The sequence below is a fragment of the Nansenia antarctica genome (genome assembly GCF_963989245.1).
Source record: "Nansenia antarctica genome assembly, chromosome: 9".
NCBI lineage: Eukaryota > Metazoa > Chordata > Actinopteri > Argentiniformes > Microstomatidae > Nansenia > Nansenia antarctica.
In genome coordinates, this window is record NC_137679.1 from 11,617,478 (window position 1) to 11,676,832 (window position 59,355).

The 59,355-nt window shown below is 45.4% G+C and overlaps 2 protein-coding genes across 2 annotated transcripts; one reads left to right on the plus strand and one right to left on the minus strand.

Moving 5' to 3' along the window:
• Positions 1–587: 587 nt before the first annotated feature.
• Positions 588–28,971, plus strand: deaf1 (DEAF1 transcription factor; the record flags this gene model as incomplete). The annotated part of the gene is made up of 13 exons (XM_080539872.1): positions 588–834; positions 1,733–1,830; positions 2,080–2,203; positions 4,705–4,851; positions 5,197–5,336; positions 7,358–7,423; positions 8,318–8,359; positions 12,498–12,621; positions 13,524–13,652; positions 24,705–25,057; positions 25,784–25,882; positions 27,797–27,886; positions 28,412–28,971. 13 exons carry the CDS (start codon positions 588–590, stop codon positions 28,514–28,516), a joined length of 1,764 nt encoding a protein of 587 aa, XP_080395998.1. The 3' UTR covers positions 28,517–28,971.
• An 11,814-nt stretch (positions 28,972–40,785) lies between these two features.
• Positions 40,786–54,643, minus strand: LOC308165317 (D(4) dopamine receptor-like; the record flags this gene model as incomplete). Its single annotated transcript, XM_080539476.1, has 4 exons — positions 40,786–41,000; positions 47,032–47,642; positions 50,283–50,395; positions 54,398–54,643. The coding sequence occupies 4 exons, from the start codon at positions 54,641–54,643 to the stop codon at positions 40,786–40,788; spliced, it is 1,185 nt and encodes a 394-aa protein (XP_080395602.1).
• Between the last annotated feature and the right edge of the window lie 4,712 nt (positions 54,644–59,355).

Genomic DNA, 59,355 nt, shown 5'->3' on the forward strand with positions numbered 1-59,355 from the left:
GTATTTATTTGGATTGAATGACTGATTCAAGGATAACATCAATCTGGAATGTTTAGGAAATCTGTTCCATCATATTAGAATCAAGGACCCCAATTGAAATAAGCCAGTGGCTTTCTTGGGTTTTTAATCCTTTTAGTTGACCTTGTATGTAATATGTACTTTCATGTACCTACTTCTGCAAATCTTCTAATAAAGTTTTCAATCAATCAATCAATTAGATAATCGATCTACTAATAACAATCAGGGCAGAGAATCACAGATCACACACCTCGCGCGCGCGCGCGCGTGTGTGTGTGTGTGTGTGTGTGTGTGTGTCCGTGGCGTCATGTCGTGTTACGTCGTTTTCTTTCGGCAATTTCCGCCGATTCTCCTTCCTGTGACTAGATCGAAAGCATAAAGAGAACTGGGGACGCCATTTCTAAACACTTTGAATACATTTCGGTTGAAATGAGAATCCGATAGTTCGATTCGATGTGTTTTCGATTTTAGTGCAAGATCAGTTTGAGCTCTACACCCACCAGAAGGGTGCAATATTTCCGACGATTCCTCGGTCAAGTTCGGCCTAAATCGTTCGATCGTGGGAAAAAATGGACGAGACGGACTCGGCAACGAAGGCGCTGGGGTTGGATGATGAGACGTCCATAAGCGCTCATGTCTGCCCGGTGGAGGAGGAGGTGGAGGAGGAGGAGGAGGAGGAGGGGGTGTATTCGGTGGGTTCGGATACAGAATCGGAGGCCGAAGTCACCACGATGACAGTAATGGGAGAAGCGGGGAACATCGACATGGGAGCCGAGCCCTCGCCGAATCCTGACGATGCCGAGACAGCATTCGCAGGCAGGTTTTGGGCTCTGCAGACCGGCAGCAGTGTGGTTAGCAACAGCAACAGCAATAGTTATGGAAGCATAGCTGACTTAATTCAAATGCTAATGCAATATGAGATTGCAATTGCATGTTCCACTTTTGCATGCATTCTTTCAGACAATATTCAAATTCAAATGCAATTCTAATGATTTGCATTTTCATTTTCATGTACCCGATGTGCACATTCGGTAAATAGTAGATCCTCTTCTTCTTTTTAATCTCGAGTAAATGTCATGTTTGCATGATAGCTGCTAGCTAAGCAGTGCTGAGACAAACTAGGTTACTTCTACCATCCCTGGCCATTCACGTTCACAACCATACACTGCTCATCATCGAGCTGGAAATAAACAGACTTAATCATACCAATACAAGGTGCAACTATGTGACATTCAAAACAGGAGATATTATTATATATACGGAGAAATCTGTGGTTAGCTAAAATGGGCTATAGGCGAAATTAGTCTAATTTCTAGTCGATGCAATATCGTGACGTTAGAATTATAAGGTTCTATCTCCATTTTTGTCAAAATTGATTTTTATTTTTTATTTTTTTTACATAATCTGATCCATTAGGTGTTTATTAATGCCTGTGTGGTGTTATTTTTTAAAATGTTGAAATTTTTGAGTTAGTAATTCATAAAATACAAAGGTTCCATCTCACAAAACATAATGGAATGTAAACACTTTTACGCTCAATATCTCTGAACTACCCTAAACGGAGATAGAACCTTATCATTCTGAGCTCACGATATATTCGTTTAGCAAGATCGGGGTGTTTGATCACCTTCGCCAAACTGAACAATACATAAGAGAGGTCACTAGATAGTTGAAGTTATATTGGAGTTACAACGACTTGTAAAATGTCTCCCAGAAGTCACGACAGTCACTGTGGCTGAGGTCCAGGCAGTAGAGGACCATGTCTTCACCACCACCGTGGCCACCTCAGCCTCCATCCCAGAACACGTCCTTGTAAGTTTGGGATGCTCTCTCACCTGGCCATTTCTCTGTTTTGTTGACAGTAGTTGTACTGTAGTGCCTATTCCAGTCTATTTGTCGCCTTGTTACCATTTACCCATTCAATAGTCATAATGATCTTCTATCATTAACATGGAATGAAAATACAGACATATAGTAGGCTATTAGTTACCCATTAAGATGATTCTCACCCAATAATACTGCACTGTCTCTATATTTCTCCTCTCATCCATCACATTGCAGACGGGCAGGACCACCTTGCAGATCGGTGACAGTCTCAATACCCAGAAAGCCACTCTGATAGTGGTTCACACTGACGGGAGCATAGTGGACGCTACAGGGCTGAAGAATGCTGCCATGTCGTCAGGTATGTCAAAGGCAGTGACAGGTTGTGTATTTTACACCTATGCCTTCAGTGATTGCTCTCACAATTAAACCGCTTTCGAATAACCTCACCATGACACTCAGGGCTACAGGCTATTGTCATTGGACATAACCACCCCATATTTGACAGTATGAAAGTTAACGCTGGGGTCATCAAACCGAACAGAAATGTCACCCATGGTTTCGGTACTTAATTCCCCAAAAGACTTACAACATAAACAGAAATGATTTCTAACAATTTAACAACACTGTACAAACATGCATAACACTTGCTAGGACATTTAACAGTTAATAACTTAACTCTCTCATAACTCTGACACAATGCAGGGCTCGACATTAAGGCTTGTCCGCTTGTCCGGGACAAGTACATTTTATGTTCGGACAAGTGGACTTCCTCCTGCACTTGTCCGACGGACAAGTCAAAACAAAGAGAAAAATGAATAAATCAATATGTATTAATATCTGCAAAAAAATAATTCCTCCCTCAGTTGTCCGATCGGAAAAGTAATAAATGTTTAACAAGCTATGCCGCACCTCATTCTCGCTGCCTATGAGGCGGCGTAGCTTGTATCAGAAACTAATGCTATTGCGTGCGCGTGACCGTGACCGTTATTAACTTCACTGCCCACAAAAGTGCCAACCTTCTTGACAGCGAAGTTGGCTTGTGGAAATGTTAACTCCGTAGTGAAAGAAACTGACACGTTACTCAAGCCAGCAGCACGATGTTCCTTCAAGCACCTAAAACTGTCCAGGTCCCAGGAAAAGCGGGGAAACACTCAGTCATCGGACGAAACACCAGCACTATTGCCGGTGTTCTGCCAATGTATGCTGCCTTGCCAATGTAGCTGCCTTGTCAATGTATGCTGCCTTGTCAATGTATGCTGCCTTGTCAATGTATGCTGCCTTGTCATTGTAGCTGCCTTGTCAATGTATGCTGCCTTGTCAATGTATGCTGCCTTGCCAATGTATGCTGCCTTGTCAATGTATGCTGCCTTGTCAATGTAGCTGCCTTGTCAATGTAGCTGCCTTGCCAATGTCTGCTGCCTTGCCAATGTATGCTGCCTTGCCAATGTAGCTGCTTTGTCAATGTATGCTGCCTTGTCAATGTAGCTGCCTTGTCAATGTAGTTGCCTTGTCATTGTACACTGCCTTGTCAATGTAGCTGCCTTGTCAATGTAGCTGCCTTGTCAATGTATGCTGCCTTACCAATGTATGCTGCCTTGTCAATGTAGCTGCCTTGTCAATGTATGCTGCCATGTCAATGTAGCTGCCTTGTCAATGTAGCTGCCTTGCCAATGTATGCTGCCTTGTCAATGTAGCTGCCATGTCAATGTAGCTGCCTTGTCAATGTAGCTGCCTTCAAGGCAGTGCCTTGCCAATGTATGCTGCCTTGTCAATGTAGCTGCCTTGTCAATGTAGCTGCCTTGTCAATGTAGCTGCCTTGTCAATGTATGCTGCCATGTCAATGTAGCTGCCTTGTCAATGTAGCTGCCTTGTCGATGTAGCTGCCATGTCAATGTAGCTGCCTTGTCAATGTATGCTGCCTTGTCAATGTAGCTGCCTTGTCGATGTAGCTGCCTTGTCAATGTATGCTGCCATGTCAATGTAGCTGCCTTGTCAATGTATGCTGCCGTGTCAATGTAGCTGCCTTGTCAATGTATGCTGCCATGTCAATGTAGCTGCCTTGTCAATGTATGCTGCCTTGTCAATGTAGCTGCCTTGTCAATGTATGCTGCCATGTCAATGTAGCTGCCTTGTTAATGTACGCTGCCATGTCAATGTATGCTGCCTTGTCAATGTAGCTGCCTTGCCAACATTGTACTAACTGTACACATCTGTACAGTATGTTTGCAAATACACTACTTTTCATACACTGTCTGAAAGCTTAGAAACATACGGTACATTATTATTACTCTGATATTGTGACAGACAGGTATTTTGGGAGATTCAAGCTGAATGTCTCTATCGGCTTTACTTTTTAATCCATTGTGATACTTGGCAAAGACTGATAAAGAATGTGATTAAGAAAGAATGTTTTAAGCTACACAGCCTTTTAAATACAGTTTACAGTAACCTTACAGTGACCTTTCTCAGTCATCTGTCTCATTGAACATTTACATTTACATTTTTGGCATTTAGCAGACGCCTTATTCCAAAGCGACTTACAATAAATACATTTGACTAAACAAGTGAATCATCAATCCACCAGTCGTAGCAGGAAGAGTAATCCAGCTCAGGCCAGGGGCCATTGGCAGTCTCTGTGATAGAAGGAAAACCCTTCTTCTAAACCTAGTTTTAAAAATAAATAAATAAAAATAAATAATAATATATATTTATACAGACACTGGAGAAACAGAAACAGTACAAGGGGGCAATAGACGTTTTAGGGGACACAGTAAAGGGGAAAAAGCGGGTGTCTTCAGGAGACGCAGTGCTGGGAGGCAGTTAAGGTGTAACCTTAATGTGATTATGTCTTCCTCTCAGGTCCCCAGACCCCCTCCACCCCAATGTCCCCTGGAGAGGACAAAGAGGGCTCCAAGTACAACTGGGACCCGTCGGTGTACCACAACGAGCTGCCAGTACGCTGCAGGAACACCAGTGGCATTCTGTACAAGAACAGACTGGGCTCAGGTAGGCAGGCCAGCCACTAGGGGGAGCCCTTGCTTTGAAGATCAGGAGGGCTTTTCCTCCGCTACCATCCGCTGACCTGGATCTACGGTGCTGCTGGTCAGCCTTTATTACAGAATCAGCAGTAGCAGGATAACTGTTTAAATCGAATCTATGGCTAACAGAAAATAAGCCTTATTTCCCAGATGATATATTGGTGTATTGTTTTTGTCAACGTGAATATACTTAGTATATAGTCTGAATACTCTTGCTACTCTTACTTTTAAAGAAACATATAGTCTTTTGCACAAAAATCAGCACTTTAATGATCGCTGCTGTATTCTCTGACGCCTCTCTGTCCACCAACAGGGGGCAAGGGCCGCTGCATCAAGCACAACAGGCAGTGGTACACGCCCACTGAGTTTGAGGGCATGTCGGGCAGGGCGAGCAGCAAGGACTGGAAGAGAAGCATCCGCTATGCAGGGCGGCCCTTACAGTGCCTCATACAGGTGAGGGAGTGGATCTCTGTCAGCTGGGACAGCGGCATCATACCCTGTACAGAAAGTCTCTGTGTGAAGTTAATGGGGAACAACTGCAACTTTGGGAAATTTGTCTGTGCCTTAACACTAGAGCAGCCGTGCCTACTATAAGAGCCGCCTCGAGGGTCAAATGACCATATTCTTTACAATGGGAAGCTGCTACTTACACACAACGACCACTACTTGGCCGCCTTGTAAATTAGCCTGCTTCCTACACTAGCTTTATACTAGCTTATCCTGATGTGATTTAGAAAATTTAAGGATACTGGGTGGTAGAACACACATGTCTAGGAAAAGTCATGAAAGGAGGGTCCTGAAATTTGATCGAGTGCAAAGATATATCACTTTCTTTTACTCACAGGGGGCAAATTACCCCTCATGGCTGATTAAGTGTTAACCTCTCTGACCCAGGGAGAATGGAGCTAGGGTGGAAACGGAAGCGACCTCACAAGGTCACACTGCCCCTCTCTCACTGCAGAGCTACATAGAACTATATAGAGTACAGGACATGTGACTATGTTCAGGAATCCCAATTCATCCTGAGATATAGAATATGCATTTTATGACATCATATTGGGTCGTGGGGTCGTGGGGTTCACAATTTTACATTCTCTGAGCTCTCTGCCAAGCAAAGTAGCCTGTTGGCTTACTAGGTGTGTATGCAGTCATGCCATGCTTGTCACAGCAGCACACGCACAAGGGAACTCCTCATACATCATTCAGAACATACTGAACACACGCAGCTAGCGCTTTATTTTAGGATGATGTTGTAGTGACGGCTAGCAACTGTGACGCCAGCAGTTTTCCAAATACATCTGACTTCCGCAGAACCAACAAAAACAGAATCAGAATGTCTTTTATTACATCTTACTGTAGAAAAGGGGTGTCAAATTCAAACTTACTGTGAGGGCCAGGCTATAGTACAATGATTATCATTTAGAAGAAGAAATATAAATAGGCTAGTGGTATTAATAACTGTATTAAATAAAAAGATATTGCATGGATGCAAAGATATTATCAAATAACCATCACATATTATCCTTTTTCCATGTTTGTGGGTAATTCCTACCTGATTAATAAAGCTAAATAGTCATTATCAAGTGCTGAACAATGTTTTTGTATAAAATGATATGGGTCTTTCTTACCAGCAAAACCGTTTAATAAAGCCAAATAGTATTTGTGCTGAACATAATGCTCATGCTTAGTTTTAAAATGCCTCCGAAGGTTATACTCTTTGAAAACTGCCAATAACTCTTGACATACGAGACACATTGGCTTTTGTTTGAATTCACAAAATAACAATAATTTTCCCAATCTTTCTTGAAATTGTCTATTCATTGTTCACTTTTCTTTTTTGGGCCATTGTTTATGCTACTTTTGGAAAGGTAGATAGCTTTTACGTTGGTTGTATGATAGCCTAGGTAGGTAGTCTATTTGGCCTTTATTAATTATTGGATAAAAGCGTGAGAGTAGTGTACGGTAGCACCTCCTGCGTTTAAATTTTGTATCGTTACGGACGTAAATTTAAACACCAGGGCACGGGCCACATTAAATTGATTGTCAGAATTTCTTGGCGGCCTGGATTAAAAGTCTCTGACCCTCGGACCCTGATATTGCTGTACAAGTACAGAACAGTACAATTATTTGTCTTTAGATCCTCAACATTGACATTACAGAATTCAGATACAATTACTACTTTACGTTACAACAATAATAAGTAACGTAAAGTAGTAAGTAAAATAATTAACCCTACATTGATCAAGTAATAAAGTGATGGTTTTACATCACATACATTTGACAAAACATACCGTTACCTAGCTAAGCTGGGTGATTGATTACTTCAGCATGTCACTGTTTCTCCATTGACCGCAGCTGGCCAAGGACACAGCTGATGGCAGATAGGATGGCAGAATTCATTCTTTAGCCTTTGGGGTTGCTTGGATCCCCAAATGTCCTGTAGAATTTATTTTTGACAATACAACTGTTTTCAGGAGCGGATCCTGAACCCACACGCTGCCTCCTGCACATGTGCTGCCTGCTGTGACGACCTGGCCCTGGTGAGTTGACTCCACAGTGGGGAGCGTCATGTCGTGATGTTAGAATTATACGGTTCTATCTCAATTTTTGGTCAAAATTGAGTTTTTTACATAATCTGATCCATTAGGTGTTTATTAATGCCTGTGTGCTGTTATTTTTTAAAATGTTGACATTTTTGAGTTAGTAATTAATAAAATACAAAGGTTCCATCTCACAAAACATAATGGAATGTAAAAACTTTGACGCTCAATATCTCTGAACTACCCTAAACGGAGATAGAACCTTATAATTCTAAGCTCACGATGTGTCATGTACAGTGTGTGTGTCATGTACAGTGTGTGTCATGTACAGTGTGTGTGTCATGTACAGTGTGTCATGTACAGTGTGTGTCATGTACAGTGTGTGTGTCATGTACAGTGTGTGTCATGTACAGTGTGTGTCATGTACAGTGTGTGTGTCATGTACAGTGTGTGTGTCATGTACAGTGTGTGTGTCATGAACAGTGTGTCATGTACAGTGTGTGTGTCATGAACAGTGTGTCATGTACAGTGTGTGTCATGTACAGTGTGTGTGTCATGTACAGTGTGTGTGTCATGTACAGCGTCTGTGTCACAGACAAATTCTGAAACCTTGAGGGATGTGAATTGGTTACTGTGGATTGTGTGACTGCAGACCACTTTTAACATCCCAAGATATATAAACCAAGCACATTTCAATGACAGATTTCTGAAGTTTCTCTTCAGTTGGTGTAAGTCATTGTTTATGTTTGTCATTGCTTATTATTGTAAAAATGTAATTCATGTATGCAGAAACAGCCAGTGTCAGAAAGTGACAATAACTAGAGGCCTGGTTGTGAAATTGTCAATCTCTCTCCCTCCCTCTATTCATGCTCCCTCTGTTCATTGTTTTTTCAGTGCAAGGATGGGGCGTCTTTCGCCGGGGAGAACATGAATATGGTAATTATAATTTAGGACTTACAACCAAAAACAGACAACTCTCAGACAACTCTGAGCCAATCATATTTTCTTTGCCAAGTTGCCAAGAAAACCAATTATGTTTTTCTTTCCGCAAATTAATGTAGGTCTCTGGGGTCCCCAAAACAAGTTTTTGGTTGAAAATACCACTCATATTTTAATCTAGAGGCAGTCCAGCATGCCTCTATACCCCTCTGTTCCAGTCCTTTTATCAACAGGCTGTTTTTGTGTCTGTCGCTTGAAATCCAAATTAGCTTCTTCGCCCCACTCCTGAGGTTAGTTAGCTAACGTCCTGTAGTTCTCAAGAAGAGAGGCCGGAGGAACGCCACTTTCTTTCCAGACACTGTCTGGACGAGACAGCTAACGGTACCTAGCTAGCTAACCCAGTTTACTAATCATTAGTAAACTGGGTTAGCTAGCTAGGTACCATTAAATGGTACCTAGCTAGCTAACCCAGTTTACTAACGGTACCTAGCTAGCTAACCCAGTTTACTAATGGTACCTAGCTAGCTAACCCAGTTTACTAACGGTACCTAGCTAGCTAACCCAGTTTACTAATGGTACCTAGCTAGCTAACCCAGTTTACTAATGGTACCTAGCTAGCTAACCCAGTTTACTAACGGTACCTAGCTAGCTAACCCAGTTTACTAACGGTACCTAGCTAGCTAACCCAGTTTACTAATGGTACCTAGCTAGCTAACCCAGTTTACTAATGGTACCTAGCTAGCTAACCCAGTTTACTAACGGTACCTAGCTAGCCAAACCAGTTTACTAACAGTACCTAGCTAGCTAACCCAGTTTACTAATGGTACCTAGCTAGCTAACCCAGTTTACTAACGGTACCTAGCTAGCTAACCCAGTTTACTAACGGTACCTAGCTAGCTAACCCAGTTTACTAATGGTACCTAGCTAGCTAACCCAGTTTACTAATGGTACCTAGCTAGCTAACCCAGTTTACTAACGGTACCTAGCTAGCTAACCCAGTTTACTCGTACTGCCTATTTGTAAGAGCAGAACAAAGGAAACAAACAAAGGACCAAACAGAGCTAACTAGGTAGCGATGGGCAGCTCTTCATCGATAGACATATAATATACATCTACAATAAATACATTAAACATTCAAACACTCCCCCGGGATACCATTAATTCAGAAAAAAACACGTTTGATATTCATTCAGCACCAGTGGAGGCTGGTGACTTCCAGAATTGAGGAGGCCAAATTTTTTTCCGCTTGCTCGCTTCACTCGCGATGGAATGTTCCCTGTTCTTCTTATCTGTCTTTGTTAAAAATTATTAATTTGTGTTTGGCGGTACTGAAGGGATTGGGACACTCTCAGGATGGTGGATGAAGCAGCTTTTATTGCCTGCACAATGGGTCATCAAATAAACAAAACAATTGGCATGAATCTCTGGTCCGCCTGCAGCAGCTATTGTCCCTTCTGCTCAGGCTCACAACATTCACCACAACATACTACATACAATCAATGACATGTCAAAAGCACTCAAACACTATGTCAATCAGACACACAACATACAATTCAGAACAATACTTCATCCATTTCTAATATTTATCCTGCAGAACAGCACTCATACGCGTGTGGCGGAAAAAGGTACTACACGGAGGCCAGGCCTCCTGTTCCCACCCATTTTCAGTGATTTGGCCAATCACATATTGCCATGAAAAAAATTGCATTACATTGACTTCTATGAGAAACCACTTTCCGACAGGAGGCCTGGCCTCCGTGTAGTACCTTTTTCCGCCACACACGTGTATGAGTGCTGTTCTGCAGGATAAATATTAGAAATGGATGAAGTATTGTTCTGAATTGTATGTTGTGTGTCTGATAAAAAATATAATTATTGCTTTTTTAAATCTCTCTCTCTTCTCTCAAATTATTGGGGAGGCCAGGCCTCCTCCACCTCTATGGAGGAGCCTCCACTGTTCAGCACTCACCGTTGTCATTTCTTTCTCGTAGCAACCTTGTAGCCTATAAGTGACGCTACGTGTAATTATACACTGAACTGTTTACTAGACCTCAGCTAATACATTGTTGAGCACTTCCCTTGACGAGTCAACTTTAGAACGGCCACTATTGCGAAACAATCCTCCGGTAGTAAATGGTAAATGGTAAATGGACTGCACTTACAGTATATCTCAAAAGTGAGTACACCCTTTAGATTTTTGCAAATATTCTGTCATATCCTTTCAGGGGATAACACTATCTTAATGAAACTTAAAGTAGTCAGTGTGCTGCTTGAATAACAGTATAGATTTATTGTCCATTGAAAATTACTCAGTACACAGCTGTTAATGTCTAAACAGCTGGCAACAAAAGTGAGTACACCCCATAGTGAACATGTCTAAATTGTGCCCAAAGTGTCAATATTTTGTGTGACCACCATTGTTATCTAGCACTGCTTTAACCCTCCTGGGCATGGAATTCACCAGAGCTGTACAGGTTGCTTCTGGAATCTTCTTCCACTCCTCCATGACGACATCACGGAGCCCACGGATGTTGGACACCTTGCACTCCTCCACCTTCCTCTTGAGGATGCCCCACATGTGCTCAATTGGGTTTAGGTCTGGAGACATACTTGGCCAGTCCATCACCTTAAACTTCAGCTTCTTCATCAAGGCCGTTGTCATCTTGGAGGTGTGTTTAGGGTCATTATCATGTTGGAAAACTGCCCTACGGCCCAGTTTCCGAAGAGAGGGGATCATGTTCTGCTGCAGGATGTCACAGTATATATTGGAATTCATGTGTCCCTCAATGAAATGCAGCTCCCCAGAGTGCCGGCAGCACTCATGCAGCCCCAGACCATGATGCTGCCACCACCATGCTTGACTGTAGGCAAAACACATTTGTCTTGGTACTCCTCACCAGGGTGCCGCCACACACGCCGGACACCATCTGACCCAAATAGGTTTATTTTGGTCTCATCAGACCACAGGACATGGTTCCAGTACCTCATGTTCTTGGATTCATTGTCTTCAGCAAACTGTTTGCGGGCTTTCTTATGCATCGGTTTCAGAAGAGGCTTCTGTCTGGGGCGACGGCCATACAAACCGATTTGATGCAGTGTGCGGCGTATGGTCTGGGCACTGACAGGCTGACATCCCACTTCTGCAACCTCTGCAGCAATGCTGGAAGCACTCGCACGTCTATTTTTGGAAACCAACCTCTGGATATGACGCTGAGCACGTGGACTCAACTTATTTGGTCGACCCTGGCGAGGCCTGTTCCGAGTGGAACCTGTCCTGGAAAACCGCTGTATGATCTTAGCCACTGTGCTGCAACTCATTTTCAGGGTGTTGGCAATCTTCTTATAGCCAAGGCCATCTTTGTGAAGCGCAATAATCCTTTTTTTCAGCCGCTCAGAGAGTTCCTTGCCATGAGGTGCCATGTTGTCCAGCATTCAGAGAGAATTGTGCCCAAAACACCAAATTTAACAGCCCTGCTTATCATTTACACCTGAATCCTTGTAACACTAACGAGTCACATGACACCAGGGCGGGAAAACAACATAATTGGGCACAATTAGGACATGTTCACTATGGGTGTACTCACTTTTGTTGCCAGCTGTTTAGACATTAACAGCTGTGTACTGAGTAATTTTCAAAGGACAATAAATCTATACTGTTATTCAAGCAGCACACTGACTACTTTAAGTTATATCAAAGTTTCAGTAGGATAGTGTTATCCCCTGAAAGGATATAACAGAATATTTGCAAAAATCTAAAGGGTGTACTCACTTTTGAGATATACTGTATATAGCGCCTTTTTTGCTGCTCCAAAGCTGCTCCAAAGTGCTTTACAACGGCCTCTCATTCACCCATTCACACACACATTCACACACCAATGGCGGCAAGCTGCCATGCAAGGCGCTGGCCCGCTCACTGGGAGCAATTTGGGGTTCAGTGTCTTGCCCAAGGACACTTCGACATGTGGCCAACCGGGGCTTGAACCGCCGATCTGCCAACCTTACGATCATTAGACGGCGGCTGTACCTCCTGCGCCACAGCCGCCCACGTCCCTAGTATTTGAAAAGGTGTCTCTTATTTTTTCCCCTCTGCAAATGTTCCTCAACAACCGTTGTGCCGCTCTCCTGTCCTGTCCAGACCGGCCCTGTGAGACTGTTTGTGCCTTACAAGAGACGCAAGAAGGACAACGAGCAACCAACCACCCCCGAGAAGAAAGACGCCCCACCCCCTAAGAACATCACCCTGGCACCAGGGGCTACATGTGAGTTACCCCCCGCCCCTCCCCCCCCCCCCCCCCGGCTCCAGATGTCCCAGCCGCCGCAGGGCTGTCCCTCATTGTGATGCTCTGCCTGGGCCTGGAGAGAGGTGTCCTTCACCTGTAGTTCACATCCCGCCTGGAACACCACCACCACCACCGCACCCTTGAGTAAGGCACTTAGCCTGGAACACCACCACCACCTTGAGTAAGGCACTTAGCCTGGAACACCACCACCGCACCCTTGAGTAAGGCACTTAGCCCTAAATGACTCCAGGGAAACTGGCCCTGTAATCCCTGTAATCTCTATATTAAATCGCTTTGGATCAAAAGCGTCTGTTAAACGGTAAATTCCATGAATTATTTATTTATTTAATTAATTAAGAAATTAATTAAATGCATGAGTAAACGCAAGTCGTTTTTGATAATGCAATCCTGATCCACCTTATTCAAGAACCCTGTGGGATTTACTGCATATGGAACCTTATCTTTTTTTATATCGGGTCGTGTGCAAAGTCTCTCTGCCTAAAGTTCCTTTTGAATGACCTTTGACATTTTGAATGACTTACCGTCGACAATCATTTAGTTTCTAAGCACCTTAGTAGTTGAGGAGATTGTGAGGCATTGACCTTTATTGTTTTTACCCTACTTGTCCCCTCCCACGCAGAATAACTTAAAAATAGTGTTAGTGTAGGGTTGACATTCAGACAAATAGATTTGACTGAGTGATCCAGATTCTTAAATTCTGTTAAAAAAGGCAAGGATACTGTGGGAAAAAGCTCAAAAACACACTGCCGTTCATTTACATTTAGTTATTTTTGGATTATAATCATAGACGCTATAGATATGCTGTTGATGTCCATTGAGAATCAGTCAACATGTTGTCTTGTGTTTGTGTTCCACACCAGTCACCGTGTCACCGTCGGGCCAGATCACCACGTCCGGGACTCTGACCTTCGACAGGACGTCTACGGGCGACGCCACGGCCATCATCTCAGAGGGCACGGCGCCGGGCGACGTCTTCACCAGCACAGCAGGTAGCTACAGTAGGTCACCTCTAAACAACCTCCCATCCTCAATCACTAGATCACTTTCTTCATTGACCTCACTACTCTTATTGATGTGTTCTGTTCACTAGTGGTGACGCCTGGTAAGGCAAGGCAGGTTTATTTGTATAGCACATTTCATACAACAGGGGCAATGGACCTATCGCTAAGCCACGCCCCCTTTGAAAACTCGGACAAACAAACAACGCTTCACTGACCGTGACTGACTGACTGACTGTGACTGAATGACTTGTGTCCGTGTCTGGTATTTTGTCTTGGAAGTAGAGCAGTTTGAGTGTTGGAGGGGAGTTATTGTTTTGGATCTGAAAGAAACATTTAAAGGCTAGATTATTTGTGATTCTAAAAAGTCAGGGCGTGAGTTTGCCATGGATCTTATAGGCTCTATTACAGTCTTGCTACTGGTTCAATGATGTCCTTTGAGGTCAGGGACCAAATTGGGAGAATCAGAAAGACAAATGACAGTGTCATCGGCGTATAGTAGACAATTAGATTATTTGCACACATTGGAAGGGATAGGGGACCGAAGATGCTGCCCACTTGGGACCTGTGTGATTGATATGAGGAGAGCATCGTTACCACAGAGGAGGAAAGTTGAAATGAGTTTGTTCAGCAGAATCTGATGGTTCACTGTTTCATATCCTTAACTTGGTTTAAGCACTTTGTTAAACAAATGTAATTTCTAAAATAAAATAAAAATCTTCAATATTCATCGTCCTATCAGAGATGAGGGATGCCCTGGTCGATGTCTGTCTGCCTAACACACATGACGTGGGTTCCATTCCTCTCCTTTCGGTTCTAACGAGATCCTGGGGGACAGCTCCTCAGTAAGTCAGGAATTCCCAACGTGCTCTTTTCCTCCCATCCCTCCATCCCTCCCTCCCTGTCCTATCGATAATTCCCTATTTGCTTGCATGCCAATGTTTTCTGCCGTTGCTCTTTACAGCAGCCCTCACAGATTCCTGTAGTACTATATAATAATAATAATAATAATAATAATAATAATAATAATAATAATACATATATAGCGCTCTTCTAGACACTCAAAGACGCTTTACAAACTGAAACGATTGAGTAGTAATAATAAAAAGAAACTAAAATAAAAATAAAATAAAGTATAGGGGCCTAATTAAAGTAGTGCTGGGGACACATGGGAAGGGGAGGGGGAGAGGGTTAACTGGTGAAGGTGAGCTTGAAGAGGTGGGTTTTGGGGGCCTGTTTAAATGTTGGGAGGGTGTTGGCCTGTCTGATGTGGTTGGGGAGGGCGTTCCAGAGGGACGGGGCCTTTTCAGCCGCAGCCCCGTCACCCCAGGTCCGGAGCCTGGTCCGATATACTTCATGAGTGGTGTACACTGACTACTAGCTCCCTCTCTCTTCAGTCGAGCACACCCACCCACGATTATGGTCGCTTCTAAATAGTTAGTCTTTTTTGACAGGTTGTTTATTCGACAAATTACACTATTTCGAAAAGGTTCCGTTATCATTTTCATAGCAGTAGCGACAGCGTCTGTGAGGTGCCTGTCCTCCTTCCTGTTTGCCAACAACAGCCGAGACGTAGCACATAGCTTCGGGTAGCGACTTAACACAGATTCTCAATCTAGCCCAGCAAACATTTTGCTTTGACCCAGAACATTTGTCTGTGACCCAGTTCTCAAATATCGTCCTTTCCTCGTCTTTCCTTCATGGCCACGGGCTCTAAATAGGTTCCCAGAACTTCCCACCACAGTTGTCCCCCCCCTCCCTACAGAGCAATTTCCTTCAAATAATTGACCATGAAGGCAAAAAAGGAAAGACGACAGATAAAGGTGGCGCAGTACCCCTTGTGGGTAAAGCGTGGTCCCGGTGCCCCTCCTCTCGTACCTGTGCGCTCTTCAGATGTCATCATCGCAGTGTGCAGTTGTCTCGGTCGCTGGGGATGACGGTCGTCAAGCAGGAGGAACCACCTCTGTTACCTTCCGTCCTCATTTAGAGTGTTGCTCTGACGCCCTGTCATACCGCCCCTCTTCTCTCTCAGGCACGCACTCTCCCTGACCCGCCTGGAAGCGTTCGCACAATTATACTTCCAGGAAAGACGGATGGCTGGTTATTCTGGGAGTCACTTAGTGCAGGGAGTCCCCCTCTGCGCTGGCACCATTACATACATGGTTGATACATCGTACAAGTGGAGTTCTAGACTGATGGTCCACTAAGGTTGGGCGGTATCCAATTTGACACTATTAAACCTTCCACAAATGTTGCTGCAGTATACGGTATTACAGCAGGATTAAACAAACAAAAAAAATCACATTTTAGGACCTTTGAGGGCCCCGCCAATTTCAAATGCTGAATTTCTATAGTCGCTGCTATACCATGATTGATTCTGAGATGGCCATGTAAATGTATTTAAAGTGTATAAAGTATTTCCATGTCTGGCTGTCACCTCTTTAACACTGATAACCAAGTAATAACTAAGTAATGAGTACCTTAGTAGGAACACAAAGTGGAATCAAGGCTACAATCAATAATGGGCTAGTGCTAGGTTCGTGTGGGAGCTGTGTGAAGGGTAACGAGGAGACGGAGACCAAAAGTAAGTTTACCGGTATATTAGGAAAAGATATTGCAACATACAAACATGACACATAACACAACATAAACATAGAAACAAAAAGAAAGAGAATAGTTCAACTGGGTTAGTTGGTTCCTACTACTAGTAGTGGTTCAGGGTCAAGTGCACCTTTAACCTTAGGTTCTAACCAAAGTCAAAGTCAAGTCAAGTCAGGGAATGTTCCAGGTGCAGGCTTGAGGCCTGCTAAGTGGGCTCTTGGGAATGAGCTTCCAAATCCTTCAAAGATTCATATTCCGGGCGTGGCTCGCCATCCAATTAGAGTCAGTCAATTAGGCAATTCAAAGTGTTCAATGAAAGGGGTTCAATGAAGGGATTCAATGGAAGGGTTCCATGAAAGGGTTCCAAGAAGCCTGACCTGTTTGGATAAACAGGCAGAAACAAATATGAGAATTTGATACGTCAAATGATCATATGACACGGTTCCAATATTTCTCCATTTAGATAATGGTCAAAGCTCACCAATGCAGAAAGCAGCAGGTTTCCTCACACACACAACAGCAACAAACAGGTCATCCACTGAGCAGCATAGCAGCTGGGGGAAACTGGTGGGGACAGCATGGCTTCAGTTAGCATGGCTGAGTTAGCATTGAGCCAAACATTTCCTCCAAATGAATCCAACTGCTGAGATTGATGTTTGCTCACCTAGTATCTGAATGTGAAGAACATTAATTCCTTGGGTCCAAGTTCAGTTTCCAGTTGGTTTTCAGGAGTCAAGATCCAGGATGAAATGTTCTGTGTCAGTGGTGAAAACCCACACAGAGTCAACCCCTCATCTCACCAGGGTTACATCTTCTTCATGCAAATCTTACACACAGCCTCATCAAGATTTGCTGGCTCTCTTGTCATTCGGTCATAAACTGAAATGCTGCCAAATTGCAGCAGATGCATTTTTTGGGGGAGACCAACTCGCTTGCGCTCGCCATCTGTTTGTCTAGTTCTTCCTTCTGAGGAGAAGCTGTCACGTAACACGCGATTATGGTCGCTTCTAAATAGTTATTATTATTATTTTTGACCAAAAAAGTTTGGCTGTATCAAGCTGAATCACTCTCCTTCTTACCGGTTGTTATTGGCTGATACTCTTTGGCAAGTGCCTTGAGTTCTCCCCTGGCCAACCAGCAGAGTGCTGCTACTCTCCTCCTTGTACCTGAGTGTGTTTTCAAGTGAACAGTAAGGAAGTTTATGCCGTTCTTCCTCCAGACAGTGGAAGGTTTTGACCTTTTCTTCCCCCAGCTGAACGACAGATAGTGCCACTCCAGGGAACTGTTTCGCTCCGCTTTTCGAGTAGAGATCGCAGCCTGCACTTGTCCCGAGAACTCTCTCTCTCTCTATTCTTCATTTTTTTTCTCTCTCTCTCTCTCTCTCTCTCTCTCTCTCTCTCTCTCTCCCTTCTCCTCCTTCACTCCCTCTCACTCTCCTGTCGACCTTCCCCCCAGTGAGTTGTCATTTAAAGTGTATGAATCACACACGTAGAGAGAGTGTGATGAATAATTCAATATTCAATTACGACCAGACCAGATTTGTGTATTCTGTTTAATGGCAAGCCTTTTTTCCAGACATAATATAGACTACTACTGTAAATGATATGGCGGATAGACGCGACCAAAATGACTGATGGGAAACATTTTAACTTCTTTCTTTGTTGAGCGTTCAGTATTGCCAAAACACAAACTTCTTGTCCGTCAAAACAGTGTAACTCATTGCCTCTCTGTTCTCAGAGACACTGCACGCAATCAGTCTGTTTGGAAATTAGGGGTGGGCATCGACGATCGACCAAATGTTTTATTTTGGGATCGACCAAGATCCTTATCGATCAATTATCGATCGTCGATGCCCACCCCTATTGGAAATACTGTATCGTGTTCTGTCTGGAGCCATGCTGTCTCTCTCTCTCTCTCTCTCTCTCTCTCTCTCTCTCTCTCTCTCTCTCTCTCTCTCTCTCTCTCTCTCTCTCTCTCTCTCTCTGTCGAAAAGTGGGTCATGTCACCCCATGGGGGCTCAGTGATGCTGGAAAACCCCTGGTACTGTGTACCAGTCCACATTCAGTAGGCCAGTGTTTAAAAGGTTCATCACACTTTACTTTCAATTCAGCAGACTGTTTATTAATTTCTTGGCTTTGAGTAAAGCGACATTCCACACGTCTATCTGTGCAATATCCGTAGCTTTGTAGCGAGGACAGCACAGCAGCATCACATCGATGGGAGAGAGAGCCTAGGGTACAGATATGCAGCTAATAGGCTTGGGCGGTTATCAAGTTAATCACAATAATAGGCTGTGATTAATCACAAGTTTAAAAGACTAGCATTTATTTGTATTTTTGGGGGGAGATAAAACAAAAACAGGGAGTCCCTGCTACGAGTTTTCGTCAATGACTAAAACTAGACTAAAATGTTTGGAGTTTTCGACGACCAAAACTAAGAAGGATAAAAATGACTAAATGTGACTAAAACTGTCACATGGGCATTCTTATTTTAAGAATAAATAAAAAAAAAGCTGCCAAATGAACACTGTGAATATAGTAGTCCTAACCTGCCACGCACAAACTGCTCTCATCATGACTCTCATTTCACTCTAATCTGTGGACAAATAATGCTAGTAAATAAAGCAATGTTAATTCATTACATCCACACAAATCAAAGAATCACTCGTGTAAATCATCAAAGCTTTGTAGCGTGTAATGTGGGTTAATTGGATTTTTTTCAAAAACTGGAACATTGATTAATGCTTGGCAACAATACTGGCTCTCGGTTCCAAATGAATCAAATGAACACCACAACATGGGCCTCGAGAGGCAACACGCCTGATAATAATAATAATAATAATAATAATAATAATAACTTCATTTGTATAGCGCTTTTCCTGCAAACGTTGCAGCTCAAAGTGCTTTAATCATTATATAATCTTAATTTAATTATTTTGTAATTTAAAAAGGATGGGTTTTTATAATCTTAATTAAGGCTTATTTTGGAAAACAAAACCTTTCTGTTGCTGCATTTGGCACAGAGCACTAGGCGTGATTGTAACGGTATAGGCTACCTCACACAAACTACCCTCCTCTCATTCTCCCATTCATCACCACTCAAAACCGGCGCCCAACTAACCCAAATCTGGGCTATCAAATAAAGCAAAGCAAAGTATATTCATGAATCCACACAAGTTAAAGACACACAGAAGAAAGCACTGGGCTACAATATGGACTACAAACATGAGCTTATACAGGCGACTTTCAATTGAACCCACAGTACGTACTTGACTTTCCATGCAAGACTGTGGGATGGTTTGTTCTAAATTAAGGTTTTTCCAAGGAGCCTGACAATAATTTGTCCTTTTCTAAATTTAACTGGGGAGGGGGGGGGGGGGGGGGGTAATCTGGCCTAATTTCCTCCCTTGTTCCCCTTCTTTTCCCTCTTTTTCTCATCTCATATTTGAAAGCCTGAAATAAACAGACAGCTAGGGATTGGGTTTAGGCCAAGCAAGGATTCAAGAAGGACGGCTATTGTAGGGTTGACATGGTTTCAGGAAGTAGTTTTGCCCTGATTGTATCACTTTGGGTCTCTGCTGTCATCCAGACTTGATTAACATACTTATTAATTATCATTATTTTCAACCAATGGTATCGATGGTAGATGTTATCTAGTCTATGAATTAATGTTGACTGACTGTTCCCCCTCCCTCCCTCCACAGTGTTGACTGACTGTCTCCCTCCCTCCCTCCACAGTGTTGACTGACTGTCCCCCTCCCTCCCTCCACAGTGTTGACTGTCTCCCTCCCTCCCTCCCTCCACAGTGTTGACTGACTGTCTCCCTCCCTCCCTCCACAGTGTTGACTGACTGTCCCCCTCCCTCCCTCCACAGTGTTGACTGACTGTCCCCCCCCTCCCTCCACAGTGTTGACTGACTGTCTCCCTCCCTCCCTCCCTCCACAGTGTTGACTGACTGTCTCCCTCCCTCCCTCCACAGTGTTGACTGACTGTCCCCCTCCCTCCCTCCACAGTGTTGACTGACTGTCCCCCTCCCTCCCTCCACAGTGTTGACTGACTGTCTCCCTCCCTCCCTCCACAGTGTTGACTGACTGTCCCCCTCCCTCCCTCCACAGTGTTGACTGACTGTCTCCCTCCCTCCCTCCACAGTGTTGACTGACTGTCTCCCTCCCTCCACAGTGTTGACTGACTGTCTCCCTCCCTCCCTCCACAGTGTTGACTGACTGTCCCCCTCCCTCCACAGTGTTGACTGACTGTCCCCCTCCCTCCCTCCACAGTGTTGACTGACTGTCCCCCTCCCTCCCTCCACAGTGTTGACTGACTGTCCCCCTCCCTCCCTCCACAGTGTTGACTGACTGTCCCCCTCCCTCCACAGTGTTGACTGACTGTCCCCCTCCCTCCCTCCACAGTGTTGACTGACTGTCCCCCTCCCTCCCTCCACAGTGTTGACTGTCTCCCTCCCTCCCTCCACAGTGTTGACTGACTGTCTCCCTCCCTCCCTCCCTCCACAGTGTTGACTGACTGTCTCCCTCCCTCCATCCACAGTGTTGACTGACTGTCCCCCTCCCTCCACAGTGTTGACTGACTGTCTCCCTCCCTCCCTCCCTCCACAGTGTTGACTGACTGTCTCCCTCCCTCCCTCCACAGTGTTGACTGACTGTCTCCCTCCCTCCCTCCACAGTGTTGACTGTTTCCCTCCCTCCCTCCACAGTGTTGACTGACTGTCTCCCTCCCTCCCTCCACAGTGTTGACTGACTGTCCCCCTCCCTCCCTCCACAGTGTTGACTGACTGTCTCCCTCCCTCCCTCCACAGTGTTGACTGACTGTCTCCCTCCCTCCCTCCACAGTGTTGACTGACTGTCTCCCTCCCTCCCTCCACAGTGTTGACTGACTGTCCCCCTCCCTCCCTCCCTCCCTCCACAGTGTTGACTGACTGTCCCCCTCCCTCCCTCCACAGTGTTGACTGACTGTCCCCCTCCCTCCCTCCCTCCACAGTGTTGACTGACTGTCTCCCTCCCTCCCTCCACAGTGTTGACTGACTGTCTCCCTCCCTCCACAGTGTTGACTGACTGTCTCCCTCCCTCCCTCCACAGTGTTGACTGACTGTCTCCCTCCCTCCCTCCCTCCACAGTGTTGACTGACTGTCCCCCTCCCTCCCTCCCTCCACAGTGTTGACTGTCTCCCTCCCTCCCTCCACAGTGTTGACTGACTGTCCCCCTCCCTCCACAGTGTTGACTGACTGTCCCCCTCCCTCCCTCCACAGTGTTGACTGACTGTCCCCCTCCCTCCCTCCACAGTGTTGACTGACTGTCCCCCTCCCTCCCTCCACAGTGTTGACTGACTGTCTCCCTCCCTCCCTCCACAGTGTTGACTGACTGTCTCCCTCCCTCCCTCCACAGTGTTGACTGACTGTCTCCCTCCCTCCCTCCCTCCCTCCACAGTGTTGACTGACTGTCCCCCTCCCTCCCTCCCTCCACAGTGTTGACTGTCTCCCTCCCTCCCTCCACAGTGTTGACTGACTGTCTCCCTCCCTCCCTCCCTCCACAGTGTTGACTGACTGTCTCCCTCCCTCCCTCCACAGTGTTGACTGACTGTCCCCCCCCCTCCCTCCACAGTGTTGACTGACTGTCTCCCTCCCTCCCTCCACAGTGTTGACTGACTGTCCCCCTCCCTCCCTCCACAGTGTTGACTGACTGTCTCCCTCCCTCCCTCCACAGTGTTGACTGACTGTCTCCCTCCCTCCACAGTGTTGACTGACTGTCTCCCTCCCTCCCTCCACAGTGTTGACTGACTGTCTCCCTCCCTCCCTCCACAGTGTTGACTGACTGTCCCCCTCCCTCCCTCCACAGTGTTGACTGACTGTCTCCCTCCCTCCACAGTGTTGACTGACTGTCTCCCTCCCTCCACAGTGTTGACTGACTGTCTCCCTCCCTCCCTCCACAGTGTTGACTGACTGTCCCCCTCCCTCCACAGTGTTGACTGACTGTCTCCCTCCCTCCCTCCACAGTGTTGACTGACTGTCTCCCTCCCTCCACAGTGTTGACTGACTGTCTCCCTCCCTCCCTCCACAGTGTTGACTGACTGTCTCCCTCCCTCCCTCCCTCCACAGTGTTGACTGACTGTCTCCCTCCCTCCACAGTGTTGACTGACTGTCTCCCTCCCTCCCTCCACGGTGTTGACTGACTGTCTCCCTCCCTCCCTCCACAGTGTTGACTGACTGTCTCCCTCCCTCCCTCCACAGTGTTGACTGACTGTCCCCCTCCCTCCCTCCCTCCACAGTGTTGACTGACTGTCTCCCTCCCTCCCTCCACAGTGTTGACTGTCTCCCTCCCTCCACAGTGTTGACTGACTGTCTCCCCCCCTCCCTCCCTCCACAGTGTTGACTGACTGTCTCCCTCCCTCCCTCCCTCCACAGTGTTGACTGACTGTCTCCCTCCCTCCCTCCACAGTGTTGACTGACTGTCTCCCTCCCTCCCTCCACAGTGTTGACTGACTGTCCCCCTCCCTCCCTCCACAGTGTTGACTGACTGTCTCCCTCCCTCCCTCCACAGTGTTGACTGACTGTCTCCCCCCCTCCCTCCACAGTGTTGACTGTCTGTCTCCCTCCCTCCCTCCACAGTGTTGACTGACTGTCTCCCTCCCTCCCTCCACAGTGTTGACTGACTGTCTCCCTCCCTCCCTCCACAGTGTTGACTGACTGTCTCCCTCCCTCCCTCCACAGTGTTGACTGACTGTCCCCCTCCCTCCCTCCACAGTGTTGACTGACTGTCTCCCTCCCTCCCTCCACAGTGTTGACTGACTGTCCCCCTCCCTCCCTCCACAGTGTTGACTGACTGTCCCCCTCCCTCCCTCCACAGTGTTGACTGACTGTCTCCCTCCCTCCCTCCACAGTGTTGACTGACTGTCTCCCTCCCTCCACAGTGTTGACTGACTGTCCCCCTCCCTCCCTCCACAGTGTTGACTGACTGTCTCCCTCCCTCCCTCCCTCCACAGTGTTGACTGACTGTCTCCCTCCCTCCACAGTGTTGACTGACTGTCCCCCCCCTCCCTCCACAGTGTTGACTGACTGTCTCCCCCCCTCCCTCCACAGTGTTGACTGACTGTCTCCCTCCCTCCCTCCACAGTGTTGACTGACTGTCTCCCTCCCTCCCTCCACAGTGTTGACTGACTGTCTCCCTCCCTCCCTCCACAGTGTTGACTGACTGTCTCCCTCCCTCCCTCCACAGTGTTGACTGACTGTCTCCCTCCCTCCCTCCACAGTGTTGACTGACTGTCTCCCTCCCTCCCTCCACAGTGTTGACTGTCCCCCTCCCTCCCTCCACAGTGTTGACTGACTGTCTCCCCCCCTCCCTCCACAGTGTTGACTGACTGTCTCCCTCCCTCCCTCCACAGTGTTGACTGACTGTCCCCCTCCCTCCCTCCACAGTGTTGACTGACTGTCTCCCTCCCTCCCTCCACAGTGTTGACTGACTGTCCCCCTCCCTCCCTCCACAGTGTTGACTGACTGTCTCCCTCCCTCCCTCCACAGTGTTGACTGACTGTCTCCCTCCCTCCCTCCACAGTGTTGACTGACTGTCTCCCTCCCTCCCTCCACAGTGTTGACTGACTGTCTCCCTCCCTCCCTCCACAGTGTTGACTGACTGTCTCCCTCCCTCCCTCCACAGTGTTGACTGACTGTCTCCCTCCCTCCACAGTGTTGACTGACTGTCTCCCTCCCTCCCTCCACAGTGTTGACTGACTGTCCCCCTCCCTCCCTCCACAGTGTTGACTGACTGTCCCCCTCCCTCCCTCCACAGTGTTGACTGACTGTCTCCCTCCCTCCCTCCACAGTGTTGACTGACTGTCCCCCTCCCTCCCTCCACAGTGTTGACTGTCTCCCTCCCTCCCTCCCTCCACAGTGTTGACTGACTGTCTCCCTCCCTCCCTCCACAGTGTTGACTGACTGTCCCCCTCCCTCCCTCCACAGTGTTGACTGACTGTCCCCCTCCCTCCCTCCACAGTGTTGACTGACTGTCTCCCTCCCTCCCTCCACAGTGTTGACTGACTGTCTCCCTCCCTCCCTCCACAGTGTTGACTGACTGTCCCCCTCCCTCCCTCCACAGTGTTGACTGACTGTCCCCCCTCCCTCCCTCCACAGTGTTGACTGACTGTCTCCCTCCCTCCCTCCACAGTGTTGACTGACTGTCCCCCTCCCTCCCTCCACAGTGTTGACTGACTGTCCCCCTCCCTCCCTCCACAGTGTTGACTGTCTGTCTCCCTCCCTCCCTCCACAGTGTTGACTGACTGTCTCCCTCCCTCCCTCCACAGTGTTGACTGACTGTCTCCCTCCCTCCCTCCACAGTGTTGACTGACTGTCTCCCTCCCTCCCTCCACAGTGTTGACTGACTGTCTCCCTCCCTCCCTCCACAGTGTTGACTGACTGTCTCCCTCCCTCCATCCATAGTGTTGACGGCGCTCCCGGCCCTGGCCATGGCCCCCCAGCCCATGCAGGTGGCCAAGGTGGTGGTGTGTCCGTCTCCCTCCCCGCCCCCGTGCCCGGGCCTGGTGAACGGCCTGGAGATCGGGGTGGGGGTGGGGGTGGGGGTGGGGGTGGGGGTGGGGGTGGGGCCGGTCAGTGACAGCCAGAGGACCTGGCTGTACCTGGAGGAGACGGCCAACACCCTGATGAGCACGGTGCAGCAGCTGAAGGCCCTCATCGAGCAGGCCAAGCTGCAGGCCGGGGGCCAGGGGGGCGGCCAGGACATCTGCCCCTCCACGCTGCAGGACAAGGGCCTGGTCCAGACCACCAGGAAGGAGGTAGCAGCGTTGGCGTCGTCCGTTTTAGTGCTGCTGTAGCTTGGGGGGTTTAAAAAACAACAAAGCATGTGTGCTACAGCTGATGTAGTTATAATCTTATTATTATAATTATTAATTATAATTATTATTAATTATTTTTTACTCAGTGTGTTTTTTAATTAGTTAATTATAATTAATTATAATTAATTCATACAACTAATTAATAGTATTATATTAATTAATAATTATGATTATTATAATAATAATTATGATGATAATGAATACATTAATTCATCCATTATTCATTTAATCTCATTTTATAGCAAGTTTTGGTTTTTCTCTGAAAACATTTCAGTGCATTGAACAACTGTTGATGGGGGTACTGTACTGCTTCGAATACTAGTGCTAGACTAAAACAAACATGTTCATTTTACTCAAACACATAGCTATAAATAGTCAAACCAGAGAAACTGATAATTGTGCTTTGGCTTTCTCCTCGTTTTCACACTCTGCAAGTGCTGCAATTTAGCTGTTGTGCCCAATCGATAAAGGCACAGCCTTTTCCTAGAATTCAGCCTTTTCCCGGGCTCATAAAAAGTGATGTCAGGCTCGGCCTGGCTTTGGGCCTCCTCTGAGCAGGCCCGGTTGGGTCTGGCTAGAATCGATGTGAGCTCGTAATTCCTTCATGTTGTTTCTTTAAGAGGAATCTTATTGGGTCTTGTAAGCTGTTCTGACCTCCCTCTGCAGTGTACACTCAGTCAGCCCTTCCAGAGCCAGATCTCCTTCCAGCACCAAGACGACCCGGAGGAGAAGAGAGCGTCTGAGATCACAGAGATCATCATTAACGTACGTGAGCAGACCACAACCTCTCTCCCTCTCTCTCATTCTCTCTCTCTCTCTCTCTCTCATTCTCTCTAATGATCTAGATCTCTGTCTCCAGCCACCGCCCTCTTTCTATCTCTCACACACACACACGCACACACACTCACACACTCACACACACACACACTCACACTCACACACACACACACACACACACACACACACACACACACACACACACACACGCACACGCACACACTCACACTCACACACACACACACACACACACACACACACTCTCACACATATCTGCCCTCCCTGATATTTATGCCCCCTGTAGTCTTTCCCTCTGGTCAGAGTTCCATTCATTATAGAGAAAGGCCCTGTTTGAACCAGGTCTTTCGTTGTAAATTTCTTTTATTAGGATAAAACCCCTTGAGATGTGCCATCTCGTTTTCGAGGGCGTCCTAGCAACACTGCATAATACATAATAATGTATATGAACAATACATATTGGTCTGCCTCCACCTAGGGGATCATCCTGTCAGCCAGGGTGAAATATGCCTGCTACTTTAGACACATAAGAGATGGGGGGGATAGACAACCTTGGAGACACAGGATGTCTCCCACCTGAAAGCATTTGTGAGATGGGGAGAGAGGAGGAAAAAAAACCTCATCAACAAAGCGAATGCTGATATATTATACCTGTTGGGTCTTCTTCTCTTTATTATGTTTTCTGAGTGGGGCAGCCCCACTCATATTTTTCTTTTTATTGCGATAGAGACAGTAGAGATTGACAGGAAGGATAGGTGAGAGAGAGAGAGAGAGAGAGAGATATGTCCGCTGCCGTAATCAAACCAGGAACCCTGTGTGCTACGCCACCAAGCGCCCCCCGTCCTTACCGTGGCTCCGCAGTGCCCCAATTTTGTTGTTTTGGCGGTGGATAGAGGAGGTTTTCTAGAATGTAGGCTTTTTTTTGGGCTCTGGCTCATAAGACATTTTCAATGTCGGCCTCAGGCAGGCTGGGCTCTGGCCTCATCTCAATGGGTCGGGTTGAGCTTGAATCTTCAGGCCTGTTTGTAGTGTAAACTCATCGAACACCTGTACACCTTTTCGTTCATTCAGGTGGTGTAATGGTGTGGGGAATGGTTTTCTTGGCACACTTTTTAGGCTCGTTAATATCAATCAAATCATTGCTTGAATGCTGCAGCCTATTTGAGTATTGTTGCTGACCGTGTGCATTCCTTTCATGGCCAAAATATACCCATCTTCTAATGGCTACTTCCAGCCTGATAATGCACCATGCCACAAAGCAAAAGTCGTCTCAAACGGGTTTCATGAACATGACAATGAGTTCAGTGTTCTTCAGTGGCCTTTCCACTCCAGTCATCAGATCTGAATCCAATACGTAGAACACCTTTGGGGTATTGGTAGAATGGGCGATTCACAGCTTGAAAGTGCACCTGAAAAAATCGGTGAAATCTGTGTGAAATCGTGATGCAATCATGTCATGATGGACCAGAATCTCAAAGGAATGATTCCAATATCTTGTGGAATCAATGCCACGAAGAATTTAGGCTGTTTTGAGAGCAAAGAGACCCTCATTATTACAGCACTCGCATGTCCTGCCTGACTTGATAAGCGTCAGTTCATTTGCCATCCTAGTCAAAGTATATTTCACTTCATTGATTTCAAACAAACTTATCGAAACAACGTCTCATTAAAATGATTAAATCCAACCTTGCTGACTTAGATGGTGATATCAGAGCTTGATACACATACTGCACATTAAGGGTGCGTTCGTAAATTCGCTCTGAGAGCGCCGGCGTGCACACCGGGTTCGACGTCATAAAGCCGACCAGAGGGGCATTCCCATGAGTGCTGATCAGATTTCCAGAGTGAATTTACGAACGCAGCCTTCGTCTTCTCCTTTTACAGCAAATGTGTGTGAACTGCGGACGGGAGGCGATGAGCGAATGCACAGGCTGCCACAAGGTCAACTACTGCTCCACCTTCTGCCAGAGGAAGGTAAGACTCACCCCTCTACAGGCCAACACATCACAGACTGTCACTTAGCCAGGTCGTCAACAATACCTCGTTTGGCTAATTGTTTAGTATTGTCTTGACACAGAGTACTAGAGGGTTGACTTAGGTTGACTGACCATATGAGATTTCATAATGCGGAATGTATCACGCACGCACGCACGCACGCACACACACGCACACACACCACACACACCTCCGTGACAGGTTCAATTTGGGTAATAATTCGGGGCGACTGTGGCGCAGGAGGTAGAGCCGCCGTCTAATGATCGCAAGGTCGGCAGATCAGCGGTTCGAGCCCCGGCTGGCCACACGTTGAAGTGTCCTTGGGCAAGACACTGAACCCCAAATTGCTCCCAGTGAGCGGGCCGGCGCCTTGCGTGGTAGCTTGCCACCATTGCTGTGTGAATGTGCGTTTGAATGGGTGAATGAGAGGCCGTTGTAAAGCAAAGCGCTTTGGAATAAGGCGCTATGTAAGTCAGTCCGTTTACCATTTAATTGTTGTTGCAGGACTGGAAGGAGCACCAGCATAACTGCTGCCAGACAGGCGGGTCTGTGACGGTCCAGGAGGAGGTGGCCATGACAACCATAGACATGGACAAGGTCAAGGCCTAGCGTCTGCGGACACAGACCGAGACACTGACAGAAAAAGACGTGTTCTTTCACTACTGTGGGGATCTGAACGTCTCTTCACTGAGCTGAAGGAGACAGGTGCTTTGCACATGGCGTCTGATACATGGACCGTCATACCTCCCGTACCTTTTTTTATATGAATCATTGTTTCCCCCATGTGCTATTACATTGCCTCTAGTTTTGAACTGTGAAAATGCATTTGAAGAACGCTCCATTTGCCAGATTTTCAACTGAACTCTTTCATTTCTCTTTTGTGTTCCATGAAATGTCACTGTGAACCTGTGTATATTCCAATATTTGCAGAGCAATATTTGCCAATGTAAATACTTTTTTGGGTTAGATTTGAATAATTTGTTATAGAAAAAGATGGTCTTGCTCTCTTGTCACCTATTTAATTTGACGTTTTTTTATGTATTTATTTATATATTATGTTTACTCTGTCCTGTGTTGAATGAGGTGGACCAGATAGGTATGCTGTAATAGGCCAGCGAAGAAGACCATAGAAGCTTATTCTAATCAATAAAATAGGCCATGAGAGTTTGAAATAAAAAAGAAAAGAATACATCAATGACTTTCATTTGTCTTCTTGCTTGTTCTCGTTGACTCTGTGCTGTTGTGTGAGAAATGACTCCTGGAAACTCGTATGTGCAACATTTATACATATTCTTCCTTTCTATTACGTACTACGTATTTCTACATAATGTTACTCAGTAGTGTTGGCATGCTCTCTGTCTGAGGACTTAGTGTTAAGTGTATTACTGTGTTGGTTATTATTTAATGGATGGACATCATTAGTGGGATTAGCCAAGATTTTCTCAGTGATAGCTGTCAACTGCAATACAGCTGCACTGACGCAAATTAATCCCCTGGATTAGATAGTCAGATGACCACAGAGAGGAGGCTGTCCTACAGGGTTCACTATGTTTGTGTACATACCCACTGACAACCCTCCTCTACTCACAAAATAAGTTAAATTGATGTGAAAAATGAGAGACAATGATTTAATGTTGTCTTGTTCCTTCATGACCTCTACTAGAGATAGTCAATTCCCAATAAGCCGACATAGTATGTTACCTTGACAGGTACGTCCAGTCCAATGACTAAAATGAATGTGCTTCTTACTGACTTGAGCCGCCCGTGGCACGTGCTGTGGTTTCCGATGTGTTCTCTCCCCCATCCCTCTTCTTTTGATAGATGATGGTTTCAACCGACTACAATCGCTTCAGGAGGGACATTTCAGGAGGGACATTTCAGATGGGACATGCGAGAAACCGTCGTCCCGTCCCCCACAACGAGCAATGTCGATGTCACCTTGTCCTTTTCTGGTGTAAACCCTGCGTCTGTCCAACATGTCACCCGGTGTATCAGGCACGCACCAAAAGCAGCCAGCCCTGCCATCAATGCCGGGAGGGGAAATGAACAGTTTCTCTGAACAAGGTCCTCAGAACTGAAGGGCTACTCCATCACCTTCCATGTCTTCCACAAGGAGCTTCAGCTGCAGGGATAAGAGAGAGGGGAAGAGGAGGAGGAGGAGAAGAAGGAGCTGAAGAGATCTACATGAGGTGAAGGGAGGAAATGGCAGAGAGGACCCTCTCCCAAAACCCCCTGTTGTGCAGAGGAGCTTACATTGGTGAAGTGTCCCACCTCCCACCTCTCACCCAGCACCACCAGGACAGACCGCTACGCTCCTGGCTCTCTCTCCTCCTGATGGTGCCACGCCGTGCGGAAGCTGCAGATAGTTCCTGACTGATTGGAACTCGTCTCAGAAGGGCAGGTGGAGGGTTTTCTGAGTTCCGCACTCCATGTGACCTCAAGTTCATCATGGTTTTAACATCCCAGAGATGGGGGAGAACGTACTCCTCATTGGGATCGTAGTATGGCCTCAGGGAGCACCATCCACTTCTTCCTGTAATGGACCTATCGCTAAGCCACGCCCCACAATAGAAATTGTCCAATCATATCACAGCAAAAGTCACGACAGGCAGAAAACACGGACAAACAACTCGCTAATATCTGATGGTGAAAAGCTTCTAGACAAAATATTCTTGTCATCTTTAAAAAACATGTCTATTACATGCTGTGGTAAATCAGAAATGTTTCAACTCCCGCCATTGTAAGTCAATGAATGTCATTCAGTCACGGTCAGTCAGTCACTGTTAGTGAAGTGTTGTTTGTTTGTCAGAGTTTTCAAAGGGGGCGTGGCTTAGCGATAGGTCCATTGGCTACCTTTGCGGGGGATTTAGGCACTGCGGGCCAGGAGCACAGTGTGTTGTGTTGTAGTTTATGTTAACCTGTAGCAGAACAAGAGAAGACAAATGACCTGCACTTTAACACTAGAACAGCCGTGCCTTTTTTACTTACTATAAGAGCTGCCTCGGGGGTCAAATGACCATAGTCTTTACAATGGGAAGCTGCTATTTACACACAACGACCACCGTCTTGTAAATTAGCCTGCCTCCTACACAGAAAAACTGCAAAATAGCGTTATACTAGCTTATCCTGATGGGATTTAGAAAATGTAAGGATACTGGGTGGTAGAACGCACATACTGTATCTAGGAAAAGTCATAAAAGGAGAGTCCTGAAATGTGATTGAGTGCAAAGATATATAAAAAAAATACTCACAGGGATCTCACACCAGCTGATGAATGTAAAAAAATGGCTCATCACGAGAAGAAATCATATAACTGAGAACCTTAAAAAAGATTGCCTGTTCGTCGTCTGTGCCTAGGAGCTCCCATGAATTCCCTGCATCGTATTATGATCCTTTTAGTATGCTTCTGATGAACACCTACTGTCCCCCAGGTAAAAAAAAATCCAAAATAATAAACATCGCAGGCACACACGTTTTCTCTGTGGTTGCAATCGTAGTTTTCTATTTCGGTAGTCAGCAGGGGAGTGTGGAGTGAAGCCACAGAAGGGGATTGCTTTCTCATCCGGACGGGTCATTGGGGAGATGGGTCGTTGTCAGACTGACTTCTGATGGAGCCTGTTGAGATGTGTCATATGGCAAGCGTATGAATCCCAGCGGTACTGAGTTGTTTCGAAATGACAGTTTGTGGTCCATCTGAACCGACAGGGGCACGTCCTGTGGCAAAACGTAGGCCCAGTAGAACAGTGGTCAGCTCTACCAGTGGGAGCGGGGCAGAGCTCTCTGCTGATGATGCTATAGTATAGACAGACACTTCGCTCCTTTTCCAGAGAATCTTGAGTAACAAACTTTCAGTTGAGGGATTCTGTGTGTAGGAGGATCCCTTTTCCCTGTTGAACTCATGTGGAAAAACTCAAGTTCTTCTGTATGCTGTGTATCAGTGAGTCATGCCTTTAGAAAGAGTGCCTTACTGTAGCCTAGGTGTTTTCAGAATTTGTCCCCCCCCCACTAAACTGTAAGAATGAGTCATGAGAATCAGTGTAGTAACACTGAATATTTGTCCCGATTATTAGTTACCAGCATTGGTAACAGTGGTGGGCCGTCAGGGCCAGCAAGGCCTTCTCTGCTGGCCTAAACATCATCAGAATATACCGTACATTTAATTTTTATATATTTTTTCTACACATATGTATTAAATTATTCCCGTAGTCTATTCTCTTCATTTCATAGCTTTCCTCTTGGTTGCGCTGCTTCCAGACATTTGGAGGGCTGGCCTTTAGCTTTTATCCAATCAATTTCAGCCATAATGTGTTGCCAGGGTACCAAGAAATCTGCCCGCCTGCAGATTCAACAGTGGCGCGAGTACAGATTGTAATTTAAAGTGAATGAGAAAAGAGCTGTGGCGTACCGTGGTCAGATCTCGAGTTGGCGAGCAAATCCAAGCAAATCCGACGAAGGGGCCTTCTGGATGGCGGAGCACCTGATCAGCACCTGCACGTCTTTTGATTGGATACAAACTATTGGGAGGCGGAGCTAACACACTGAACTTGATCTCGCTAATTTGTGTAGATTTAAACTGTTGTTCTACAAGCAGCCACAATGGCTGAAGGAGGAGAAGAGGTAGATTTGGTGGCAGATATTATAACAACAAAGGAGAACCTTCTAAGAAAAGCTAGACATAATCAGAAGAGAACGGCCAACCCCGACATTAGCGGCGCTATCCATGTAAAAGGACTTATTGGTGGAACTAATCAACTGTACAACAGAGACATTGAAGTCTTCTTGAGGAAAGAAAGGAGGATGGATTTTGTGTTCAAATAATCAGTTGTTTTGGTGAGTACAAAGCATTTAATGTTTTCTGCAAGAGATGTAGATATACGGAGCGACCCTGGGGTTCGTAGATAGTGTGTGGTGTGGTGCGGTGCACTGGCTCAGCTGTGTGAGTAAGTGGCCGTATGAACACAAGGAAGATAACCGGCCTTAAATGGAACCTCGATACGGTTCTCCTATCGAGATCGACAGACCGCAAAGTTCGGGAAATAACTGACGCTTTCGTTTTCATGCAATGAATTGAATACACCCAGACAAGGTGCCGCTATAATAACAATGGCAACGCCCGGTTATACTGCGTTTCTGTCTAAATGTATAGTTTCTAGAGCCATGGCGTGTCATAATGATGGTATTAAGAGGTGGAATAATTCAGGTAGGACATCACTGAAGGCCTAGGTGTGAAATGCACCGCCCGCCACTGATTGGTAAACATACTACCAGAACCTCTCACACTTGGCTCACAGGCCCGCTAAATGGTAAATGGACTGACTTATATAGCGCCTTTATCCAAACCGCTTTACAACGGCCTCTCATTCACCCATTCACACACACATTCACACACCAATGGCGGCAAGCTACCATGCAAGGCGCCGGCCCGCTCACTGGGAGCAATTTGAGGTTCAGTGTCTTGCCCGAGGACACTTCAACATGTGGCCAGCCGGGGTTCGAACCGCCGATCTGCCAACCTTGCAATCCTTAGACGACGGCTCTACCTCCTGAGACACAGCCGCCCGCCCACTATCACTGTGAGACAGAAATATCACACTGAAGCATGGTTTGCAGGAGAGCAAGGGGTGGTGAGGGAGAGCTTTGGACTTGGCAACTCACATCAACCCAGCAGCGGAGGAGTATGGGAACTGTCATTTGATGTTTGTTGAGTGTAGCCTTGCCTACCCATTTCTCCTGCTGCTGACGTGAACACTGTTTGGACCACAGGGAGGAAGTTAAAGGAGTTGTAGTGGGCCATCTGTTGGCAGACCGTCTAAGCTTTGTGGCTTTTTGATTGTAATGAGAGATGACACACTCAGCTCTACTTAAAAGCCTTGGGAGAGAGACACAGCCCTGCTCCCACCTCTACCATAATCACATTTTACAGCAGAATCCAAAGTAAACCTTTTTTTTCTTCTTTGATTTGCCCCCGACCCTGTCCTTGAAATAACTCTTGGGTTATCTTCCTGGTGAAATTGTGCTGTAACATTTTTGAATATAATTTGTGTCTATCTCAGAGTGTGAAAAACAAACTGTATCTTGGGAAGAGTGATATTAAGGCATAGGCTACACGGAGCCGGATTTGACTGAAACGGCGACGATTTGATATTGTTTGCACCTCAAGGCTACACGACTCCGTCGAATTCGTGAGCAGAGACGGTGACGAGACGATAACGCTGGGAGGGTGTTTCGTTTTCGGAGTCGTGTGGTCGGCGATTGGGTGCGTTTTTCGATAACGATGATGCGGACACGCACACATGTATTGTGGTTTACTTAATACTGTTCAGCACTTGAGGTTACATTCAATGCATGACTTGTGTTATAGGCTAAATAACATTATGAAAGCGGCAAGTAACAAGTGTTCGCATCAAAGGTCTAGGCATTAGGCACGTAACATCCATATGCTGTATACATTTGTTTGATTGATGTGTAGTGGGTACAAATATATGCTGCGCCTTTAAGACGAGCTCACATGAACGCGCAGGTGTGAACGCGCAGGTGTGCTAGAGAGAGGAGCAGTGAGTTGAAACGAGCAACGTGGACGGAGTGGTAGCGGTGTGGGCTCTTTGCAAGTATATAGTTTTGATAAGAAGATATTGCCGAGTGGTCATACAAAGTACGGGATACGTTGATTTGCGAGTGTTTTGTTTGGGAAGAGCGGGCCTGAACGTCGTCGGTATCGAGAGGTGAAGCGTGCGCCAGCTCACCCCTCCCCCACCCCGTGTGTGAACTGCGAGAGAAAGGAGCTACTCGTGGTTGGTGTTCATTGTCCTGTACAGAGGAGAAGCGTGCGCCAGTGAGGCGTGGGTTCAGCGAGGTTTCTCGGAGTTGCCCTGCCAGCCATCAGACACCCTTGACGTGCGATCTCTGCTGGATGGGTAATCTCTGCACTACACCTTGCCATTAGCACTGGCCAACCACGCATACTGTGCGCGGACGAACAGAACTGTGAACTGAACGGACTAACGCTCGAACGTGCACAAACCCACACTGGGAGAAAAGGACTGCTCATTCAGACTGATGTTGTTAAATGTACCCTCTGTGAGACTGCTAGACTCTCTGTGTGACTGCTAGACTCTCTGTGTGACTGCTAGACTCTCTGTGTGACTGCTAGACTCTCTGTGAGACTGCTAGACTCTCTGTGAGACTGCTAGACTCTCTGTGAGACTGCTAGACTCTCTGTGAGACTGCTAGACTCTCTGTGTGACTGCTAATACATTACCATATTGAATTTATTGACCCAAATGTTAACCGTTTTGTGTTTGGATAATTTTCCATAAGCTCTGTGTTTATTTTTGAGTAAACATTTGAATGGAATAACAGCTGTAATTTCCCATTTCATTTACTTACCTGGGGGTAGGGGCGCCTCACCTGTTTAGCTAGACCTAGGTAAAGTAGGGGGTGGTGTCAGGTCAGTTCGGCACTTACCTCGCACACACTGCACACACTTTTCACGGCCACCTACTAAAGCCCACTTTACCCCGTCTAAGAGGTTGACGTTAACCCAAGCTACTAAACAGGAAACAACTTGCTCACTCACCTGAACATTGAGGCCATAGGTATTGGGTGTGGGGGACCTAGATCCTGTCCCACTCAGTCCTCCCCAGACTAAGTACTTTGTAACCCCTACAAGGCGGCGGTAATAATCCCGACCGTCACAATTGGCGTCACGAACAGGATAGAATAAGCAACCATTTTTAAGTGGAAGCCATGGCAGAATTAGAGGAACTTAAGAAGCAATTTGAGAGGATGATGGAGAGGTTCAATGACCAAGCTGAGGCCCTGATACAAGCTAGAAGCGAGCAAAGAGAAGCTCTGGCATTAGCTAAAGCAGTCATAGATCAGCAGAAAGAAAAGCCCCCTGCATCTATTGTGTATATCCCCAGAGACCGCAAGATTTCAGATTTCAGTGGTAAACAAGGTGATGTAGATATTGAAGAATGGATCACATCAATTAAATCTGCCCTTCAAATCATGAAGGTCCCTATAGAGGACCAAGCCGAGTTCATCAAGCAGCATCTTCAAAACGAAGCCAAACTCACAGTCAAGTATATGGCAGACAAAGCTAAGGATGCAGAGACCATATTTGAAGCACTGCGTAAGACTTATGGTGACAAAGTCCCTTTAGGCACCTGGCTCAAAGAATTCTATGACCGCAAGCAGTTGGCAGGAGAGACCATACGTTCTTACGCCTATGACATTCAAGAAAAGCTAATGCGAATTTGTCGTAGAGATGCCAAGCGTGTCCCTGATTCAGACGGAATGCTGAAAGAACAGCTTGCTCTTGGGCTTCGAGATGATATCTTAAGAAGAGAGATCAAGAGGAGACTGAAGGAAAAGGAGAGTCTTACTTTTGCTGAGCTAATGCAAGACGCCATCTCATGGTCTGAGGAGGAAGAGGTTCAGGGGTCTGATAGTGCGCAAAGCAGTTCCCGTGCCAAAGGTGCCATTAATGCTACCAGGGCTACCGACGAACCTGCTTCGCAGTTGACAATGGAGATGTTGTATGAAGCAATACAAAAGTTAGCCATCCGTCAAGATGAACTGTTCCAGATGATGGGCCACAGTGGCACTGGCATGACACAAGGGAAAGGCGAGAGGGCAAGAAGCCCCCCTTTGAAAAACGAAGATGGGCAGTTCATCTGCTACACGTGCAATGAGCCAGGACATACCAGCAGACACTGTCCTCTGAACAGGGGAGCTATGGGCATAGCACGTCCTCCACTCAGAAGGGATGGGCCATCTGGGCCTGCAGGAAACGACCCCGGAGGGGCGATGCGCCAGAGTCCAGGTACCCCTGCAATTAGAAGTCACCTGGCAAGGCAGCCCTGTAACACTTCTCAAGCCTCAAGTGTAAGTGCCTTTGGAAACTGCTTGGTCGTTGAAGTGAAGATAGCAGGCGTGAAGACTGACTGCCTGTTGGACACAGGCTCAGAGGTGACCACAATCCGGGAATCTTACTTCAGAGAGTACTTTGGGAAGTCGGCGTTGTCCTCAGCCAACTGGGTCCAGCTCGCCGCTGCCAATGGCCTCGAAATTCCCGTCCTTGGATGCCTGGAGGCGGAGGTAGAGTGCATGGGGAAGACCGTTGGCAGGAAGTGTGTCTTTGTCCTTAAAGATGAAAGCCCAGATGTGGAAGAGATGAGAGGCCTCCCAGGTATCCTGGGAATGAATGTTCTAAGTGAACTGAAGGATCTTTTCGTTGCCACGGACGGCATGAAGAAGATGAATAAGTATCGGGAAACAGAGGCTAAGGTCCACAGGGTGCAAGCGAACATCAGAAAAGAGGCAGGGTCCCTCGGACAGAGTGACCGAATAGGATATGTTAAAGTGGCAGGCAGAGAGACAGTCATCATTCCCCCACTCAGCGAGCGCATCCTGGAGGGTTCGCCTCGCCTACGGAGAGGGCTCGCCTCGCCTACGGAGAGGGCTCGCCTCGCCTACGGAGAGGGTTCGCCTCGCCTACGGAGAGGGCTCGCCTCGCCTACGGAGAGGGTTCGCCTCGACTACGGAGAGGGCTCGCCTCGCCTACGGAGAGGGCTCGCCTCGCCTACGGAGAGGGTTCGCCTCGCCTACGGAGAGGGCTCGCCTCGCCTACGGAGAGGGCTCGCCTCGCCTACGGAGAGGGCTCGCCTCGCCTACGGAGAGGGCTCGCCTCGCCTACGGAGAGGGTTCGCCTCGCCTACGGAGAGGGCTCGCCTCGCCTACGGAGAGGGCTCGCCTCGCCTACGGAGAGGGCTCGCCTCGCCTACGGAGAGGGTTCGCCTCGCCTACGGAGAGGCACCCGTCCAGTAAGGACACCGACCCTGACATTGACACAGGCTGCCCTGACTTCATATGCATCCCTGCCACTACACACATGCCCCACACAAACACAGGCCTGGGTATTAGAGAAGTAGTTGAGGAGCTGGGAACTATGGGTGGGTCAGATGCAGGGAGTGAAAGTGAGAGTGTGGCTGAACCCAGACGGTCTCAAAGACAGACCAGGGGTAGAATTCCCTGTAGATTCAGGAGTGATTATGTTTTGAAATAATTTGTGCGATTGCAAATGTTTTCTACTTACCTTCATGCATGTCCATGTTTTTAGGTATTGAGGAGTGAAAAGTGTTATGATGCCGTGTTTTATTGTTTTCAGCTCTTCTGAGGCATCCTTATGTACTGGTTGAAATGTTACCTGTGTTGTGAACCTACCTGTGGGTACTGTCGTATGGAGTGACATGTTGTATTTTTATTTCTTCTTTTACTGAGGTCGCATCGTCATTTGGATGTTGGATGGCATGGCAGGGTTTCGCAGGGGGGAATGTAGTGGGTACAAATATATGCTGCGCCTTTAAGACGAGCTCACATGAACGCGCAGGTGTGAACGCGCAGGTGTGCTAGAGAGAGGAGCAGTGAGTTGAAACGAGCAACGTGGACGGAGTGGTAGCGGTGTGGGCTCTTTGCAAGTATATAGTTTTGATAAGAAGATATTGCCGAGTGGTCATACAAAGTACGGGATACGTTGATTTGCGAGTGTTTTGTTTGGGAAGAGCGGGCCTGAACGTCGTCGGTATCGAGAGGTGAAGCGTGCGCCAGCTCACCCCTCCCCCACCCCGTGTGTGAACTGCGAGAGAAAGGAGCTACTCGTGGTTGGTGTTCATTGTCCTGTACAGAGGAGAAGCGTGCGCCAGTGAGGCGTGGGTTCAGCGAGGTTTCTCGGAGTTGCCCTGCCAGCCATCAGACACCCTTGACGTGCGATCTCTGCTGGATGGGTAATCTCTGCACTACACCTTGCCATTAGCACTGGCCAACCACGCATACTGTGCGCGGACGAACAGAACTGTGAACTGAACGGACTAACGCTCGAACGCGCACAAACCCACACTGGGAGAAAAGGACTGCTCATTCAGACTGATGTTGTTAAATGTACCCTCTGTGAGACTGCTAGACTCTCTGTGTGACTGCTAGACTCTCTGTGTGACTGCTAGACTCTCTGTGTGACTGCTAGACTCTCTGTGAGACTGCTAGACTCTCTGTGAGACTGCTAGACTCTCTGTGAGACTGCTAGACTCTCTGTGAGACTGCTAGACTCTCTGTGTGACTGCTAATACATTACCATATTGAATTTATTGACCCAAATGTTAACCGTTTTGTGTTTGGATAATTTTCCATAAGCTCTGTGTTTATTTTTGAGTAAACATTTGAATGGAATAACAGCTGTAATTTCCCATTTCATTTACTTACCTGGGGGTAGGGGCGCCTCACCTGTTTAGCTAGACCTAGGTAAAGTAGGGGGTGGTGTCAGGTCAGTTCGGCACTTACCTCGCACACACTGCACACACTTTTCACGGCCACCTACTAAAGCCCACTTTACCCCGTCTAAGAGGTTGACGTTAACCCAAGCTACTAAACAGGAAACAACTTGCTCACTCACCTGAACATTGAGGCCATAGGTATTGGGTGTGGGGGACCTAGATCCTGTCCCACTCAGTCCTCCCCAGACTAAGTACTTTGTAACCCCTACAAGGCGGCGGTAATAATCCCGACCGTCACAGATGTATGTGCGCGTTGCGTGCGACCCAACCATTCAGCGCAAGTCTTGTGCTATAAATAGCCTACACTTGATAAACCAGTGCTGTGATATTATTTATCGTCGTCTTAGAAACATCTTAGCAAGAGGCATAACAATTATCATAACGTTTATTATGCAGCAGCTCTTTTTATACAACCTAAATTTACACAGATGAATAACGTATACCTGCCATATCTTGGATGCAGATGTAATGTAAGTGGAGAGAAGATTGATCGGGAGTTGACAGTACTACCGAATGACTGAAAATTAATGAATTTCTATTATTTTACGGTACTGTCTCAATTATATTTGAAAAATGTTCTGGGTCTACCAGTACGCACATGCCCAGTGTACCTGAATACGTGGTTTCATGTGGCCAAGAGATTCTTTTTGCGCGACAATGAGAAAACGCTTGTGTGGCCAGAGATCGAAATTGCGTTTCGCCTGAGTTTTGTCGTCGTGTAGCCTAGACCTAAATCCTGAACTCCCATTACCTGATCTGTCCTAGAAAACTAGTCACAATGATCACGGTCACCTCTCTTAATGCCCTCAATTGTAATTGAATGTAATGTTCTTATGAATGCACGAGCAATACTAGTAAGTCACCGTGACCTGGTTTGTAATAGGCCTCTGATATTGTTGCCAGGATGACAAATGGGCAAACCATCTTGGGAAAAAAAATATTTGGGGCGTAAGTTAGGCTCCTAATACATCATTGGGATACATGTCACACTGCACTGTGCACACAGATGGGGTCTGAAATTGTGCAACATATTTCACCCCCCCCCCTCCCCCCCCCTATCCTGTTGTTGATGGTGTGTTGCCGTGGTGACGATAAGCATAAGAGAGTGTTCTCTCTCTGTTCCTGAATGTTCAGCAGACTCTGTTGATGCCACATAGAGTATTTTAGTAAAAAACATTTATTTGAAAGATGAATTCATTTCAACCTCAGCGCAATAATGTACAAAATAAATAACATCTAACCTCAGAAATGGATGCCTTGCTGGTATTTCTGAGTATATTTTGCATTTGGAGGGAACAAAGCCTCCACATAAAACATGGAGACATCGTATGGCCAGCTGTTAACAAACATTGCTGTCACAATAAAAATAAATCACAAGCGTAAATCAACAGCAAAAGAAAAAAGTTGTACAAAAATAAAATCCCAAGAAGAAGAACAAAAGAAGCGATGGCAAGATAACAACCTAAAGTAACAAACGCTCGGTATCACATCAGTGTTTTTTTAATAATGGAATTGCGGTACTTGTCGTCCATTTTGACGTCAGCGCCCCTAGCTTGACTTTGGACAGCAGCTGTGAAGGAATTTTTTGAAGAAGTTCCTGAACTCTGTGTTAAACACGGTGTAGATGATGGGGTTGAGGGCAGAGTTGACGTAGCCCAGCCAGGTGACGATACTCATCAGACTGGATGGGATGTCGCATGACGTGCAGAGGGCTCCCAGGGTGTGCACCACGAAGAAGGGCGTCCAGCAGAACAGGAAGACACCTGGTGTGGGAAGGGAAACACGCAGATGGAAGATTTGAATCTATATAAAAAAAACGTCATTTATATCACATCACACGAAAGGTATAACCGGTGAAATTGTGTCTCCGATTCAGACGTTTCAGGTTCTATAACAACAATAACGGACGCTAGGAAGAGAGCTTGGCCCCACTCTATAATGTAAACAGGCAAACGCTATTTTAAATCATACAACTGCAAATTGCTCATACATACATTCAACAAATGCCTAGGCAATACCTTGAATATAGCCATTAGTTATGTCAAAATGAAAGATCTGTCCCAGGAGGGGCTAACGATGTTTGAATGTAAAAGAAGAGGCATGTACATTTGCCCAGTAACAAGAGGCTGTGTCAGGGTAAGATAGACTAAGGACACCCCTGCTCAAGTTCAGTACATTAGAAATACATGTCAGCTACCACGGCCCCTGCCTGCTCGGCTGAATAATTCAGAAATGCTGATGAGTTTTCTATTAATATCCAGAACAGAGGTTAGAGGTGATGGATCAGACACGGCTTCAACCCGGGGAAGAAAACTCCCTCCTGGAGGCTTGGAGATTCTCTCAGGAGCCTGCGTTGAACAATCAAACTCAAGGCAGATATCGTATTTGATCCATTCAGGGTGCCTCAAAGGAGCTTTATGCTGTAAACATATAATCTCCTGGTCATTTACTGTAACTAGTAGTGTATATCAGAAATGAAAACAACTGTCTGCCCCAGACAGGCCATATCAGGATATCTCTTACCACCTAGACCTAGGACAAATCTTCACAAATCTACTGTAATTTACAGAGCCATTACAGGATGGAACTCTTTACCCAAGCATGTTAGTAAAACTAATTCTAGATGCACTTTCAAGAAAACAGCACTTAATACAATTAACTCTTTGATTGCTTTCTGTGTTCCTTGTCTTTGTCTTTATCTGTTCCTTTACCCGGGCTGCGCCCCGGGCCGATGTAAAAGTTGGATGGGGGGCGCATTATAAATAAAATTAACAATTAACAATTAACAATTAACTCTGAATGAACAGTAGATGATTTATCTCATTTCCCCCCCATTTTTTTCTTATTTCTTATTTTTATTTGTATTTTATTCCTTTCTTTTGTTATTATGATGTATGTATGTATACAATGTTTACAATTATCTGTATGTATATAATGTTGACAATTGTTCAAATATGATTTTTGTATCGGACCCCAGGAAGACTAGCTAATGTCATGGCATTAGCTAATGTGGATCCTAATAAACAAACAAACAAACAAACAAACGTAATGTTCAGTTCCCTCTCACCAGGCTATGTACTAGCTTGGTCTGAAGTTGAGGCACTGAATAACAGGGAGGTACTTTATCATATCAAGCTATTTGGAGTTGCTGAAGTTCCATCATCCTCCAAAAGTCCTCCTTTTGAGGTGGGTGAGAAGATAGACTGGGGTGGAGTTGGAGTGGACTCTTGTCCTCTGCGTTTCAGTAGATGCTAGTGTGGTTTATGTTTTGTGTTTTGTGTTTTTTTTTATTTTTTTTATCTGACCAGTCCTTTACATGTTTACTTTGTCTTTGTCTTTATGGCTGCGTTTGTAAATCCGCTCTGGAATCTGATCAGCATTCATAGAGTGCCTCTTTGTCCAATCAAATTACTTGGTCCCTTTTATGACGTTGAACCCAATGTGCGCTCTGGCGCTCTCAGAGCGAATTTACCAACGCAGCCTATGACTAAATGCCCTCTGAAAAAAACTGCCCCTGATATATATGAGGTGTAAACCTTAGCTAGCGGAGGGGCACCGTTGTAGTGGCTAGACAAACAACAGCTCTACGTGCCCTGGTCCCTGAGCATGTGAGTAGCCTGCTAATCCTCCAGAGGAGAGCTTTTATTAGATAATCAGAGGTAACGCACACACACGCACACACACACACACGTAGGCACGCACACACACGCACACACACACACACGCACACACACACACACACACGCACGCACACAAACACACGCACGCGCACGCACACACACACATGCACGCACGCACGCACACAAACACACACACAAACACACACACACACACACACACAGTAAAGCATTACATCAAAGAACCCAAAATATAACAAGGGTCATACAGATAATCCAAACCAGCTCAGTGACCTTGCGGTTAGAGTGTCCACCCTGAGGTTGGGAGGTCGTGAGTTTGATCCCAGGCCGAGTCAAACCAAAGACTATAAAAATTGTACCCGATGCCTCCCTGCTTGGCACTCAGCATTAAGGGTTGCATTGGGGGTAAGACCCTGCGACATACCAGCGTCATGTCCAGGGGGTGTACTTGTACATCTAGCCGCCAAACAACCTATGGGCCATTAGACTTGACAACCATCGGTTCTCAAGGCTTCTTACTTATATTATACAGATAGTCCTGGATACAAGTAGCACCGTCTTTGCCACACAGCTAAGCTTACCACAATAGCTGACACAGAACAATATCTTGCAAGCTGCTTGGCTTTTTTCTTTGGGAGACCTGCAATTTGCAGACCACATACTGTCAGGTAATGTCCACCAACACTGCCAAATACCTGTACCACGACAACTGACAACTGAGACCGAAGCTAATGTGAAGTGTGAGTATAGACTGGTATTTTAACTGTTCAGAAAAGGCAAGTAACATTTTTCTAATATGGTCACCTCTCCTTGGCATTGACCCACAGAAACAATACTGATCCAACTTATCATAACACTGAAAGGCTTGTGAATTTTAACTGTTGATGGTGATGCCTGCCTGTCTTAGCAAGGAGCTCAACAATGAGTCATGTCTGGCAATGTAAAGGCCATTCTATGCGTTGGAGCCCACATTGGGGGTGCATGATACGCACACACACATGCGCGCACACACAGACACACAGACACACACACACACACACACACACATACACACACACACACACACACACACACACACACTGAAATAGAAAAGTATTTTATTGTATATGTATTCTTATGTATTACTTTCGTCAGCTTTGGAGAATTGGTAGAGAATTCCACAGAGTCATTTAATGTATTCTGAAATGTATTCAGCAATCCATATTACTTCCCATCCAATATTTTGATCGACCTATACCATGATGACCTTTGACCCTAGAAAAAGAGGTTAGAAACACCAGCCACACTGCCATGGCAGGGAATGACTAATCCCCTTCTCCCTACCGTAGTTTCCATGGATTAGTTGGGGGGCTGGGTCACAAACACAACCACAAACCCACGTCACTGAACTGCTCTCAACCGTCTCTGAAATTACTTTCACTGTTCATTACGTTAATCTACAACATCCTTCAACCCAAGGATGCCGGGCTGATTGAGGGTGACTTTTAGTCTCTCTCTCTCTCTCTCTCTCTCTCTCTCTCTCTCTCTCTCTCTCTCTCTCTCTCTCTCTCTCTCTCTCTCTCTGTCTCTTTGACTCTCTCTGTTCTACTGGACTCATTTTTGCTCAGTATTCCTCATGCTTCCCATTTCACTCCTAGCGGTGTGTGTGTGTGTGTGTGTGTGTGTGTGTGTGTGTGTGTGTGTGTGCGTGTGCTCTGTTGTTGCGTGTGATTGTGCTGTGAGACTGATTGTGCCCTGGGGCTTGGAAGGGTAATTTCCTGCTATGTCCTCCACGTGTGCCCTCCGCAGGGCACAGACATCCAGACGAGGTGTGTGTGTGTGTGTGTGTGTGTGTGTGTGTGTGTGTGTGTGTTCATGTGTGTGCATGTGCTTGCGTGTGTGTATTGTTTGCTGACTGGGACAGTCTACTGGATTGCTCGTTTGGCTTAAAGCAGTTGCTCAAATTGTCTTGGCTGAGAGAAAATGCCTAGGTTTCATAGTGAAACGATGCTCATTCAGTTGTAATGGTGTATAGTATCATTGTGTATAGTATCATTGTGTGCCAGTTACTGTGTGAAAGATTCACATATTCCTGAGCATTGAAATTTGCAGATGCAAAGTCGACACAATCAACTTCAGGAAAGACAGATACGGTGCAGGATAGTCTCTGAACAAAGCAAATATGTGTGGTGCCCTGGGAAAACCCGTCGGATGTCGCTGGCGTTCGTTTGTGGCAACGAGCAAAAATAGATGGAAATGTCCTATTTCGGCGATTTTGATATTATGTGGTATTCTAGTACTTTGAACTCCATACTACATTATGGTGAATAAACATTTTAAGAAAACAAAAGAGAAAGTACTTATTTTTATGTTTTTGTGGTGAGTAGTTTGCTAGCGAAACAACGTCACGTTGAACGTGTCTCATTCTCAGTTAAGCAACGCACGCACACATGAGCGAAAGGAGAGACGATACTTCCACCTGTGTTATTGCCAGTTTACTGATGCTCACAATAAGCATAAAGTAATAAAATCTTAACTAGAAGACACACAAATGGATCTGTCCCTCGCATACCGACGAGGCGAGCAGACTAACACCGTCCGCATCACAAGCAGACAAACGAGACCGGCCGATCTGCATAGGCTCCTCCCCCGACCCGGAGGAGAAAGGGGTCGGGGGCAGCATTTCTCACCTTTCACTTTTTTGACATGATACATTAAAATGCTCATAACTTTTTAAGCTATCTCGGTCATTCAACCAGTTATGAATAGCTGAGAACTTCTAATTTATGGAAATATAAAAAAATGAAAATGTCAAAATGCCACCATGTGAAGGGTTTTCCCAGGCCACCACACATAGGCTATATATACATATCCCTATCTTAACTGTAGGTAGCATACAGTATGTTCCATTTGTAAAACACATGCACAATAATGAACTTCTATATTAGATTGTAAGGTCCATTCAACCAAAGAGAAGGCTGAACACGGTTGTGCTGGAGGGACAATATCCTCCCAGTCTTAAGACCACAAGCAAACCTTACATAATAATTGGATTTGGGATTAAGGGGCTGTATGTGTTAGCAAATGTGGGCTAAAGGGTATCATGTTAGCTAATGAGTGAAAACAGCGGCTCTGCTTATTCAGTTTACCCTTATGAGGACTGAGACCCGCCCAAAGGAAAATAGTTCAGTTCAGTACGGTAAGACGTTATGATGACAATACCCAAGACGTAGGGCACATTATTATGATTATTTACAGTATGAATTAAACCATCATTCTAATTGTGAGTGGATTCCTCTGTATCTGTGACATCTATCTGTGACATCATCATATCTTGATTGATCGTTATTTCATTGCTCAGTCGCTATTACAGATTGAGGTCAGAGCATTCCCTCAGCGACCAAGATGTCGATGATTTGACCTAAAGAATATTACATTATACATTACATATAAAACATTTTCTGAAGATCTGTTGAGCTCACTCATTATACAGTATTGAGGCAATTTCAAAGAGAAGCCCTGACGTTTTTCCTGATGCTGGAATTGATATTTCCTCAAGTGTGTTTGACCTGGGGGGAGAACTTGTGAAGAGACATCATTAACATCAGTATCTATTTGTGTGCTGACTGTGTTGTGCTATATGACAAGGAGAGAAACCCTCACATATGGTGTTATGAGTCAGGGTTCCCACGGGTCCTTGAAATCCTTGAAAGTTTGTGAATTAGAGAAAAAGAAATCAAGGTCTTAAAAGTTTTTAAAAATAGACATGGGTCACTGAAAGTGCTTGAATTCCCGTCTCTCTCTCTCTCTCTCTCTCTCTCTCTCTCTCTCTCTCTCTCTCTCTCTCTCTCTCTCTCTCTCTCTCTCTCTCTCAAAAAAAAAAAAAAAAAAAATAATAATAATATATTCAAAAATGTTTTACTTAGCTTGTCAACTAGTTCTGTCTCAAACTATGAGGGAATTGAGTCTTGAAAGTCCTTGAAAGGTGCTTGAATATGATGTTTCAGAAGGTGTGGGAACCCTGTATGAGTGGTTTGTGTCAGTCAACAAATACACTGCCATGGACACCACTGTTAGCTACCACACTCAAGACACTGCAAGTAAAAATAAAAATATAATAAAAAAATAAAAAAAAGAGTAAGAGAAACGAGAGACACAAACACAAAACCAACCTCACCTACTACGACAGGAAGCACCTTCATGGCTTTCCTCTCTCTACTATTGATCTTCGCCCTCTTCTTTTTGGGAGGCTGGAATTGGAACCTGATGGCAGAGTAAGCCACTGTTGGCACGGGGCCGTCCTTGTAGTCTGAGGAGGGGTAGGGGCAGTCCTGCTCCGGATAGGGCTCCATCTCCGGATAGGCGTCCGTCTCCTCCGACTTAACGTCCATGAGCTCACGCTCGATGATGATGGGCGGCAGAGGAGGTGCCATCGACGCCAACGGGCCCAGGGACAACACGGTCAAGGAGTTCCTGCACTCCCTGATGCTCCTCTTTAGCTTGGCCTTCCGCGCCTCCTCCCACCTCCTCAAGCCTCGGAACATTCCGCAGTAGAGCAGCACCATGATGGGACAGGGGATGAAAAAGGAGCAGACGGAGGAGTAGACGATGTAGTTGTTGTCCTCTAGTTTACACTCGCTCGGGTCCCGGCGGGGGACGTTGTTGATGCCAAAGAGGACCGGCGAGGCCACGGCTAAGGCCAGGACCCACGTCGCTGAGAGGAGGCCGATCTGGCGCTGGTCCACATGCTTGCGGTTGTAGTTGAGCGGGATGACCACAGCGATGAACCTACCGGTAACCAGTACAAAGAGGGGCGGCTTCAGAACATTGTATATTTGTGTCATGTATGTAGAGAGATCTTTATAGAGACTGGCTTGTCACATTGATTGATTGAAATAACATTCATGTAGGCTAAGCTAATATGTGTACAGTGCCTGTAGAAAGTCATCATACTTCCCTTCACTTTTTCCACATTTTTGTTGTGTTATAGACACAATTTAAATTTGATTAAATAAAAAAAGAAATGAAATAAATCAGAGACCCTATAAGAACAATGGTATTCATTCCACAATTACATAAACTATTATCCTTGCATTAAGATGGACTCAATTAAATGTATTGAGTGATTTGTTGATGACATTTGTGACATGGTCTGGTGAAAGGGTTAACAAGTAGGCAACCAATCAAAATGTTTGGACTTTTCTTTTGAAACACAGAAATACATTTTGACGTTGTTGAAATGACTTGACTCGCTAGTCAAGCCAAAATACTGCAACGCAATGGATTCGGTGAATAATCCCCACTGCTACCTAGTTAACTATAACACTAGACTATAGACTAGTTTTAGTTTTAGACTATGTAGTTTTAGTTTAGTTTTAGTCTATATTGACGGAAAGTTTAGTTTATCTTAGACTATTTTAGACTAGTTTTAGTTTTAGACTATGTAGTTTTTAGTTTAGTTTTTAGACTATGTAGGCCAGGTTTTGTTTTTTTGTATTGTATTTGTTTGTGGTGGATGTTACACTTGAAAATGAGCCCTTGGGGCTCAATGTGTTTCTTACCTGTATAAATAAAGGTAAAAAAAAACAAACAAAAACACTACTTTACATAGTTAGTAGGCTCACAAAACAAGCTGTGTTAGTTGCCTAGCGAGTATGTCATTGATTTTCAACAACGCTGAAATGTATTTACATTTTTCTAAATAAAAGTCTGAACATTAAATCGGCTGCCGACTTGTTACCCCTTTCACCAGACCGTGTCACATTTGAGCTTTTTAGCACATTTTGTGTTTTGTTGAGTGTCTTAGCAGAGGGTATGATTACTTATGCACACGATTTCTGTGTTTCAAAAAATTCTAGAAACCTGTTTTCACTTTGTCATTATGGGGTATTGTGTGTGGATTGATGACAATGTTTCTTTATTTAATCAAATTGAAATTTAGTCTATAACGCAACAAAAGGTGGAAAAAAGTGAAGGAGGTATATGATGACTTTCTATAGGCACTGTATATTAGTCTTTGGTTTCCAAAGCAAGCCTTGTGTGGTAAGCATTCATCTCAATGTCGTCTACTAGGTCCATTTGTCTTAAATCTAATGAGGCTAGAAGCAGGAGAGAGGGGCAACACATACCTGAACAGGCCCTATAATATCATGTCAGGGAGGAAGGCTCTTTAACATTCAGCAAAGGGAAACATAATCCAATCAGATTAACTAATGACGCCATGACAACACTGCCAGTTAATCACCGTGGACATATCTTTCTCTGTTGTGTGTCGTCTGTTCTGTCTGCCTTGTTTGTGCTTTCTGGGAAGAGTGAGTGCTTTTAGTGGAGGACGAGACGTCACTTAAAGAGAATATGGTCATTTTTCCTAATCAAAACCTGTGAAGGCATCAAGACCTGGTGGCCTGCTAGCAAAAGCAGAGAGGTCTCCTCCGCTGGGTTTCTAAGGTAGCCTGCACTCTGCCGTCTCACTTCCCGACAACAAATAGCTTTGGGACCTAATAGCTCTATAAAACTCTTATAGACATTGGTATTTCAATTTGTGTGGCCGAAACATTCTAACACAGGGTATGAAGGTTAACTGGAGTCCACGCAGCCTTTTGGTGAACGTGACCTGGTTTAATTTTTTAAATGTCTGGTTTGTTGTAAATCTTTGGTATAGTAGTAGATTATGGTAGTGGTTTGATCTTGTGCTCTTGATAGGGGAATTGACCACACATTGCTTATACCTATCCAATCATTTCAGATGCTTTTAGTAATGCCTATGGGTAATAATTAGGGGTTACCTCTGGACTAGTACAACTGAAGGCTCACTAGGTGGTTCATGGCATATACAGTACCAGTCAAAAGTTGTAATACTTAAGACATCAAAACTATGGAAGAACACATATGGAATTATGTAGTAAACAAAAAAAGTGTTAAACAAACCAGAATATTGTTTTATATTTGAGATTCTTCAAAGTAGCCACCTTTTGCTTTTTGAGTGGTTTTTCTCCCACGTATTCTAGAGAAGATAATGCTGGGTGGTGTACACAGTTTCCTTTTCCACTGACACACACACACACACACACACACACACACACACACACACACACACCAACCTGATTGAGAGAACGCCAAGAGTGTGCAAAGCTGTCATCAAAGCTAAAGGTGGCTATATTTTTAAAATATAAAATATAAAACATATTCTCGTTTGTTTAACACTTATTTACTTCTTTCATAGTTTTAATGTCTTCAGTATTCATTTACAATGTAGAAAAGAATACAAAATAAAGAAAACCATTGAATGAACGGTGTGTCCAAACTTTTGACTGGTACTGTATTCTAACATTACTCTCAGCACACATATATTTCTACTTGCAATTCAGTGCTGTCTCTTGTCAACCACACTTGAAGTCTACCATCTAACAGTCGGACAGAAACACAAACCTGTCGACGCTGATAGCGCAGAGGTTGAATATGGAGGCTGTGCAGAGCATCACGTCCATGGTCATCAGCCCATCACAGAGGGTCATGCTCAACGACCATACACCACCCTGGAACTGAAGCACAGCGGAAGACACAGTCAGCAAAGACTCAGAAGATGTCAAACATGTCTGGCACACTACACTGCCCTCCCCGCCCACCTCCTCCACCTCCTCCACCTCCTCCACCTCCTCCACCTCCTCCACCTCCTCCACCTCCTCCCCTCCTGCTGCCCCCTTTTCACCTCCACACGTTCCTGCAGTGGAGCTAGGCTCCGGGTCGGCGCTGTGTGTGAGAAGCCTTTCTCATTAGAGCCTGCTGCTCTGTCATGTGGAGGAGTCAGAGAGAGAGAGACACCTCATTTCTCACCAGAACCCCTCGGGGCTGATTGCAGGTCTGCTGCACAATAATGACACGTTTGTTAGCCTCACCGAAATAAGAGAGACATTTAATGACATTCGAATCATTCAAGCCGTAAATGGCGACCCCTTCGTTGACTTTATGCATTTAAGCTCTTTGATCAGAGTGACACATAATTTGCCAGGGCAATTTGAGGACATGTGAACTAGTCCAGAGACTTTTAGCACTAGGTTTTATATCTTTGCACTCGATCAAATTTCAGGACCATCCTTTCATGACTTTTACTAGATATGTGCATTATACCACCCAGTATCCTTACATTTTCAATATCACATCAGGATTAGCTAGTACAAAGCTATTTTGCAGTTTTTCTGTGCAGGCTAATTTACAAGCCGGCCAACTAGTGGTCGTTGTGTGTAAATAGCAGCTTCCCATTGTAAAGACTATGAGGCGGCTCTTATAGTAGGTAAAAAAGGCACGGCTGTTCGAGGCTGACGAGGATACAAATCTATCATGGTAAAGAGGGGCCCTGTCCTGATACTCATGATCATGTCCTTTATTATTTTTCCTTGTTGATGATATAATATGATTAGATTGGTGAAAGCAAGGATTGCATCACACAGCTTCCACCAAATCCAATTTGTCCGCTGAGTGATCATTTCGAAGAGGGCAAGAAAAAAGGACACATTTTTTAAGTATTTGAACAAAACACGGTGCAGCAGCTTTGCTGGAACAAACTCCCTGAAGAACAGGCTCAAACCCTAAAAATATTTAAATCTAAGCTAAAAACCTTCCTGTTTCGCAGCAGTTATGATTAAACACTAACACTTCTATCAATGTCTTTTTATCCGTTTACTATTATTATCTTATTAAATGTTTTATATTTACTTCTTATATCCGTTTTTATTATCTTGTTAAATGTTTATCTCTTTAATTTCTATATATCTATTCTTGTCATTTACATTTTCTTACTAGCCTCCTCTTGCAGTATTTGTTAATGCTGTATGTAAAGCACTTTGAATTACCCTTGTTGTATGAAATGTCCTATACAAATAAACTTGCCTTGCCTTCAAAGTATTTGAACAGGGACCTTGAATAATTTCATCCTATAGCACTAGGCCAGACTGGCTGGCTGTCTAGTGCTATCAAGTTGTCTTGTCCTCTCTCTAGCAGCCTGTGACCTGGCCTTAGCCCATAGTAGTGTTCAGGTGTGACATGGCCTTAGCCCATAGTAGTGTTCAGGTGTGACATGGCCTTAGCCCATAGTAGTGTTCAGGTGTGACATGGCCTTAGCCCATAGTAGTGTTCAGGTGTGACATGGCCTTAGCCCATAGACATGGCCTTAGCCCATAGTAGTGTTCAGGTGTGACATGGCCTTAGCCCATAGTAGTGTTCAGGTGTGACATGGCCTTAGCCCATAGTAGTGTTCAGGTGTGACATGGCCTTAGCCCATAGTAGTAGTGTCCAGTCTGGGATTTTGATCAGTGACAGGGCCTGGGAAAGGAATTTTCTGTCAGTGGCCAACCATTGTTCCAATAATTGGTCTCTGGTAGTGGCTAGCTAAGGGGTGGGTCTGGCCATTGCCGAAGCCCATTGGTAACTACTGGGACAGATGCGTATGGTGCTGTCTGCTAGTGCTGCTGGGGAAAGGAGGTGATGCAGTGATGCAGTCACTCGCTGTGGGGGTACTTACTGCTCTCATCAGTGGAACAACCCGAGGGGTCAAATTGATTTTTTTGTTTGATTGTGTTTCGGTTTTCCGGAAATGATAACAATCCTGAATGCTGTGTGGCATACATTCCACAAATAGAGGATATTTTGTGTCCCCTCAAGAGACAAAATGATATTTGGAGTATTGGGGTATCAAGTATTAAAGGGATATTATTGGAATTGTTGTATGTTGAATGCTGAATGTTGAAAATGCATTTTTGTAGAAATAAATGCATTGTTTTTACCTTGGTCTGTCCCCACATGGGTTCAGCCACCTTCTATGAGGATTTCAACCCACTGAACCCTGTCATGCCCCTTTATTTTACTATCACTGTAAAGCCCCCACAAAGTCTTGTTACTTTGGTAATGAAATCCATGAAGAATCTTTCTTATTTAATGGGGATATTAACTGTATTTACATCCGTCCCCAAGGTCAGTCAACCCTGTTACTTGAAGTTCAATCCCACTTTAGGATAGTGTATTATTCACTAATTCAATTATTACATTTTCACATACCGTACAAACATTCAGCTCTAATAGTGAAATCATAGTGTTAACATTTTTCTATTGACAAATATGATTATTCAGGTGGATTTCTCTTTGAATTGTAGTAAATAGTGCCCTGAGGTGCAGATCTAAAATAATGTTGCTTTTTCATAGAAATGTGGGATAAATGTGACATTTAGATTTTAATTGTAATATCTAGATTCAGGAACAATTAATGTACAATTAATGTACAGTATTGAAATCAAGTGCAATACTGAAACACAACTGTGAACATTTCAAACCTGCAAACTGCGACACTTTAAATGAATGTGCAATAACACTATGTGCAATATGACAACCCTCGGGTACATAAGGTTCAGAGATAGGAAATGTTAGAATAGGTATAGCATAGCATAGAGTACAGCACAGTATTTATTTGTATAGTATAGTATAGTGGACAGTGTACATAGCCTTTATTTATGTAAACCAGCTCTTTTCCCTTCTTGTTTTTAGTTTTCTTTCCTAGTACCAGGGGAGCCCCCCCTCCCAAATTTCGTTGTTTGGTACCTGTACTATATCAATGACAATAAAGACCATTCATTCATTCATTCATTCACAAGTATCTGAACATATCGAAATGATCTGAGACATGGAAAGGAATCACTCAGATTGATATGTGAATGTTCTAGGGTGACTGCGTCAAGACATTTTCTGACCTGGATTTGATCTGGAGATGGCACGTGTTTTTCATGAGACTCAACATGTTCTCTTTATGACAGAATGTTTAAATTAGGAGAAACTAATATGTTTTCTCAAAATCTAAAATAAAAAATGTCCAAAGAGTAGGTTTAAATGCGAATTCACTAATTAATTATGACATTACAATAGCAACCAGTCTGTTTAATTCATTCTGATGAATGTTTTGAAATGACTTGAGTCATCTCCCCTCCTCAATCGTGTTAAGCCATTATGAATCGACTTTGACACAAGAGGCTTGGACACAAAACAAGAGCAGCAAAGACACAAGTATCAGCAGAACCTTGGATTAATGACATGTACGTGCTATGCTGTCAAGGTGACCAAATCCTGAGTGCAGGTTGGACAGTATATGCACCATGCACCACGCAGCAGGAGCAACACATAAACTTGACCCTAACGTGGACAATAACTCTTAGTTATTATAGTTTAGAATATTCCTAACATTATCCCGTATCGACGTGCCAATTGATATGGTTTCTTATCAACACTGTGATCTGTTCTGCGATAGGTTTCTATTTCATTACAGAGCACCAATGGCACAATTTGTCCTCTAGTTAGAATTTGCATTCCTCTATGATAATAATACTTGCATTACTGACGATGACAACAACAACAACAACAACAACAATAATAATAATAATAATAATAATAATAATAATACTAGGTTGATCACATTATGACTGTTATGATTATTATTAAATATGTTGCTATCGCGCTAGTCAGGGCTTTCAACGGAGCCACAACCTCACAGGTAGTTTACTCACCTCAGCATACACAAACAGTGGCAGAACCCACACGGCCAGCATCAAATCAGCAACAGCCAGACTGACGATGAAGTAGTTCGTTGTAGTTTTCAAAGCTTTTTCCCTATATACACTAAGGCACACAAGCACATTTCCACAAATGACAAGCACAATGAGCAATATTCCGAATATCAGAGCAGGAAAGTTATAGTCAGTGTCCCGGGGTTGCACGGTGGTGGTGTTTGAGACGGTGAGGTTGGCTGGCATATCTGCGGACAGCCGCTCTCACACCGAAAAGGATCCACTCTCCCCGTTCTTCTATAATGCCCGGTCCGAGCGAAAGCGGTGGTGTGGAGAGGGATTTTCATGTAGGCATCGTTTCAAACAGACACCATTGAAGGATTGATTTCGTTTGGCTTCTCGAAGTTTCATCGCAAAAAACTACTGGAGTTGGAGTCCTGTTCTGTATCATCGGCGCCTACGTTTCAGCACTCGGAGCGACGGACAGTGCCACTGAACTTTTGCGCGCACTCTTTACGCGCGTTTCCCGGTGACAGTCATAAAACTGAGCCATCACCAGAATAAATACAATTGCCAATATACATCGAGAGTTGGATTTAATCCTTAAAATGTATTTAAAAATGACTCAGACAATTTGCTACCGCGCAATAAGGAGGCTACAAACTTGGCTGCTGTCTCAGCTGCACGGCTATTTCCAGCGAACTGAGGCTTAACAACCGTCGCTTCAAATCCAAACGTTTAAAGCCGCTTACACCTGTGTTTCTAGGGTCTGTCCTTGAGCTCCAGCCCAAGACACCATTTATGAGCTCTGCGCATGCATTTATTACTTGTCAGTCACAGGGCGAGTTGGTCTAGTGGAGTGGGAGTATTAGTACCAAAAATGACGGCTTCAGCGCACGAATCAGTTGAGGCCACTTGGTTACGTACGAATAAACAAGTAGCAGAGGAATTCCGTGCGCTCTTGAATGAGCGCGTGTGCCAATCATTCGCAAACTGCGCTGTGTAAGAGTAGCCTACAGTGGTCAGACTATGCTAAGTGAGTGTGATCCTGTCTTTATATTTAAGAATGCGTCTGATACTTCCATGAGCAGGGCCGGCCCTAGGACTTTTGTGCCCCTATGCAAGATGTGTAATGCCCCCCCCCCCCCCCATCTATCACCCCCCCCCCCCCACCCACACACACACACACACACACACACACACACACACACACATTTTATCAGGGGTTGGTGTTTTCACACCCCGGGGGTGATAGATGGGGGGGGGGGGGGCATTACAAATCTTGCAAACACACACACACACACACACACACACACACACACACACACACACACACACACACACACTAAAGACACACATTCAATAGAAATAAACAAAATAACATAAGCCAGCTTGTCAGGTTAAAATGAACTGTGGCTATGTTCTGTTAAAAGTTTTTAAAAAAAACTTCAACTTTAATTTTGCAACAAAAAAACAAGGCTCTGCTGGGATTCAAACCCTGATCTCCAGTTTACTAGACAGATGCTCTAACCAACTTAGCTACAGAGGAAGTGAAATGACCCAAGGTTACCCCTCTTCCACGTTTTGTCGAACAGAGGGGGGCGAAGTGCGGGGTGCTAGCCTAGCGGAGTTTTGATTTTCATTGACGGGAGGTAGCCTGGGGGTAATCCATGGCTAAAGTGTGACCCCCTCTAGCGGTTGTATCCCTAAGCGACCGCGTAGACTGCTTAGGCTAGGGTATGCGTAGGGTATGCTTTCGGCCGGCCCTGAATGTGAGATAACACATTAGCATGACATATGAGCACGAAATGCTGATGAAAGAAGTAGCACAGTTCTTTTTTTCTTTAATTTGTTTAATTTATTTAATTAGTGCTGGAATTGGATTATTACAGAATCTCTGTCTGGATGATAGCCAGTGTGCATGACCCAGCCGCATTTATCCACTTGGTTAGTCAATATAATCACAGAGCCAGTCTGTGTCCAGTCAGCGGATGCCAAACGCCGCTGGTCATATTGAACAAAGCATGTCACGAGTGCACTGGCGCCTTCAACCTTACCACTTTTGCATTACGATTCAAGTGCCAACCCCTGTCTGGAATGGGATTTACTGTTGCCCACTGACTGAGATGTTGCTGATAACGATTCAGTACCTCAGTACTTTCACACTGCGCTACTGTAGCTCCCCATCTGGTAACTTGGGATAGGCCTAAACAAGAGACTGTCAGGCAAAAACCTAAAACAAGAGTTATCTAGCCTACTGTGTCTGAAAAGTGATTATGCAACCAATACATTCAGCCAGCGTATAGAACCTATTCATTTTTCAAGAACTTTGATTTTGGGACGGCCAGACAGGTCGAACCCAAGTGCAGAACACAGGGAGGGAGGCAATAGATGGTAAACCCAAAGATGGGTTTATTTATTTAACGACAAGGGATAGGGGAAGCAGAGCTCCAATGGTGAAGCAGGCAGGCAGGAAAGGCAGGTCAGCAAGGCAGGGCAGGCAGGTAGACAAGGCAGGGCAGGCAGGTAGACAGGGCAGGCTGGCAGGGCAGGCAGGTAGACAGGGCAGGGCAGACAGGTAGACAGGGCAGGCAGGCAGGGCAGGGCAGGCAGACAGGGCAGGCAGACAGGGCAGGGCAAGCAGGTAGACAGGGCAGGGCAGGCAGGTAGACAGGGCAGGCAGGGCAGGTACACAGGGCAGGCAGGCAGGGCAGGGCAAGCATGTAGACAGGACAGGCAAGGCAGGTAGACAGGGCAGGGCAGGCAGACAGGGCAGGTAGGGCAGGTAGACAGGTCAGGGCAGGCAGGGCAGGCAGACAGGGCAGGGAGGGAGGACAGGCAGACAGGCAGACAGGCAGGACAGGCAGACGGGGCAAGCAGGTAGGCAGGGCAGGAAGGCATGCAGACAGGTCAGGTGGGGCTGACAGGCAGGCAGGAGTCAAGGTGGAATACTGCAGGCACAAGGAAAACAAGGGTTAGAATGCTGAGTAGACTGACACACACACATGCACGTGCACACACGCACGCACGCACGCACACACACACACACACACACACACACACACATACACACACACACACACACACACACACACACACACACACACACACACACACACACACACACACACACACACACCACACAAATGGGCATACAAGGACAGACAGGAGAGAGAGGGAGGAGCTGGCAGACAAGAAGGAAGTGTGGAGTGTGACAGATTTAATCTAGATAGATGATTAAAATCAATAGTGCAGTCATGTTTTTTTTGTCATAAGGAATATGACCAATACTAAGATCAATAGCCTTAATTAACTTGGTTAATCAATATCATTTTCAATTCAATTGAATTCAATCAATTCCATTATTCTCAACCCAAAAGGGCATTCGACATTTTGTCTGCTACATGACATTATCATAAAACTATTTCTCCTTTGCTCAAAACTAGAGTTATACACTTAATGTTACTACTATTAAATTGTCACACCCACTGCACTGCATGGGCTCATTTGCTCGCATCAAAAAAAAAAACGCATTCCAACCAACCTGTTTTATCCTCAGACTCAATCTCAACATGAAGATTAGCTAGATGGGGTATGTGTTTTTTAGGAGAAAGAAAATGGATAGCCACAATAGTTGTTGTTGACTAAGTAAAATCATTTATTCATAAATATAATATCTCAGGCAATAAAGTTCCAGATGATCAGGTATCAGTATTATCCATTTTCTGAAGTGAATCTGATTTGTTATTAAATGTATTTTAAATGTAACTTACTGTAACTTACTAATGATTGCCTTTTTATGGGCCGTCTTTGACCACTACCTCAGCCTCACAGTCCGACACAGCCTAACATTGAGTTTTCTTATTTGGTCTTGGCCACATGGTCCACCTTGCCCTTCAGTTCTGTCCTTCAGCTCAAACTGATATAGATCCGAAGGCTTCATGAGATTTAGGAGTTCTATTTTGCCTCAGTGACTGTTATCATCATCGGACAGCTTTTTCTGACAGTTAACCGCTTTCAGCTGGATTTACTTGAAGTGCTTTATGGAGGTGACATTCTTTCTCAAGAGACTGTCTAGGCCTAGGGTATCTGTCTCTCAAGAGATAATTAATATCTTTTTATAAGGTATCTGATTTGCATAGGAATACATTACACACTGTGTGGGTTTCACTGCCAACTCAGCAAATTTCAACATTTTCAGCATTTTTGTACTTTGCATTAATGTCTGGCACTGTCAAACTCCCAAACAGCATCGACATCAGTGGCAGTGAGATTAAAAAGGCTCCTCTTCCCCTCCTTCCCCCTTTCTATACTGTATAACTTGTATACGATATAAAAGCTAGCAAAAGTGACCCACATACTGTTGACCCAAGCTCAAGCTGTTGAGGTATGTGAGAGAACAGCCTAAACCAGTGAATGTTCCACTGCCTCAGGTCAGGATGTAAACAACGGGGTCTATTTGGCTCTGACAGAGAAGACTAGTGGCCAGTTAAGTGCTCAGTCAGTACATCAGGGCTCCACTCACTCCACTTACGGCACAGAGCCAGGCTGCATGCAATGCATCACCGAGGGGTCATCAGAGAAGATCGTCCTGTTCACTAGTGGAGAGTCCTCAGTGTCCTCAGTGTCCTCAGTGTCCTCAGTGTCCTCAGTGTCCTCAGTGTCCACAGTGTCCTCTGCATCAACCGTCCTGGCACTGCATAGTTCATTATGAACCTCTACCCAGACCATTTCTACTGGCACAGTATGAAATCTGTATGACTGGGGGCGGCTGGGGTTAGATTGAGTATCAGTCAAGCAAGGGTCTACCGTAGCTATCTTTACCGTAATAGGATTATATTCACATTTGCATTTTTGGCATTTAGCTGACGCCTTTATCCAAAGCGACTTACAATGAATACATTTATCTCTAAATAAGTGAATCATCTATCCATCAGTCATCGCAAGAAAAAGTTATC